The sequence below is a fragment of the Caretta caretta genome, chromosome 1, assembly GCF_965140235.1.
Source record: "Caretta caretta isolate rCarCar2 chromosome 1, rCarCar1.hap1, whole genome shotgun sequence".
Classification (NCBI taxonomy): domain Eukaryota; kingdom Metazoa; phylum Chordata; order Testudines; family Cheloniidae; genus Caretta; species Caretta caretta.
In genome coordinates this window covers 186,631,977-186,694,072 of record NC_134206.1, presented here as the reverse complement: position 1 = coordinate 186,694,072, position 62,096 = coordinate 186,631,977, and the positions used below count along the sequence as shown (strand labels likewise).

The 62,096-nt window shown below is 45.4% G+C and overlaps 2 protein-coding genes and 1 non-coding gene across 5 annotated transcripts; all 3 read right to left on the bottom strand.

Annotated features, from left to right (window-relative positions):
* Nucleotides 1–5,044: 5,044 nt before the first annotated feature.
* On the bottom strand, nucleotides 5,045–20,676 carry TIMMDC1 (translocase of inner mitochondrial membrane domain containing 1). Of its 2 annotated transcripts, none has more exons than XM_048869282.2 (7): nucleotides 20,482–20,674; nucleotides 18,033–18,198; nucleotides 15,982–16,070; nucleotides 14,109–14,176; nucleotides 12,222–12,300; nucleotides 10,991–11,101; nucleotides 5,045–5,803 (listed from the first exon to the last, which is right to left on the bottom strand). In XM_048869282.2, the coding sequence occupies exons 1-7, from the start codon at nucleotides 20,589–20,591 to the stop codon at nucleotides 5,659–5,661; spliced, it is 768 nt and encodes a 255-aa protein (XP_048725239.1). In that variant the 5' UTR covers nucleotides 20,592–20,674; the 3' UTR covers nucleotides 5,045–5,658. The 2 variants fall into 2 exon arrangements, with proteins under 2 accessions (XP_048725239.1, XP_048725248.1); XM_048869291.2 differs by lacking the exon at nucleotides 5,045–5,803 and adding an exon at nucleotides 8,674–8,820 and having other exon boundaries at nucleotides 20,482–20,676.
* Nucleotides 20,677–23,615: 2,939 nt separating this feature from the next.
* On the bottom strand, nucleotides 23,616–43,016 carry POGLUT1 (protein O-glucosyltransferase 1). Of its 2 annotated transcripts, XM_048869240.2 has the most exons (11): nucleotides 42,841–43,009; nucleotides 39,972–40,062; nucleotides 39,088–39,231; nucleotides 36,704–36,839; nucleotides 34,546–34,667; nucleotides 32,061–32,120; nucleotides 30,278–30,377; nucleotides 28,134–28,192; nucleotides 27,249–27,416; nucleotides 26,440–26,496; nucleotides 23,616–25,818 (listed from the first exon to the last, which is right to left on the bottom strand). In XM_048869240.2, the coding sequence occupies exons 1-11, from the start codon at nucleotides 42,917–42,919 to the stop codon at nucleotides 25,662–25,664; spliced, it is 1,173 nt and encodes a 390-aa protein (XP_048725197.1). In that variant the 5' UTR covers nucleotides 42,920–43,009; the 3' UTR covers nucleotides 23,616–25,661. The 2 variants fall into 2 exon arrangements, with proteins under 2 accessions (XP_048725197.1, XP_048725207.1); XM_048869250.2 differs by lacking the exon at nucleotides 39,088–39,231 and having other exon boundaries at nucleotides 42,841–43,016.
* A 4,873-nt stretch (nucleotides 43,017–47,889) lies between these two features.
* TRNAI-UAU (transfer RNA isoleucine (anticodon UAU)) lies at nucleotides 47,890–47,983 on the bottom strand. The gene is made up of 2 exons: nucleotides 47,946–47,983; nucleotides 47,890–47,925 (listed from the first exon to the last, which is right to left on the bottom strand). It is a non-coding gene; the product is annotated as a tRNA-Ile (tRNA).
* Nucleotides 47,984–62,096: the final 14,113 nt, after the last annotated feature.

Below are 62,096 nucleotides of genomic sequence, written 5' to 3'. Positions count from 1 at the left end.
GAGAGGCTAATTAGTTAAGATGAGCTATTATCAGTAGGAGAAAAAAACTTCTGTACTGATCATCAAGATGGCCCATTTAGACAGTTGACAAGAAGGTGTGAGGATACTTAACTGGGGAAATAGATTCAATATGTTTAATGACCCAGCCACTCCCAGTCTCTATTCAAACCCAAGTTAATGGTATCTAGTTCGCATATTAATTCAAGCTCAGCAGTTTCTCGCTGGAGTCTGTTTTTGAAGCTTTTCCGTTGCAAAATTGCCACCCTTAAATCTTTTACTGGAGTGGCCAGAGAGGTTGAAGTGTTCTCCTACCAGTTTTTGAATGTTATGATTCCTGATGTCAGATGTGTGTCCATTTATTCTTTTGCATAGAGACTGTCCGGTTTGGCCAATGTACATGGCAGAGGGGCATTGCTGGCAAATGATGGCATATATCACATTGGTAGATGTGCAAGTGAATGAGCCCCTGATGATGAGGCTAATGTGATTAGGTCCTATGATGGTGGCACTTGAATCAATATGTGGACAGAGTTGGCATCCGGCTTTGTTGCAAGGATAGGTTCCTAAGTTAGCGTTTTTGTTGTGTGGTGTGTGGTTGCTGGTGAGTATTTGCTTCAAGTTGGGGGGCTGTCTGTAAGCGAGGACTGGTCTGTCTCCCAAGATCTGTGAGAGTGAGGGATCATTTTTCAGGATAGGTTGTAAATCTTTGATGATGTGCTGGAGAGGTTATAGTTGGGGGCTGAAGGTGACAGCTAGTGGCGTTCTGTTATTTTTTTTGTTGAGCCTGTCCTGTAGTAGGTGACTTCTGGGTACTCTTCTGGCTCTGTCAATCTGTTTTTTCACTTCAGCAGGTGGGTATTGTAGTTTTAAGAATGCTTGATAGAGATCTTGTAGGTGTTTGTCTCTGTCTGAGAGATTGGAGCAAATGCGGTTGTATCTTAGAGCTTGACTGTAGACAATGGATCGTGTGGTGTGTCCTGGATGGAAGCTGGAAGCATGTAGGTAAATATAGCGGTCAGTAGGTTTCCAGTATAGGGTGGTGTTTATGTGACCATCGCTTATTAGCACCGTAGTGTCCAGGAAATGGCCCACTTATGTGGACTGGTCTAGGCTGAGGTTGATGGTGGGATGGAAATTGTTGAAATCATGGTGGAATTCCTCAAGGGCTTCTTTTCCATGGGTCCAGATGCTGAAGATGTCATCAATGTAGCGCAAGTAGAGTAGGGGTGTTAGGGGATGAGAGCTAAGGAAGCGTTGTTCTAAGTCAGCCATAAAAATGTTGGCATACTGTGGAGCCACCCGGGTACCCCTAGCAGTGCCACTGACTTGAAGGTATATATTGTCCCCAAATGTGAAATAATTATGGGTGAGGACAAAGTCACAAAGTTCAGCCGCCAGGTTTGCCATGACATTATTGGGGATACTGTTCCTGATAGCTTGTAGTCCATCTTTGTGTGGAATGTTGGTGTGAGGGCTTCTACATCCATAGTGGCCAGGAGGGTGTTTTCTGGAAGATCACTGATGGATTGTAGTTTCCTCAGGAAGTCAGTGGTGTCTCGAAGATAGCTGGGATTCCTGGTTGTGTAGGGCCTGAGGAGAGAGTCCACATAGCCAGACAATCCTGCTGTCAGGGTGCCAATGCCTGAGATGATGGGGCGTCCAGGATTTCCAGGTTTATGGCTCTTGGGAAGCAGATAGAATACCCCTGGTCGGGGTTCTAGGCATGTGTCTGCACAGATCTGTTCCTGTGCTTTTTCAGGGAGTTTCTTGAGCAGATGATATAGTTTCTTTTGGTAATCCTCAGTGGGATCAGAGGATATACATATTGAATCTATTTCCTTAAGTTAAGTATCCTCACACCTTCTTGTCAACTATCTAAATGGGCCATCTTGATTATCACTACAAGTTTTTTTCTCCTGCTGATAATAGCTCATCTTAACTAATTAGCCTCTCACAGTTTGTATGGTAACTTCCAACTTATCTGTATGTATATATCTCATACTTATGTTCCATTCTATGCACCTGATGAAGTGGGCGGTAGCCCATGAAAGCTTATGCTCAAATAAATGTGTTAGTCTCTAAGGTGCCACCAGTACTCCTGTTCTTTTTGCGGATACAGACTAACACGGCTGTTACTCTGAAACCTAACATTTAGGTGCCTTGCTGCCTAGTAAAATCCACAGCCCTGTGTTAGGTGCCCAGGCTCCCTATACATGCATGGGGAGAGTTAAACACCTAAGAATGGGCTCCACAAAATCCAGCCTGCTGAGCAGAGGAAGCTATTTATGCTAGTAAATAAGAAGTAATTGCAAAAGGTGAGGCCTGAGCCACCTGGGTGAGAGAGAGGGGCTGCTGCCTTACACCTGGGATTCACAGCTGTGAACAGTGTCCCAAACCTAGAGTTAGGCAATTATACCAGGTTAAACCTTTCCTGCAAAACATGGTTGTGGTGGCGCCATTACGCCTGCCCTCCTCCCCCTGTTATTCCCACTAGCCCGGTGGTTAGAGCTAGTGTGAGGAGCTTGCCAGGGCTTAGGCACCAAGCCATGTGGAGGCATCAGGATGTTACTGGCAGAAACATTGGTGCCCATGAAATTTAGGCACCAAGTGAAGTGGCAGCTGAGTGAGCTTTCTGAGGCTCTAACAGTTGGACTTGGTTTAAAGTGGCAGCTAGTTGCTGTAGTCTTCTGTGGCGCTAGCCCAGGGGTGACCAACCTGAGCCTGAGAAGGAGCCAGAATTTACCAATGTACATTGCCAAAGAACCACAGTAATAGTCAGCAGCCCCACCCCCAGCAGCCCTGCTGATCAGCAACTCTCCCTCCCTCCCCCTGCCTGCCATGTTCAGCTGTTTCACAGTGTACAAGAGGCTCTGAGATGGAGGGGGGAGGAGCAAGGGAGCTGCAGGCTCAGGACGGGGTGGGGATTTGGGGGTAAGAGTGGAGTGGGGGCAGGGCCTGGGGCTGAGTCAGCACCTACGCAAGGAGCCCCATATTAACTTCTGAAGAGCCACATGCGGCTCTAGAGCCACAGGTTGGCCACCCCCGCTCTAGCCAGTTGGCTGCCACAGTACAAAGTATGTGCAAGGTTGGCGAGTTACACCAATGCAATCCTCAACCAAAGGGACCTGAGGTGGAAAGGGGGCCTGCACCTTAAAGTCCAGTCCTGCAAGGTGTGTGCAGTGCTAATGCCAGTGAGAGCCCAGGGTACTTGGCACGTGCCAGGTCAGCACCAACTGTCACCGGGCAAGAGCCAGCGTGCATGTGTTAACCCCCATTTTGTCAGTATTCCAGGCAGTAAAGGAGCAGGTGGGTCATGCTGGTATGCACAGACTCCATCAGCAGTAACTGATGCCTCTTTGCACAGTCTCAGCAGCAGCCTGAAGGGCTTGTTCCTAATCCCCCTTCAACTCCGAGCCCATGAGCCCTCCACTATAGCATTGCCACAGCACAGGTATGCTCAGCACACACACCTCCACCATGAACCTATCTCATAGCTAAAGGCTTGCAGTCTTTGTGCAACATGCCACTTCTTACCACTAGTAAAAATGCTTTTTTAAAAGACACAGTTCAGAACCAATGCCTCATTTCCCATTCTGAGCTGTGACTGAAGCAGTGGCTGGGATTATACAAAATAAGGAAGTACACAGAAATACAGACTGGGCAGGAAATGCATCAAGGAGGGTGTTTCAATTCTGACTTTTGAAAGAGCAAGTGAATCAACTTCTAATACTAAAGCACAGCATTTGACCCTCACTGAGTGAAAAAGCTCTATGAAACTAGCTTTGCTCTGATGTTTTTTCTAGCATGCATTCCACTGTGCACACGTTAATCATCGCTCCCAGAACAGCCATTAAAAGAGGCAGAGAGAGCAATGAGCCATATCAGCATATAGCTCATAACTGAAGTTGTGAAAGTGTGGGGTGCTTACGAGGAATGGGGAAGCAAGAAAGTATGTGAGCATGAAAGAATTAGGCAACTGGTCAAGGCTGAAAAGCAATGCAGCATAACTAGAGTGGCAAAAACATGTGTTTGTTGAGGGTCGTGGCAGCATTGTTGATGACATGTACATAGGTGTGGAGGAAAGGTGAGACCAACAATGAAGCAGAGCCATGGCTGTACACATTCCTCCCCTTGAAGGAGCAAGACAAGCCCACCCCAAAAATGCATTTTTTTCCTTCTATGGAAAAACTAGAGAATAGCTGATAGAGAATATGCTCATTTCTGAAAACCAGTGCCTTATTTAAACAAGTTGTGTGAGGAACTGCGTTTGGGTGGGTGGGACATGCTCTGCTGACTGAGCTGTGCAGATGTTAACAGCAATCTGGAAGTGGAGGAATAACACATTTAGGCAGAATTTAATTACATGGACCTGGCTGAACCCTGGGGAGGGAAGCTACATACCTAGTCCCTGATCCTGTTATGGCTTGTCAACAGGTTCCTGTCTTTAACTTGTTGGAACTTTCTTCCATTACACGGAGCAGGGACGTGCAGCTACGACCTCACAGTTACAGGGATTAACTACTAGCATTTCTAAAAACTGGCTTCAGCCGAGCATGAAGTGGTGAAGGGACACAGAGCCATTTCAGCTGTTATAATTCAAAGCCAGCCCTAAATTTTCATGACAAAGCTGTTTGCTCTTGCTATGAGAACTGCAGTTGTCAGTCTCAAGAGCCTGAATGGGGCTACGAGACTTAACTCACCTCATCCCTGGCAGTAGTCTTGCTGGTGAGCTCAATTACAATACTGTATGACCAGAGTAAGAAGAGCTTCTAGCAGACAAAACAGTCTAGACACCGTGAGTGGTTATGTCTGTTAAATAGCATTTCCAATAGTTTTCCTCCAAGAGGATCCTGTGATTTGTAACTTAACACAATCACATTTTTTGGTTAAAATGTGTCCGTAATGCTAAGCTCTCCTGCCAACGCGCAGTCATCCTTGTTGTAGCCCCCTTCCCCGTCAAGGGAGGGCACCCTGCTTTAGAGGAACCCAAGGTATGTCCATGTCAGGCACTTTCTTTGTGATCCTAACACTATCGCAAGCCTCATTTGTAAAACTGAGAACCATTTATTTCCGCAAAAACGCCTAAAGCCTGAGTAGGCCACAATCACCAAACTCTTCCAACCCGTAGCACCGTTCCTACCGGAGCACCGTTGAGGTATGCTGAAGAAATAGAGTGGAGGGAACTAGCATGGGCATTGCCCGTGCTGCACCTGGGCAGTGGATAGGCAGGACTGCAGCTATGTCAGTGCAGCCAGTTTCACCAAAACTGAATTGTTTTCGAATAAGGACAAAAATATTATTACAGGCTTCTTTGGGAGATTGGCAGCTCCTAGACTCAGCTATCATGCCACTCACTACAGTGGCATAAGGATATGCACTCTTGCAGCACTAATGAACCCCCCTTTCTCTGTGTATATTGCATTAAGATGTGGCCCTGGGGCATTCAAGTGTGAAGTAGCCACTAAGAGTACTGTTGCTGCCCTCACACAAAACACAGCTCACCGGTCATTACTCCAGTTGAAGATCTCAAACCCTCCCTCCGTCATGATGCATATCCACAACAACATTGTCCTCAAACTGCTGCTGCCAAAAACAATGGATACAGAAACAGATTCATGCCAGTCTTCCAAGATGCCTTGACTGAAGTCAGAGCTCAGACTAGTTCCTATCTTCCGATGGCAGAGGGTTCTTGGGAAGATTTAACAACTCTTGGATCTTCTCGATGTCTCTCTCCATGGTTCCTTCCTGAGTATTACTGACAATTTCTTCCAAGTCAGCCTCAGTAACATTAAGCCTAGCTTTCCTAAAAGGGGAGAGGGAAGATAAAGTAATTTCAGTTTCTGTATTCTAAGTGTATTATTTGCAGCCCTGGAGTCTAGTTATCTCCTCCTGCTCATTGGTAAAACAAACACCAGCAACCTGAAAGCCCAAATCTTTAGGCTCTGTCTAGTTTTGTCAATATTTGTAAGTTTTTATGAGTCACACAAACAGTGTCATTGACAAGAACCAGGCTTATCCCTTTGAACACACTTGTTTCCCAAGCTGCCAGTCAAATGAATGCTCAAACTGAAAATGAACAAAGAATGGTTACTTACCTTACAGTAACCATCATTCTTTGAGATGTTCCACACACGTGGATCCCACTGATGGTGTCCATTGGGCCCCAGCACTGGAGCGTGGAATATTTTCCCTACCAGGGTCACACATGCGCCATGCATGGCCTCAATCCCCCATCCTCCCCAAAGCAGACAAAGGGCAGAGTGACCTCAACTACCACCAACTTCCTTTGCAGCCCAGAATCCTTATTTATAAGCTTCTGAGCTGCAGGAACAGAGGACGGGTCATGGGGTCCAGATGTGCAGAACATCTCAACAAACCATAGTTTCTTAAAAGGTAAATAACCATCTTTCTTCTTTGCGTTACTGCACATGTTGATTCCGCTTGTGGTGATCAGCTGGCAGTCATCTTTCTAGATGGTGAGCTCTAGGAGTTATCTGAAAAGAGATTGCAAAACTGCTCCTCCAAAGTTGGCATCAGATCTTGAAGCAATGAGTAATGAATAATGTTTTGTAAGTGTATGAGCTGAAGACAGAGTAGGAGCTCTACATATGTCCAGTGTGGGAACCTGACTTGGGCATGCTATTGATGCAACTTGTGGTTGTGTGAAGTGAGTTCTGATTTTGATAGAGGGCTCCTCTTATTAATATCATAAACAGTTCTAATACAATCCTATACACATTTTGAAAGTCTTTGTGATAAAATAGCCATCCCTTTTGGTTTGTTACCATAAGCAATAACAAGTCTTGAAGTTTTATGAAAAGAGTTAGTTCTTTCTATGTAAAGTAACAGCAATAGTCTCACGTCTAAATGAAGTAATTTAGATCCAGCAGGTGAAGAGTGAGGTTTTGGACAAATGGTAAGTGAATGAATTGATAGATATGAAAATCTGATAGTACTTTTGGAATAAAAGATGGACATGGTCTCAATTACGCTATCCATGTGAAAAACTGTGTATGGAGGATTTATCGTTGGGGCTTGTAATCTGCTTGTTCTACAAACTGATGTTTTAGTGATAGACTCCAGCAGCTCAATCTACTTATTTTAACAACGAAAATGTTAAGAGGTGACTTGATTACAGGCTATAAGTACCTATATGGCAAACAAATATTTAATGATGGGCTCTTCAATCTAGCAGAGAAAGATATAACATTATCCAATCGCTGGAAGTTGAAGCTAGACAAATTCAGACTAGAAATAAGGTGTACATTTTTAATGGTTAGAGTAATTAAAAATTGGAACAATTTACCAAGGGTTGCGATGGATTGTCCATCTCTGATCGTTTTTACATCAAGATTGAATATTTTTCTAAAAGCTCTAGGAATTATTTTGGGGCAGCCTGGGCTATACAGGCGGTCCGATCAGATGATCACAATGTCCCATCTGGCTTTAGAATCTATGAATTTATTAACTGTATCAAAATTTCAGACACAATTTAGAAGTGCAAATGGAATTCCCACACATACATTTCCATCTATCATCCTCCATTACATCAAGGATAAAATCTGATCTGGAATCAGCACCTTCAGTGACATATTGTGGATTGCTGATCTGTAAACGGACTTAATCCATGCTTCAAATGGACTGAAATGTAATCTGGCAAATGGGGTTACAAATGACCATGAAGCCATATAGCCTAGACATTTGAGGCACATTCTTATTGTTGTTCGAGCGTAAGGCTGGAAGTGGATAATCAGATTTATTATCTGAAATCTGTCCAATGAGAGGAATGCTCTTGTTGTTATTGAGTCTAAGAGAACTCTGTAGACTGGGACACAACCAGAGTTGACTTTTTCAAGTTGATCCTCAAACTCAGAGATGAAAATAAATGAATCCGTTTCTTTTCTGCCACTATGACCAGTACTTATGACATCCCCCTACAAGCCAGTCATCTATGTAAGGGTAAATGTGCAATCCTTGTTTGCGCAGATGGGCTGCTATTATTGAGAGGCACTTTGTAAACACCCTTATGGCTGCTGAAATTCTGAAAGAGAGTACTCTGAATTAGTAATGACTCTTTGGACCCATAAAGGTATAGGGCAGTAATATTCAATTGCATTTTCTGGTGGACTGGATAATCCAATGTCCAAAACTTGGCAGGCCAAAAGGTGCCACTACTTCACCTGGACAGCAGGGATTGGCAACCTATGGCATCTGTGCCAAAGATGGCACACTGGCTGATTCTGAATGGCATGCAGGCTGCTAGTCCAAACAGGGGCACATTCTGGGATGCACATTAGTTTATCTTCCCCACTGTTTACTATTATGCCATGTACAGGTGAAGTCTGTTTAGCCAAATTTGAACTCACCAAAAATCCTGAATGTCCAAATGAGCAATGCTCATTTTGGGTAATCCTTGCAGATTAGTCCAAGATCCTTGACCATCGCATCAAATCTGATGTCTCTGTGCCTGACCCACTGATTAATTATAGAAGATGATAGTGGAACTGACTCTTTTTTCTGATATCTGAATCTCTTTCTGAATGGTTTGGAAGGCCTCAGGTACTGAGAATATGGCGACAACGACTAGGTGTTTCTGTATCTAAAGAATGATGAGTGGTGGTGAAACTGTTGTTTTTTTAAACACTTGAGTATATAAACACAATGAACTGAGCATGGAACTCAAATCTTTTAATGCATACAGAGACTCATCAATCTTAGTACTAAATAGAGTCTTGCCCTCAAATGGTAAATCTTCAACTGTTGCTTGTACCTCTCTTGGTAAACCTGAAGATAACCAAGAGGAATGCCCCATCACAATACCTGTAGTCAACAAACATCAAATCAGCAGCATGTAATGCATCTTGAAGAGAGGTTTTAGCAAGCAGTTGACCCTTTTCACAAATAGCCTTGAATTAGTATCTAAACTCTGTCCTTAAAATCTGGCCATCTAGCCCATTACAGGTAACCATATTTGGATAGCCTGGCTTGACAATTTGCTATCCTGACCTGTACGGAGGCTGAAGAGTAGACTTTCTTCCCAAAGAGATCCAGTCTCTTTCTCCTCAGGAGTAATCTTTCCTGATTGTTAAATCCCTTACTGGCAGCAGCAATAACCAATGTGATTGAGTTGGATGAATATAAGCATACCCCAAACCCTTGGATGGTACCTAGTATCTAAGACCAGTGCATTCTGAAGTAGCTGAAATTGAAGCAGGGGTAGCATAAAGGTCTTTTGCCACATCCAGTATCTTTTCAAGGGATAGGGAGACAGGGCTCAGTGGCAAGAAACTAATTTACAGTCAGAGCCACTCAGCCCTCAAGACAGGAGGATCCCCAACTGCTCCAGTAGATAATTTCTCAGTTCCTTTTGTCTTCTTAACTGTTCCTGTATTAGGTGTTGTATCTCTGGTGACAGGAGCACTGGAGGGATGAGTTATGCAAGAAGCCGCCTCTGTACCAGATCCGTGATTGAGTCCAACATGGTTCTCATGGACTTTTCCATAAGAAAAAGCTTCTATCTGCCTTGCCTCTCCTGTGTTTGTTTCTTGAAGAACTTGCAAACTGCACACTTAGCGAGGGTATGTTCCTCGCAGTAAAAGGGTCTGTTGTGGGTGTCAGTCAGAGGAATAATCCCTCACAGGAGGGCATAGCTTGAAACGAGGAGATCTGGGCTCTGCCATAAACTACGGTGTTTGCTCTCTTTTTTTCCCCCCTCTCCTAATCTAAGCTAAATGAAACAGTAACGAGAACACTAACTACTAACTATAAACAAATTAACTATATGCTTAATTACAAAGTAACAGGAGCACTACAGAGGGACACTATACTGTTCTGACTCACTACCTGAGGCAGTTGGAAAGAGCTGAGTGGCAGTTGAGGTCACTCTGCCCTTTACGCCCTCTGGAATGCAGAGGGGAGGGCAGCGCGGGCATGCGAGACTCCTGCGGGACACTGCAAGGGACAACGTTCCAAACTCCTGTGCTGAGGCACAATGGGACACCGTAAGTGGGTTTTGCATGTGCAGTGATTCTGAGAAGAAAGGACAATTTAGGAAATAGAGTGAGACAGACGGTTTTCCAGCTACTCGAGGAATGGAGTGGTGAAAGCACATCGGCTTCAAGCATTTAAAATGGATCAGGACAAAGCAGTGGAAAATGTATTATAGGGAACAATCCTGCACAAGTTACTGGAGGCAGATGGAATAGAAGACCTAATAAGCTCTCTTCCATCTTTAGGGGTATTTTTTAATATAATAAATATATACACTGTTCAGTTTTCAAGAGTTTTAGGGGAGGCCTTCCTTCCCAAAGACTTCTGGCATCCCTTTTCCAATAAAGAGAAATGTAAAGCTACATGAGAATAATTTTGACCCTGTTTGACTCCCCTCGACCCCAGCCGGCAAATTGTAATAAAAGACTCAGTAAAGTCCAAACATTCTTTAAAATACATTAAAATCTTCTGTTTACTTTTCCAGCCACATGAGATAGGCGGAGGGAGAGCTCAGTGGTTTGAGCACTGGCCTGCTAAACCCAGGGTTGTGAGTTCAATCCTTGAGGGGGCCATTTGAGATCTGGGACAAAAATTGGGGATTGGCCCTGCTTTGAGCAGGGGGTTGGACTAGATGACCTTCTGAGGTCCCTTCCAACCCTGATATTCTATGATCTATGTTGGTAGAGTTTTGAGGGGAGGCAAGCTACAAATTCAAACTACTGTATTACAAAATAAGCAAATTGCAGCATTGACTGGAATGACTTCCACTGGACGATAAATGGTGCAATCTGAGGCTCGGAAGACCAGATCAGTGGTTCTTAGACTGATCCCTGAAACAACCTGAGAATCAAACAGTGAGGAACTGGGGCTGGAAGCAGAAATGGACCATCCAATGATCTCTTTTACAAATTGGTTTGCCAAATGAAAAAGTTGAAACTACAGCCATCTCTGATCAATGATACAGATTCACTAATTTAGATAGTGCAACACTGTTTCTTACCACTCTGCTAACTTCTGTTCATGCAGCAATCTTCTCTCACGTGTTCTTTTCTCCTGTATGGTCTCACCAGCGAGCTTCTGCACTGCCAACAACAGCCCTCCTGCAGGGATGCTGAGATGTGGAGGAGAAAGTTACAGATAAGCCACTAGAAGAAACAAATAGTGATAAATTACTGGCAATAAGGAAGGAGTATGTGGGAAGGAGGGCAACCACGTGGTCAGTGATGCATAACCTCCTTCAATATTCAGACCTGCCTTTTCACTAAGCTGGGACAACCACTGCATGAAGCTCAACACCTCACACAGCTATTAAGGAAACACAATACCCCTGCTACAACTGTCTGATGTGCTTTGTAAGCACTCATTAAGCCTCTTATCAGACAAGGTAGGTCACTAATATTAAAATTTTACAGCTGGGAAAACAGGCACAGAGAAGCTAAGTGATTTGCACAAGGGCATACAGGAAGTCAGTGGTGAAGCTGGGAAGGAAATCCAGGTGTCCTTGCTCCTAGTCTCCTGCTCTCACCAGTATACAACACAGCTCCTCAAGAGAATGCTTCATCCTCTTTACTTTTGACTAATTGTTCTGAGAAGCCAACTGAATAGCTGGTTAGTGCATACATTAAACATGGGGAGAAGAGGCAGGAGAAGAGAGGATCATAACCCTATTGTTACTTTTCTGTTTTAATGCTAATCAGCATCTTCAATGGCCATATAAGGAGCAGGCACTGATCAACCCTAAGGAGAGAGGGAAATCTCCATGTATCCAGCCATCACTGGAAGAAAAATGAAGTGCAAAGTACGGAAAAATTAGATGGGGACTTTTGGAGACAGAAATCATCATGGTCCACAAAGGGATGCAGAAAATCCAGCAGGGTGCTGAGGGTATGGGAAGTCTGCTGTAGCCCCTCCTCAGATCAAGGCTTGACTTGGGAGGTCATCATCCAACATACACTAGCTAAAGACTAGGAGTACTTGTGGCACCTTAGAGACTAACCAATTTATTTGAGCATGAGCTTTCGTGAGCTACAGCTCACTTCATCAGATGTATACCGTGGAAAGTGAGCTGTAGCTCACGAAAGCTCATGCTCAAATAAATTGGTTAGTCTCTAAGGTGCCACAAGTACTCCTTTTCTTTTTGCGAATACAGACTAACACGGCTGTTCCTCTGAAACCTAGCTAAAGACTGTAATTCTGACTTTGGTCATTGATTTGGTATGTGTGCAGCTTACCCGAATGCTGCTCCAAAGACACTGCCAGCTGCCATTCTGCTCAGGCCCAAATGCACTCTGAACAGGCCCCCTGTAAAGGCTAAAACACACAAGCCACAGACATGAGCCTCTAAGGCAGAGGTGGGCAAACTACGGCCCACGAGACCGTCTTGCCCAGCCCCTGAGCTCCTGGCTGGGGAGGCTAGCCCCCGGCCCCTCCCCCGCATCCTCAGCACGCCGCCAGTGCTCTGGCCCATCGCTCCGGCCCATTGCTCCTGCCAGGCAGCGTGGATGGCTCTGACCAGGTGGTGGGGCTGCGAGCTCCTGCCGCTCTGAGCAGCATGTTAAGTGGGCGGGGAGCGGGGGGACTGGATAATGGGCAGGGGGTTCCAGGGGTCAGTCAGGAACGGGGGGGGGTTGGATAGGCATGGGAGTCCCAGGGGGCCTGTCAGGGGGCGGGGGTGTAGATAGGGGTTGGGGCAGTCAGGGGACAGGGAGCAAGGGGGGTTGGATAGGGGGCGGAGGTTCTGGGGGGGGAGGGTCAGGGGACGGGGAGGGCTGGATAGGCATGGGAGTCCTGGGGGGGCCTGTCTGGGGGCAGGGGTGTGGATAGGGGTCAGGGCAGTCAGGGGACAGGGAGCAAGGGGGGTTGGATAGTAGATGGGGTTCTAGGGGGGCAGTCAGGGGATAAGGAGTGGGGGGGTTGGATGGGTTGGGGATTCTGAGGGGGGAAGAAGTGGGAGGGGGCAGATAGAGGGCGGGGGGACAGGCCATTTGGGGAGGCACAGCCTTCCCTACCCTGCCCTCCATAGAGTTTCACAACCCCGATGTGGCCCTTGGGCCAAAAACTTTGCCTACCCCTGCTCTAAGGAGTCCTAGCACCACACACAGACTGAGGGAACTGCTCTGTCACTTCCACCTCCGACCCCCTGAATGACAAAAGCCAGTCTCAAGAGAGCAGAAACCAAATACTGAGCCAGCAGTGGCTCAGCCAATCTCTGAGGGGCCTGAACATGTGTGACAGTCTGTACTCTATTACATACAATGCTCTATGTTCATCACTTTTAGGACAATGTCACAATATGGAGTCACGTGACTCAGTAAAGCTGCTTCACTCCCAACAGTCACATTTTGGCCCCGGTTGCCATATTTCCAATTCAGATTGGAAGGGAAGATGGGAGTGGCAACCTAGTAGGTCTTTTTTTAATCTGTATCTTCTCTGACACGAAACACAGCACAAAATTTCTTCCAAAAGATTCCCAAAGAGCTGTAAGGACTAAATGTTTGGGGAGCACTACCAGCCCACCCACTACTGAAATGGAGCTACCTCTGACGGAGCAAAGCAGTTGTTCAACAACAACCAGTAATACTACCTAACAGTTTAAAACAGGAAGTGAGGGAAAATATATCCAATTGGAACCGCACTATATGCCTGTATAAAAATAACAGAGAAAAGACCCTGTTTTGTATCTAGAGCAAACTCAAAAATGATCTTTCCCATGGACACATTTGTAAGCACCAGCATTAAGCTGTTATGAAGAGAAGGAAGAAATATGCATACCCCCTCATTGATGGATTCCTAATGCTCATTTCTCATTTTTTGAGAATGAGATGGTATACGCTGTTCTGCTGCACTTATACCACCCAAGTACCTTTCACTCAAAAAGGCCAACAAACTTTCAAACATTAAGGAAGCCTTGCAACTCTCTGGTGTGTTAGGAAAGTTTTATCACCCCTGTATTAGGAATGGGAAACAGGCACAGATGGCTAAATAATTAACCAAGGTCATAAAGAGAGTCAGTGGCAGCAGAGGAAAGACAAGCCAGGAGTCCTGACTCCCACTGACTCAAATCAAAGATAGTATCTCCTCATTCAAATAGAGCAGAATATAAAATAAAGTAGTCTCACCTCCTGCGGCAGCAAAGTGACTGAAGGCGGTTTTATTGCGGTACACGGACAGACCAGTGCTCACTGTGCTGCAAGCGTGGGGCACAGAGAGAGTCAGAAGGCAGACATGAACAAAGAGCACACTTGACAATACAGCCGTATGGAACCCAAATCAGAGAAGATTTCACTAAAGAATGGGGAGCTAAGCAGTCAGCCCACACCATCCTCCCTACAGCCCATCTGTCTGGGACACACACAGCAGCCACTAATGCGTTGACTTCAGTCATCTTATCTCATGCTGCAGTGCAGCAGGATGTGGAGGAGCAAGAACTCCAAGGTTTTTTATGTAATTTTTTTAAAGCAACATTTCCAAGCATAAATTAAAACCCTATGAAGTCTGCAAGCAGGTTAGACCCAAAAGTGAACCTACCAATCATGACAGCATACCATGAACATTTTGTGGGAGCCACAAGCGTGGCTGGTCAACTCCTAAAGCACAGCCTATGTCTCAAACTATTGAGTGAGGATAAATCCATCAACTGTGGGTTACTGGGTTCTTCTTGTTTGTTTGGGGTTTTTTTTTGGGGGGGGGGGGGGAGGTTAGGGAATTACTGGTCAAGCTTATGATTAGTGGGAAGGAGGAATGCAGCAGAAATTCTGTATTTGGCTTTTAGGAAGGCATTTCATTATCTCAAAAACTTACTCCCAAAATGACTATGAAATGGTTTGCACATGGACACTGTCATTCATGTAAGTTGAATACTGGCTATAGAATAAAAATCCAAGGGGGCAATGAAAAAGAGCAATGTCTCAAGCTGTGAGGAAGATGTCTGGAGACAGCTGTGGGGAAACCACAAGGACGTGTGCTAGGTCCAGTATTTAAAGTTCCAGAAGAAGGCGTAAACAGCACACCAATTAAATCTGAAAAGGGTACTGAACTGTGAGGAACTGCAAATACCAGTGAGGTGGGTCCTTCAATCTTTCCTGATGAAACTGTTCCACTTTGCATAAAATAATTAAATACTCACTGGACTGAAGAATCACTCTATCGGCCACTGGTTAGGGCACTCACCTGGGATGGGGGAGAGTCAAGGTCAAGTTCCTGCTCCGATGAATATTTCAGTATTTCATGCTAAATGGAACAGCTTCATCGGAAACAAGGTTCAAACCCCCCCTCTGCCTGCGAGGAGCAGGAACTTACTGCAGATCTCCCACCTCCTAGGTGAGTGACCTAAGCATGAGGCTTCAGGGCTAAAAGGGATGACACCACCACCTCCTCCATTTTTGAGAGAAAGCATTGACCTGGCTGAAGCACCTAAATCCAGGAAACTGGATTTCCTGTGAATTTAGGATTTAGCTGTGAACCCTGAGTGGAGAAAGACCTCTTCCTCCAGGCGAAAGTCAGGTGCTTCAGCCCCTGAGAGGGGTGGGACTTAGGCCACACCTCTCTCCTCAGCATTTCCTATTGGCTAGCTTAGGCAACAATCCATTCAGCTTGCTGGCTTTTGTAGATATCTTTTTTAGGCACCTAACTCTCCCCATGCACTGGGCAAAGAGCTTGGGGGCCTAACTTGCAGTTGTGCATTCCACTAGGTGGCAGAACATCTAAATTTAGGCATTGCAATCCTGAGCCCACGTCTCCTTTGTGGATTTAGCCCCAAAAGAGAAACCAACCACTCTGTTTTTATCTTCCACGCTCAGTGAAAAGTCAAAAGAAAACTAAGAGTATTAATGGTGAAAAATAAATTACATTTGTTTTAAAAAGCTTTTTTAAAATATGCTTTTCAACCTGACAAAGACCTTTTAATACTTATAGCTGTTATTTTCACCTAAACAAATCTCTGCAGGTTCTTATCCTGATGTTTTCCCATAAACACAGGTATGAAAAACTTACTTGAATATTGCCACAAAAGTAGCAATTCTCCAGCTCCAGCGCCAGCCGTAACGGATGAATCCCCTGACTGCAGCACGATGTGCAGATTGCTATGGGGAGAATGAGAGATGGTTACAGGTCTTAAACTCACTGTCATTTCACTGCCCACCTGCGGTACTTTCAGACGATGATACTTGAGACGCTGGCTAGTCCATAAAGATTACCCATCTTGATAGTACTCAAACTGATGGAATTGATACATTGGCTCCATCTTAATGGGAAACAGCCCCCATTTATCTCAGCCATTCAACAGGAAAACTGAGAATGAATGTAAATGTGTAATTCCAATTGGTATTTCCAATCCTAGAGCTGAAGGCAGCCATCTTTCAGAAAAGTAATGTCTTTTATGACACTGGCAGTGCAGAAACCTATTGGGACAGAAACTTTAAACTATTTACCCATAGTTAAAATCAGTTAGAAACTAGTCTTTAAATAACTGAATGATAACCATTTGGCTTAAACATTAAGAAGGACCCTCAAGCACTGTAGTTTAGGCCTAACATTTAAGCTTTGAAAATAAATAAGGTTTTACAAGATGTAATATTAATAGAAATCTCATGAAATTTTAAAACATTTCAATTAAGATTGCTTAAATCCAACACCTTCTTTTGAGTGCTTCCAACCCAAATGCTGTAGCACTGGTGCAAACATATAACAGCCTGAAACAGACTAGAAACAGAGAGAGAAACTGGCTGCTCTAGTTTTTTTGTGGAAGCTCATCAAAACGCCAAAACTAAATAAATACTATAAATGATTAAAAGTATTTTTAAAGTCATTTCTATTTTAATATCCAAGTTACTAACATAGGTAAGATTTTAAAAAAGAGTCCTTTTAAAGACATGATCCAGTGAAATATAAAATATTCTTTTTTGCAGCTGGATGTAATAACAGAATAAAATTACAATTATTCAAGTTTTAAATAAAACAAAAAATGCTGACAAGCAAAGAAGCAGCTACCAATCTGACAGCCTCATGATGCAGATTAGAAGAGAACATGGTTGCCATTAAAACACACTGGAAATTAGAGACTCAACATTTTTGAAAGCCATTTTTTGAAATAATAGAATTTGCCTAATTTAATAGCTTAAATATAACTTTGAGTACATAAGTATGCAGAACGTGAGCATAACTCAACACTTAATTGAGGTACATAATTACCACAGATGGTTACACAAATTATATATTTATGAATATAAATCAAAGAGTTTGGTAGTTTTTGAATGCAATCACAGTAACTGTGCATGAAAATTACGTAGGTAATTACACTCACATTTTGCGCACTTACCTGTAATAAAAATATCTTGCCCTTTAAATTTGACTGCCAATGGGAACTGAATTCTCTGTTGTACACTAGACCTCCAAATAAGAAGTACCGTACAATGCTATAACTCTACAATGGCAGCAGCCAGTAAGTGACACAGCAGCCCAATTTGTTAAATTTGCAACCACAAGCAGTGCCAATCTAAAAATTCATATTTAAGTACGGATGTTTTTCTTTCAAGTTTTAACATTTTGGTCTAGCACAACAGGTCAACCTGTCTCCTAAAATAGTTGGCCTGATTAACAGCCAGCATCTACAGCAGGGGTGGGCAAACTACGGCCCACGGGCCAGATCTAACCCCTCAGGGCTTTGGATCCAGCCCACGGGATTGCCACTCCCGTGGTGCCGCTAGGCTAAGGCAGGCTCCCTGCTTGCCCTGCCTCCGTGCCACTCCCGGAAGCGGCCGGCACCACGTCCTTGCGGCCCAGAGGAGTGGGGTGGGCAGAGGGCTCCGTGCACTGCCCTCGCCTGCAGGCACCGACCCCGCAGCTCCCATGTTTAAAGTAAGTCTCAACCAGCCCCACCTTAAAGTTCATTAACCTTAGGTGTGAGTTCTGCACATAAGCCTCTCCTGACCCAACCATTGGCCAGATATGGGAGATGCAGTTCATTACAGGCTCTTTGCTGCAGAAAACAGGCTCTACAAAAAAGGAGCAGTTTTGGTGCCAATATGCATGATTTTGGTCCATACCACAGCATCCAGACGGTTCTGAAAAATCTCCGCTTGGCTCCGCTCAATATATTGTGTCTTCGCATGGTGAAAAGCTGGCAAACCTCCATACGCCCAGCCAATGACAGCCCCTGAAAACGTAGCTTTGATAATGTTGAGAGTTTCTTCTGGGTACTGCTGTAGTTCACTAGCACAAAGAAACAATGTTACTGGGAGATTTAGCATTTGGGAGCACTGCTATCCTAACAAGAGTCATTCCTGCTAAAACGTATCACTCGTAGCATTATTTCAGACACTACTCTTCAAATTATTGCATTTAGAGATTAAATTCATAATCTGCCATCAATATTAAGCAAACAGGTAACATTATATTTTTTTAAATCCTTCTTGGACAGGACCGGACAGCTAAAGTGAATGGGACACTGAGTCTTTCACCTTTTGTTCACAGGTTCTGATGTAGTCAAGATCAGTAGTGTCCAAAAATGGCTGTTTGGAGGTCTACGTGAAATGAATTGGTGGGTCTCAGGGTATTTAAAAAACCCACACCCCTAACAAACGTCTCTCAAGGGAAGTCTCAGCAAAAAGGCCAAGGACTGAGTGAACCCCGGAGACTGTGCTTTCTCACACCTAGAAGTGACCTCTCCTAGGCAGGGTTTAGACATTTTGGCAGGACTGAGTGGAATGAATTTATATTTGTCATTTTTCAGTTGGGGGAGCAAAAAAATAAATAAATCTGACATTTAAAAAAAAATTACTCCCCAATATTCTTGCATGCTCAACCAAACAATAACCAAAGAAACTTTGCTTAAACTTAAGAAAGCCCCAAACCCAAATCTTTGGGCTGAGACCAAGACTGGATAGATTTATCCTAAATGAAAATGTGTTACATTATGTGAATCTGAAAACATGGTATCACCTTTACAACCATTTTGCAGCCTTCTCTCTGGTGGCCACCTATATGAATTCTTCCATAATACATTAATTCATTAAATTTTGGGAAATGTTTTGAGATAGCTGAGTGAAATGTATTATAAACTACAATTATATTATAATCACAAACGAAGGTCTCAGTTCTGTAAACTGCTCCATGTGGGCAAATCCGTGCACTTGCCTAGAACTCCACTGAAACGAACAAGACTTGGGGTAGGGTCTTGCCTGCACAGACCTATTTGCAGGACAAACAAAATGGCAATACAGAATATCACAAAGGTAGTAGTTGCCAGCTATCATGATTTTATTGTGAGTCTTGTGATATTGGGTGTTATTCTTAAAGCCCCAGTTCCTGGAGTCAGGTGATCACAGGAGAATCTCAGTTTTTGTTTTTAAAAGGTATGTTTCTAACCTTCCACGTTGTGGAGACAAGGTCAAAAACATGACTCAAATGCTCCCCAAGAGCTCAGAATCCAGAGCAAATTAAATGGTGTTTAAATCAATCTCATGATTTTCCAGTGCTTGCGGTTGGCATAGCAGTATAGGCCATGCTCACCCGAGAGGAACATGATCAGTACTCGCAGGTTGCTAATGTTGTTTCCCGGCCTGATGGAAACAGTGCTATTTTCCCTTATAACTGTGTTACGTCATGTACTAGGCGTGAATTTCTGTGTGTGCAGGTCAGCCTGGGTGTACATCCACGGGGCTGTGAATGATTCACCAACGGGTGTTGCACCAGGAAAAGGTGTGAATGGAGGTGTGAATGGCTGTGCAGGATGAGTACTGGGATGAGGAGGCCACATAATCACAGAAGCATGTGATGGATAGATAGATAATCACAGCAGAATGCATGTGTGTGGGGGGTGGGGGGGAGGAATAAAGAGAGAGAACAGACAGATGAATAGAACGGATAATCTAACGGGACTGTGTGTGTGTCAAGGGGGGGAATGGACAGACAAGACAATCACAGCAGAGTGTGTGTGTGTAGGATGGATAGATGGGAGGGGCGCATGTATGAATACACAGGTGTGTGTGTGTGGTGGGGGACGGATGGAATAAATGGAAAACCATAGCTGAGGGGGGGCATGTATGGATGGATGGATAGATAGATGGACGTGTGTGGGAGATGGATGGATAGGAGGGAATGGGTGGACGAATGGACAGATAAGCGCAGCAGTGTGCGCATGCGTGTGGGAGGGATGGACAGACAGACACAGAGAATCACAGCAAGGTGTGTGTGTGTGTGGGGGGGGTCTGTGTTAGAGGGACACAGATAACCACAGTGGGGGGAGAGGGGACAGGACAACCACAGCAGTGCGTGGGTGCAAAGAGACAAGAGGAGGGGACAGATAACCACCGCAGAGCGTGTGCATGTGTCGGGCGGGGGGAACACACACACACACACACACACACACACACACACACACACAGAGCAATGTGGGGCTGGGGGGGGTGGGGGAGGAAGGGGCGCGCGCACACACGGGGAGGAGGGCGGGCTGCCCTGGCCGTGTCCTTGCAGGCCCAGCCCGGCGTTACTCACTCGCGGTGCCAGAGCTCCCGCAGCCGCTCCCAGCCCGTGCCCGGGGGCTGCGCGGTGCCCAAGTGCCGGGGCGCCGAGCCCAGCGCCCGGCCGCTCTCGGGGGCTGCCATGCCCGGCTGCTGCCGCGGGAACCGCGGGCGGGCTCCAGCCTCCGGTGCCGGACGCCTGGCTTCCCCCGCCTCACCCGGCGGCAAGAGCGGCCCCGGCTCGGCCTCGCCCCGCCCCCTGCCGCCCGGGAGGGGCAGCGCAAGCAGCGGCCCTCAGCGGCCCCGCCGGGGACAGCCCGGCCCCGCACCTCACCGGCCCAGGCGGCACCGCTGCTGCCCCCCGCGCCGCTGCCCGAGCCGCCCTGTCTGCCCGCTCATGGGGCGGGAGCCGGGCCCTGCCGCCAACGCGCCGCACCAGAGCCCCCCTAGGGGCTTTCCAAAGTCACGGACCACGCCCTAGACAGTAGCGGGGCAATCTACCCCTGGGCAATGATTTGATGAATTTTAATTTTTGTTGGTTTTCAGACGACCCCAAAACAGATTTCTACTGATCTGTTCATTATTCAAAAGTACTGAACACGTTATGCCGCTGTATGTCCACCTATAGGCTAATGGTGAACTGCTCACTTCTGCAGTTTATGGTGTCTGATTGCTCATCTAACTTGTACAGTCTTGTTTCAGCTTTTTGATTGCCTGACTTGTGAATTTTATAGGGGAGGAAGAAAAACAAAAATATTTCATGGAAAGACATTAGGGTGACTATATAGCAAGTGTGAAAAATCCGGACGGGGTGGGGGCTAATAGGCACTTATGTAAGGAAAATCCCCAAACCTTGGGATTGTCCCTATAAAATCAGGACATCTGGTCACCCTAAAACACATGTACAAGTTTTCCTAGGACTTACACTTTCTGCCAACATTCATGTACAGATATTTGTGGAAAACTAATAAAAAGGGTCACCAAGAAGATTGTTCAAATAAAAGCTACAACTTTGCTCCAAACATTTGTGAAGAAATTTTGGCAATACTGGCCCACTTCTATTACATATGTAGCACCATTGAAATACAAGCACCTCCAAAGTGGAACATGGCAACCAGCACCCAGTACAACAGCCCAGAAATGGGATATTCCAACCCTCACTTAATGAAAAATTACTAGGGAATCTTTAATGTCCACACAAAGTACAAAAAGGATCTTGGTTTGTAAGATTTAATTGACCTCCCTTCCCCAATAAAGGGCAAGGAGCTTCATTTATCTACTTCCAAAAGAGATAGGACAGGTTTAGCCCTATTGTGATTTGAATGTATGGTTGGAGGAAGTTGTGTTTCAATCCTAATGCTTAGTGCCTCTGCTTATGGTTCCTTACATTAGTTTTCTGTATGGCTCAGTAGGATAAAAAGATATTTAAAAAAATACAAGAAATGAAACCAAAGCTATATTCCTTTTTGAAAATGCAAAAAGTATAGTCCAGGGAAACCTTAACCATACTGTACCCAGAAGTGAAGAAATACAAGAGGGAGTAGTACTTCCCCTCATACCTCACGATCTACAATCCTGAGCTGGTCCTTGTGTACTTTAAAGTTCATACTTTTTTTCGTCTTTTTAAATTCTGACTGGAAAATTAGTGCTGATGCTCTAGAGACAGAAGTCTTGCTGCTTATACCCATTCAAAATGCAACTGGAAAAGATAATTTGCCTGGCTCATTGCTTTGACTACATCATCCTTTTCTGTCCCTCCATTGACTCACCCTTCTCCAGCTCATGGAGCACAAACTACATACCTTCACTTTCAGAGCCCTTCCCAGCCTATCCTCACCCTACCTATGATATATGCTGTTGAGTTGGCTCCTGCCTCTGCATTGCTAATGATGCCAGCCTTCATCACCCACTTGTTGGTTTTAAAAAAATGCACCTTCATGTTCTCTCCCATGCTGTCCCTCAAGCTTGGGAGGAGCTCCCCTTAAACACCTGTAAAGATAACTCCTTGTTCTCCTTCAAATCCCTCCTTAAAGCTCCCCTTTGCCATGATGCCCACAACCAACTTGACAAGTTAGCCAGCTGGTGTGCTGAGACCTCTGCTTATCATACTTACCAGTATTGGCTCACTGTTTCCTTGGGCTCCCCCATCTGTCTTATTCACCGGTTGTCTCTTGTCTTAGATTGTAAGCTCTCTGGGGCAGACACTGTCTTTTTATTGCATTTGTACACTGCCTATCACAATAAGATCCCGGTCCTTAACTACGGCTCCTAAACTACAGCTGCATTATAAATGATATACTCACAGAATAGGGCAGTTTTAACACACTGCCCCAAGAATGTGTTACAAATGTTACTCTGGAGGGAGAAACCACCCCTAGGGTGGAGACTGGACTCCAGTCTCCTGCCAATGCAATCTTTGGCTTTTCTACTGCGATGGGCAGCAAGGGGGCCAATTAGTCACACCTGGTTTAGTGATATGTCTGCCTGCCTACAAGGAAATGAACTCAGTTCCCTAAATTATTTCACATGGGCCACTGAACAGCTATTGGATGGTAACAATTCTTACCAAATCTCTACCAATTTTGGACAAGATTTGAACTAGTGACGTAAGGTACATCCACACTTATGGTGATGTGTAGAGTACAGACACTGTACGCCCAGCTAACATGGGTATAAATAGCAGTGCAGACGGTGAGACATGGCTTACGTGAGCAGAGTGCCCTCCATGCCTGAACTCCCAGGGTATATACACTACACGGTTCTCTACACACCCAAACAGTGCCTTCCATGTTCACACTATTTTTACCAGTGTAATGCCCTGCTGCCTTCCTGCTCTCTGAGCCTTTCCAGTCACGGGTAGCTACACACCACAATGACAAAAGGTGGACACAGCCTGACTTTCACTGTAGCATTCAGCAACCCGTGTAGTGCGTGTACTCTACATGCTCCCTTAAGTATAGATATAGCTTTAGATGTGAAAGGCTCCACTTCTCAATCCCATTCCCATGAGCTATGCAATTCCTCTAAATAGTCTCCCTAAAGAGAACAAATGGTAAGGAATGTATTATTGCTACATCCTGTTGGGTAGAACAGCTGTTGACTGTCCAGTTCCTTTATTATGAGAGAATCATTCTTTTGATTGAGAAATAATTCAGCCAGTAAAAAGGGTTGTTGATTTTTTGTTTTTAATCCAAAAGCACTTCATTAAAAACAAAAAGGGTTTAAAGATACAGTAGATAAATCTGTTGTATCATTTCAGATAATTCCATCACCTCATTAAAACCTGTCATTCAAGCTTTTATTAAAAAGTCTTCCAATATTACACAGTTCTGACTCCAAGTTATTCATTTTCTAATTTAACTCTTTTACATGCTGGGTCAGCCCAGCCAGTGGTCCTGTAATTGGCGCTCTGCGCTAGAAATTGATGTTTGCCTGTCATGTCTAGTCCTTCTTGCTCTGTACTGGGGCCTGATGTTGGGGTGTGTTTGTGTGTGAGAACTCTGCAGCACCCCAATCTGCCAGAAGTCAGAAAAATCAGGTCATGGCTTTTTCTATTCCTCTGATTCAGTTGACAAAGGAGGAGTAGGGGGTAAGTAGTTGCCTCCATCTCCCCTCTGTTCCCTCTCCCCACCCCACCAGTTATCTACGTAGAACATGGCCAGCCGAGTTGCAGTACTTACATAAGATGCAAAAACCTCAAAAGAGTGAGACTCCAAGCAGATGCTTACGCTGTTGTGCTTTCAGACAGTCTTAGCACTTTACTTCATTCTGCAGTGAGCCCACCACACAACTAAGGAGCCATGTTGAAAGCTGCAAAAAGAAGTGTTCCAGTGACATCCGACCTTTCATATTCAAAGCCAATGTGCTGAAAATCAGGCAAGCTGGTACTGTTAACACAGCCACATGGTCTAGAAGACAGAGTCTCAACTCACAGAGACGGACAGTTCACAGCTTACATGGAGAAGACACCCAATTTTTAAAACGTAAGGTAAAAGCATCCAAAGGAATGCACAGACTAAAACCTACATCCAGCTATCCTTGGTCAAAAGACAGGTGGTTATGCAAGGCCTTGAGATTATTTAGAGCAAATGCAAGGGACAGGAGGCATGCCCCTTTGGGTTGCACAGGCAGAGAACACTGTACATTATGATTGCACCTCTCATCTCAGGATCACAGAGCACTTTAAAAACATTCATCATCAAAACCCCTCTGTGAAGTAGGTAGCTTTGCTGTCCAAAGGTATTTTTTAGTGTCCAACATGGTGTTAACATCTGAGTGCTTTACAGACTTAAAAAAAACAACAACCCTAAGCTACCCATAAAGGTAACCTAAAACCGGCTGCTGACAGGAAACACCTGTACCCAAACTGCCATCACACAATCACAATAACATTGCCAATTTGCCCCCAGTAGGAGTATACCTACATGGAGGGAGGCAAAGAGGATTTAAATAGGTCACGTAGTGGGCTTTGGATCATGCCCCAGGCCCTGACGACTCCCAATTACCACAATGGACTTTGGATCAGGCTCATAGTGAGTTAGAGATTGGGGTGGTAACAGAACCCAGGAGTCTTGATTGACAGTTCCCTGCTCTAAGCACTAGACTCAACTGCCTCATTGATTATATATGACAGGTTTCAGAGGAACAGCCGTGTTAGTCTGTATTCGCAAAAAGAAAAGGAGTACTTGTGGCACCTTAGAGACTAACCAATTTATTTGAGCATGAGCTTTCGTGAGCTACAGCTCACTTCATCAGCTCATGCTCAAATAAATTGGTTAGTCTCTAAGGTGCCACAAGTACTCCTTTTTATTGATTATATATGTTCTCCAAAAGTTTTGGGTCTAGCTAGTGTGATTCAGTCTCATTGCTCAGGAACTGTTTTAAAGTAACAATAATGCTGCTTGCTGTAGCTTTACAGCAGTGGTTTTCAACCTTTTTTCATTCGCAGACCCCTTTGAAAATTTTGAATGGAGGTGTGGACCCCCTTGGAAATATATTGTCTGTACATATAGTTGAATTCTGTTCAGTCAGTTTTCAGTCTAAGTCTTTCACGGACCCTTTAGACATAGTCCGCAGACCCCGGTTGAGAACCACTGCTTTAGAGTATGAGATAATAAATCTAAGGGACAAAGAGTAACAGAAGATACACCAGTCTTTGGATTTTCAGTGACCACCAGTCCCAAGCCTTGAACTGGAAAGAGAACCACACTGGTTTTAAAGTTCTGTTTTCAAGTGTTTGGAGACCATCTCATCATAGTTTTTCCTCCTCTTAACTTTGTAAGTCAGGGCTTTAGAGTATTCAGTCAGCAAAGTCTCCCAGTAACAAGAGACATCCTTCATCTGCAAGTGGTCCATGATGAACTGGTGCCCCCTGGAGGCAAACAAAAATAAAGTGATAGCCCAAAGTCAAACTTCGTTCTTGTAAAATGAAAATCCTTGGATTTAGCTTTTTTATATCAATTTTCCCAGATTTTTTTTTAAATGGGGAAATATGAGAATTTGGATGTACAGTGAAATATACGGTTTATTATTAATGTTAATGTGACACCTTTCATTACCACTAGCAGCTCTGATAACTAATTATTCACAAAACAGGTACAGCCTAGGGAGTGGCACTGCAAGCTTCCCCTACATTGCCCCACCAATCAGCCCTGTTTGACATTTACTCCCAGTGGTGGTGGCAGCATTTCTGTGAAATGGACATTTGTTCACTGGGGCTAACTTATTTCGTACCACGAACAAAAGTTAGTACCTCTTTGAGGGACTACTGACATGGATCAGATTTGAACAAGAGGCCTAGAGGTGAAGAGTTCTGTTGTCCTGGTATAAGTACCCTGAGCTCGCCACTCTCCCTGCTTTAACTGCTGAAGATAGATACATTGTGCGCTGTTATCACCAGGCTGTCCTTGACAGGTCTCTCTTTTGAACGTTGTACGGTACAAAGAGTATTGGAGGACAGGTGTTTGACAGTCAGAAAGAATACACAATTTACCTCTCTGAAATTTCTTGTGCTACATCATCATTTTCCTTCACAAACTGCAACAGCTCCCTAAAAGGAAAAAGAAAAATTGCAACTAAGTATTGGCTCAGTGCAGAATACCACACACCCAGCTAGTGTGTTGTGGCAGAACTAGATTTGGGGATTCTAAAGCCAAACGTGATTGGTGCTGCTACTTTCATACCAGTCTTGGGGGGGAAGTCCTGAATTCTGGCAGCTGACGAATATTTGGAACCATTAACGACTAAGATGACTGCTCTCCTTTTTACTTTGTAAGTCAGAATTGCTGAGGGTTTGTCTCAATTTTCACTTCTAACCTTTTGGTTCAAGGTGTGCTGAACATCGGACACACCAGATCTGGCCCAGATCTCAGAACAGATATTATTACTAAAAAGGTAAGGCATAATCAAAAATACCTTCAATAATCAAACTTACATTAGAATAATGTCAACATTTATTGTGTCTCTCTAATGAGCCTAATAATATATTCTCCCTCTACATGTCTATGGCTCTAAACTATTTCCTGTATGACTAATATGCACTGAGAATTTTGTTTCTTTTACAAAGAAAGGAGAATGACATGTATACATCCCCTCTCTCTACAGGATCAGCAAATGTCACATGATGTTCTTTCTACCTTTGGTGCACTGAATACGAGACAGAGCGTTGGTATTTGTCAGTATAACCCAAGCCTGATCATACATTGCGTAGCATGGGTAGCATACAGCCTACTCCATGAAATAATCTGTATAACACACTTGGGATCATTGAGTCATTCCAAAAAATCACCTGTAGTCTCCTACCTGACATCAGAGAGGTCTGGTTTGACTGGGATGTAATGTACCCAAGGCTTCAGCTGTGGGTAGAAGAACTCCAGCCACTCTTCCCCTACATGAAAGACTAATGAGCCACACAAGAAGAGGTGTTTGAAGCGGAAACTGGCTGCTACCCCCCGGAAATTAAACAGGTATCTGTAAAAAGAGAAGCAAAGACATTTGATTTTGTATTGGTATTTCCCATCCACTAACTCAGGATTTTTTTAAATCACTTTTTTGAAACTTTGACTGCTTTTTAAAATCTGAAATGCTAAGTGCTCTCACCTCAAATGAAAAATGTGTGTGGAGAGACTAGGCTCTGGCTAACAAGTCTGCATATTCTGTCCCCCCTGCCTCTGATGTAAGAACTAGTGAGAAAGTGAGAACAGAGACACTTCACCTGCCAAGGTCAGATTTCAGGTTCCTTATTTCCCTGTTTACATTTTATAGCATCACTGAGTCCCATAGCAGACCAAGAGCTGCATTTCTTATGCCATGGTAGTTAGCGATATAAACAACTGTAGAGAACCCTGAACTCAGGGTTTGGTAGGGAAGTAAAAAGGACACGCTTAATTTTAAACATTTTGGTTTAAGGGAGGCTTTTGTAGTTAGTTTCCACAGAGCCCTTCAGTTCTCTTTACATTCCAGACTTGGTAGTCTCCTGACACTGGCATTTAAAGAGGCCAAACTAAGCTCTCCCAAACCTTCAACTGACTCCATGTAGGTGCAGAGATCTGACTGCCTCCATGGATTCAGTTCCAGGATTGGGGCCTTAAAAAGAAAATAATGCATTAAAACAAACAAGCCTAGCAACACTAACAATCAGACAAGATTTCAGCAGCTCCTGAACATATTTACTGAACAAAACCTCACTTGTATTTGCAGTGATCGACCAGAGGAATTTCCTTCGCAGGTGGTTTCCCGAGAGTGTCCTTCAAGAAAAAGACACTTAAAAAAATTAATTCAATACAGTTTATTTTCTGATCACATTTTGTATGAGGCTTCTTTTTCAACAAACCATAAATAAGGCTGAAGTTTCAAAAGTCTCCCTGCTCATGGGAAAACCCACCCAATCTGGCTTCTAACTGCATTAGCATCTTTGGGGGACTCTCTCGTCTTTACCTAAGATATAGTCTCCGTACGTTAAAAAACATTCTAAGAACAAGTCTCTTACTTAATGACTATAAAGAGGGTTAGGCTTTAGCAATTCATCTTCCTCATCTCTGTGTGCACTGGAACTTTTAACTTAGTAGCACTGGGGGAAAGTGTTGTTGGTTAATGCAAGGAACTGTCAAAAAACCTGCAACTTGTCCACAGAAGAGTTAACAGTCGGCCGCAGTGAGAGCTTCCCCCATCACAGAGGAAGGGTTGCAACCTCCTGAGCAGATGCAGATAGCACAAAGCTATGTTGGTCACTGACACCCAGACCCTCATCCTCAGCAGACTGGCAGCAGACACAAACCCTCCATCACGGAGGCCAAAATAATCTTTGCTACTGTCTCTGGTTGCTTCTCCCACAGGTCTAAAACCTCAGTGAACAACAATGGCTTAAACTGTCCCCTAAAGAGCCTGCTCTGCTACCACAATCTGAATCTAAGTGACTGTCTTTGCAAACTGACAAGAATTTTCCTCACTGATAATGAAATACCTCAGTCCAGCTTCCTAGAAGCTGCAGGGGCAAAATGCCCTTAGCGGGTCAGATTTTTCTTCTCAAAACCGCAGAAGGTTGTTATGGGCAACAGTTCTTCCACAGCCCTCATGTGTGGAGTCCCACGAGGCTCTATCCCCCCTCTCCCAACTATTGTTCAGCACATATATGAAGCCTTTGGGGGAGCAGGTCAGGCAACCTGGGCTGAAGTGCCAGCCATTTCCAGATGACAGCACCCAACTCTATATCAAACGTGAGCAGCACAGTCTCCCAGATTTCTCAATGCCTAGCCAAAAGCAGCACCTGGAAAAAGGACAGTTGGCTAAAGCCAAACCCGGGGAAGAATGAGCTAATGCTAGTAGAAGAGGGAAGCACTTCAAAGAACTTGCTTCCCCCATTATTGAGGGCATCTGCCCTCAATTTGTTCAGTCAGTCTCTAGCTTTGGGGTTCATTTGGACAGGTTAAGGCTACTAGATGCTCAAATAACCACAAGGGCAAAAGATAAAAAGAAGAGTGTGCGCTAGTCCATGAAACACAGACTGGGCTACAGCAATCCATGAATTCATAACCTCCTGGCTTGATTATTGCAACTCTAGGACTGAAGCCACCCACCCTGAGAAAGCTCTAACTGGGATAAAACACCAGTAGCATCACAGGTCACCCTGACCACATCCCTCCAGTGCTCCACTCTCTATATTCTGTACGGAGTGCATGCAGAATTCACTTCAAGGTCCTTTCCCTGCTATTTAAAGCCCTCTGTTGGATTGACCATTACTACCTGTGAGAGCCTCTCTCCCTCTTTGACTCTGAGCTCCCACAACAACTTCGATCCACCACAACAATGAAACTATCGACCACCAGGGGAAGGTTCATAAATGCTGGAAACAGAACTTCATAGGACTTGTGTTACACTATGGGAGTCACACCTGAAAGAGATAGGAATGACCCTGGCTCTCACAGCATTCAGCTCTACATGGAAAACTCATCTCTGTGATGCCACTTTCCCTTAAGAACCTCTTTTCTCTCTCTCTCACTCACACTCACAAAAAGAAACTCCTCGAGTTACTTATCCTGGGGGGGGGGGAAGGGGAAGGAGGGGCTTGCTACTTATTTTTAAATACTTGTGAGCTCCTCAGAGACTGCAGTGATGCAAGTGCCGGTACCTACATTAGACAGATACAGCCATCAGATGGCAATAATTTGAATGCCTGACTTAGAAATGGCTTAACTAGTGACACAGCCTCCCCCACCCCCACCATTATTATCACCAGTCTCGTAAGAAGCAACATTTACATAAAACACTTGAAATTGCCCTTTTTAAACTATTGCTTCCTAAGCTGCTTATGCGGTTGGCTCGTTAGTGGTTACTTTTTCAGATTTCCAGGCCTGGTTTTTAGTGTACTCAGCATCGACGAGTTCTGGGTTCTCTCGAGACAGAACAATGAGGGGATCCCTCTCAGGACTTGTTCTGCAACAGAAACAACATTCAAATCAGTCAATGCCATTCTGCAGGTCTCCAAAGCTGCATGTCTGCATGACAGCCAACAAACAATGGGATTCAAGACAGAAATACCTCCTGGTCTCTAACAGACTGGTTCTTGTGTGGCCTGAAGGCAATATTGCTAAATGCTGCTCACAATATCTGTAGGAGGACATAATGGGGGAAAGGGGTTCATGCAATGGAATAACTAAGTGATATTCCCGTATCCCATTTAGTTTTAAGTGGTATATTCTTCAGACATTATTCAGAACAAACCAGCAAAAGAGCTATATTCTCTTCGCGCCTGATCCTGAGAGGTGCTGATTACTCTCAATTTATATCTAAATCATGAAGTTAAGAGATGATTAGCATCTTTTAGGATTAGGCCCTTTGTTAGGAGAAAAATTTACATGGGTGTGACCTGAATGAAATCTTCAGTCTCTTTGTCTCCTGAATACACTATTGATAGTCGCACATTTTAAAAGTCTGTTTCCTTAAATGCACAACCTATAAATAGGAAAAAAATAGTCTTCTTCCTTACTCCCCCGCATCCAGGTATCATTGCTGTAAGGATACCTGATGATTCCCTGAAGTGCACTGCTGCAGAGAATTACAAAATAAAGCATACAGATGCCCAAAAAGGAGCTATGAGGATACCAGACAAACCTCCCAATGCATATCAAAGTAGCTGAAGTTCCCATTGCAAGGGAAGCGAAATACAGAACAAAGAGTCCCTATTTAAATCATTTATTAAGAACTAAAACAGCTGAACTCTTCATAGCACACCCATCACCGCTATTGTTATATGTATATCTTATTACACTAAATTAGTTGCAAATGACAGCTAATGCTTAGCACATGAGCCGAGAGGATATTGTACAAGGGGGTGCACCCTATTTGCTTTTTAGAAACATATTTTGGTTACATTTTTTGGTTAGTACTTAGAGAGAGAAAATTTCCCAAGTCCAGACGGCTGACACCGTAAGGCACTGCAGCTGGGAGCAAGCCTCCCAGCCCAGGTCGACGGATGCAGGCTAGCGGGGTTTGTGCCAGCACACTAATAAGTAGCTGTGTGGATGCTGCGGCAATGGTTGAGGCTCACACTCGCCACCTGAGCTTGTATCCAGGGAGTAGGGTGGGTCTGAGCTTGGGTGGCTAGCCCAAGCCTCCACTAGTGCCACAATGTCCACCACTGCTATTTTTTAGCATGCTAGGGCAAGTCGCTTCCAGCTGCAGTGCTGACCTACCCCTAAATGCACCCCCATGCAGCTCCACTACTGCTCCTCAAGCCAAACTTATTGTGCTTTGTTGCTGACTGAAACAGAAACTAGTGATTGGACCAAACTCTGTCAGGTACTTTTCTTCATGAAGTGCACAGAAATAGCCAAGGCTACATGGTGGGGTGAGGGTGGAACAAAGCATTAGTGCTGCACAGCAAATGTTTCCCTTTGGCATGGTCTTTGCAATATCGCCTACACTTAGCACAGGAAATGTCACGGCACTGCACATACTGCTTTTTAAATGGCAACTGCTGTGTCAAGTAGTACTTAAAGATACCCAGAAATAAAAAGCTAGTGCATATTTTCCTCAGCCTTATTTTGTACTTCATTAAACTGGCACCTGTTGGCAGCCTATATTGCCAGAATACCTGGAGTTGGAAAATACACTCACCTGGATCCTCGAAAATATCCTTTGGAGATTTTTTTCTTCCATGGCCATTTTTCTGCAGATCTAAAAACATTTTTTAATATGTGGTAATAAATAATTTAACACAAGCAGGAAAAAGTGTCATCAGTTTCTGCAGTATAGTCACATTTCATTATTCTTGAGGTTTGATGGGAACCAATTCTTTCATTAGAGCAGAAAAACATCTCAGCTAAGTCCAACAAAATAGGTCTTTCCCACAGATGGTAGCTCTCTAGCCAAGATGTTATAGGGACACTGTCAAGATATCAATCTATACACACAAAAACAAACTCTTTCCTGTGTTATCAGTAACACTGTGAATTATTGAAACTTAAATCATTTTAAAACTCCAGTTCACATTTCACTACTTATGCTGCTGCTTTACTTTTTTTGCATTTCACTGAGCACAGATCATGCATATCAAATGGGCAGTTTCCAGGCATTTTCACTTTCTACTTCTCTTGTACATGCAAAACACTGTTAAGTGCCTAACTTTGCAGGCTAATGTTTGCACAAACAACTTTCACTTTAAATTTAAACAAATAATTGAACCATTAGAAAAACAAAATAAAAAGAAAGTTTAAATATCATGTCTCTCTCATGTGTACATTCACACATCCACCAAAACACGTGCATGTCAGAATTGTTATCCCACAGGATTAGTTTTTGTAACCCTTGTCCTTTCTTCCCCAATCCTTTCCCCACTGTTTGTTGCTCTCACTTGTGTCTTGTCTAAAACATAGGTCCCACTCCTGCAATCAGCTCTGTGCAGGTAGACCTTTGCACGTGCATGGAGGCCCAGTGAAGTCACTGGAGCTCCATATGGGTCGGAGGATCTGCGTGCATGGATCGGATTGTACATTTTTTAAGGTGGAGAGTTATTTTTAAGAAATCTTACCATTAGGTGCCTGGTGTAGTTCTGTGCTCGAGAAAGAATGATTTTTTTTTTTTAATGCTCCTCCACAATTTTTTTTAAACCTGTATTTTGGGCCTCAATTATTGCCTTAGGAATTCAAGCAGGAAAACATTTAACTTTGGGGTCTGTTGCTAGCAGATCTTTGCTTCAAAATGCTTTGCTTCCCATAGCATTCCTATATTTGCTCACCTTCCCCTATATTTGCTTCACCTACACTACAAAATTAAATTGATCAAGGTTATGTCTACATACAGCCACTGCAGCAATTGAATCACTTTTGCAGATCCACATTGCGCTCCTTGTGTCAGTGGTACATGTCCTCACCAGGAGTGCTTACACCAATTTAACTGCCAGTGTGGGGCATTGTGGGATAGCTTCTGAAAGGCAGCAACAGTTGATGTAAGCAACACAGTGTCTACACTGAGTCAACCTGACTACATCGACCTAAGCATTACACATCTTGCAGAGGTGCAGTTAAGTCGGTATAGTGAGCGAGTTACATCAGTGGGACTGACATTTTAGTATGGATGCTTACAGAGTTAAGTCGATGTAAGCTGCCTTACGTTGACCTAACTCTGTAGTGTAGACCAGACCTAACAGCTGCTCTCTGAGGGAGACCAACCCTTAGACTGACAAAAGAATATTATGGCCACATGAAAAATACTCTCTCACAAACTTCTCCTGTCTTACTAGTCAGTGACTCTGGTCCCCTACGGTATGTCTACACTACAATCACACACCCACGGCTGGCCCATGCCAGCTGATTCAGGCCCCTGGGGCTGGCGCTGTGGGGCTGTTTAACTGTGGTGTACACATTCTGGCTCAGGCTGCAGCCCGAGTGCTGGGAAGCTCACAGGGATGTCTACATTGCAATTAAACTGCAAGCCTGCACGTCTACACTACAATTAAACAGCCTACAACCCGAGTCCCACAAGCCCGAGTCAGCTAGCACAGGCCAGCCATGGGTTTTTAATTGCAGTTCAGACATACCCTTAGATCAGTGGTTCTCAACTAGGGGTACACGTACCCCTGGGGGTATACAGAGGTCTTTCAGGGGGTACATCAACTCATCTAGATATTTTCCTAGTTTTACAACAGGCTACATAAAAAGCATTAGCAAAGTCAGTGCAAACTAAAATTTCATACAGATGATTTGTTTATACTGCTCTATATATTGTACACTGAAATGTAAGTACAATATTTATATTCTAATTGATTTATTTTATAATTATATTGTAAAAATGAGAAATTAAACAATTTGCAAGCAAACCATTTTTAAGTGAGGAGAAGCTTGGGGGTACTCAAGACAAATCAGACTTCTGAAGAGGTACAGTAATCTGGAAGGGTTGAGAGCTACTGCCTTAGAGAAGTCCTGTCTCTTCTCCTGTGTAAAAACAGCCCTCTGAGCACAAGGTGATTTGGCTTCAGGAAAATAGACCTAAGAGGCTTAGAAGTTATTGTCACCATGTTGCATCAATGCTAGGAGGTTCTCTTGCGTAGTTATGCTGAGCTGTTTCTTTTCTATGTAAAAAACTCCTCTCTCCTGAAACATACCTTCGGAGGTCCTCTCTCATTAAGTCCCAGCGCCCAAGACCTGTGGGGTAAATTGGCCAAACAGCTGGTCCCCCTTCCCAAAACGTCCAGGCAGGATACATGATATCATGGTACTCGGAAGTCTTAAAAACAAGAAAATCAGCAGGTACACACGTGGCCATGCATTTAACCAAGTTTCACGCTCACTGTTAAGAAGAGGAGCAGCTGAGTTTTGTTTAAGAAAACAAAATAAACACACAAAGGTATTTAGCCAGTACACATGATAAGGATGATTCCTTGTGACTAGCCTGAACATAAGCTTCCTGCCCAGCTGGTGTTAAACAAGCCATTCTTGTGACTTGCCTGACCTTCTTCTGGTTTCCAACAATCTGTAACATTTTACTTTGGGGAAATGTTTCAGTCAAATGCCCTCACAGATGCGGAGCATGGATTGCAGGTTTATCCAGGGGAGCAGAACCAAGCTTAGATTCTGTTTCTCAGTGTATTGCCCTCACCTACTGCCCATCCTACTGGCAATGTAGCAATGCTGTCCTTGTAGTACTGGGAGGCCACATGCCCAACAAATAAAGAGGCTGGTTTTGTGTGTGTATATGTATGTGAAGGGGAAAGAGGTGCTATGTGATTTGCTGAACAATCAAACCCGGTATCCTGCCTCTGGCCATGTCTAATACCCGATGCTACAGAGGAAGGGGAAGAAAAACCCATAATGCACCAGATTAGTTGTGCAATGCTCTACATGGAGAAAAAATATTCTGACTACTAGCATGATCAGTGAATACCCTGAAGCATGGCTTTGATTATCTTTTTAAAAAGATATGTATTATGTATAGCTACAAATGTTATTATTGTTCATAAAATAGGCAGGACTGTTATGATCATTTCCTGCAACACTTTGCCATCTAGGCTGCTCATGGCTTCTCTTTAATTCACTTCAGACTTCCTAGGGATCATCCTACGCATAGACACCAATTCCGTGGGTGCTCCGGGGCTAGAGCACCCAGGGAGAAAAATTGGTGGGTGCTCTGCACCCATTGGCAGCTCCCTGCCCCGCCCCCTCACCCCAACTCACCTCTGCCTCCTCTCCTGAGCGCACCGCCGCGTCCTGCTTCTCCTCCCTCCCACCACTTGCGCCGCATAACAGCTGTTTCGCGCAGCAAGCGCTGGGAGGGAGGGGGGAGGAGGAGGAAAACAGCGCACTCGGGGAAGAAGCGGGGCCAGGGATTTGGGGAGGAGTCCAATAGGGACAGGGAGGGGGCGGAGTCGGGATGGGGCCAGGGCACAAGCACCCACTGGCGCCAAGGAAAGTTGGCGCCTGTGCCTACAAGTCACCATAAGGACATAATCCCTTAAGTGATACCACTTAACTTCACTGGTCAAATGGCCCTTATCAGAATTGAGCATCCAACAGTCTATCAGCACTTCCCCAATGGCTCTGTAGACGCATTTGTACTGCACCCCCAACTGGTATCTGAGCAGCTGGTTCCATTGGCCACATTCCGCTTGAAATAAAGAAGGAACTTCAATAAACTCCCATAATTTTTCACAGCTGTGATGTAGTCCTGAGGCTACAGTTCACTGGTGTCACCCTTTAGCTATGAGAAAAAGCTACCATTACTTTTCTGGACCACTAACCAAGAGGATTATAATATGCAAATTAACTCAAAGCAACTGAGTTTTTAGTGAGGCCACAAGCCCGCTCCCTTAACAGTGATCTTAAAATCAAACTATAACTTTATCAAAGATCTAAAGAGAATAATGAACCACAGGGATAATGGCACTAAATCCAGTGGTGGTATGCATCACCCCACTGTTGGACAGATGAGGCACTGATCTAGAGTATGAGCTTGTTTGGGAGTCATTCCCTTCAACAAATTTCTAATTCTTTGCACTGGAGAGCTAGAAGGAGAAAGTCTATAAATATGAAGAGCCAACAACTCTGGGTTTTGTATCTGAAAGAAAAGGGTAATTTTGACTCAGAGCCCTTGTGCATTGGAAAAAGAAAATACATTGTGGTAGAACCCTCAACTCCCTTAAAAATTCCTGTGTCCCATTAGGAAAGGAATGTGTAGCTTCTTACTCTTGTGGCTCCAATGAACTAGAGCATGAAATGCAGGTCACAGTGTCCCCCACTACCACAAAGATGCCTGCAGTCTCTCACCTTGCTGAAAGAGAATACTGGAATGACTGGCTTCATCCACTTGGGGACCTGGGGGTAATCTCGCACATTGATCACCATCTCCATGTCTGGGAGGCGGCCGATGATCTCCAGAATGAAATGTTCAACCCCATTACATCTGCAGAGAATTGACAAACAACCAAAAGCCATGAGCAAAAGGCTTAGTGTCACCAGGCCTTCGCTTCCCCCACCAGTTATTGTTCTGAAAGGGCAGAGCTGAAGAAGAAAAGAAAAGAAAAGCTAAAAGGGAGAACAAAGCTGGAGGACACAAATGCTGAAGTATGAGATGGCCAGGTTTGGGGCTAGTTAGAAACAAAGACAGTGCCAAAAAATTGCAGCTGAGTTGTGGACAAGCCATGGAAAATTGCAGAAAAGTAAAATTATTTTTCTGCAATTTTCCACTGTCAGCCACCTGGGGCTGAGAGCAGGGGCTCCCGCTGTCAGCCTCACATACAGTGTAGCTCCGACTGTCAAAACTGTGGTGGAAGCCTACTACTGTAGAATTTGCAATTTCCGCAATATCGCAGGTTAAGTAGGGCCTTAATAATAAACATTTACATAGTATCTTTCATCCAAAATCCCCAGAACCACTCAACAAAGCATACAATCTGTAGGCAATAGACACAGCAATCACTCCACCCACCACTGAAATTCAGGGAGGCACCATAATAACGGTTTCAGAGCACACACTACTACTCAGCTACTTAGGACAGGAAATCAAGACTACCGCATCCGAATGAAACTGCCTGGGGAATCTAGAGAGGCAGAGTGTAATTATAATCACGCAAGGTAAACACTCCTACTCTGGCAGAAAAAACTGCCCGGGGATTGTTTATGATAAGTGGTCAAAATCTTAGTTTTATGTCTCATTTGAAAGAGTACATTTCAAGCAAGACATCAGGCTGGAGCTGGCTCTATGGTGACTCAAAAGTGGCATGGCACCAACCAAATCATCATTAATACCACTTGCTGAAGAGCCTGGGTGTTTACTAGAATCTCCCATCCATGGACTGACCTAACCCAACCATAGGAAATGTAATGGGATAGCCCTTATTTAGCATTTGCATCCATCGCAGAAGAGTTATTCACCTATTGAGTGACTGAGGAAGCCACAAACATAATGCAACAGATCAGAAGAGAAAAAGATAACTCTGTTAAAGTGGTTTCTCCCCAAGTGGAAAGATTCGGTCAGTAGGCTGTGCACTAGCAGAAGACGCTGCAGTTCAATTCCTCGGTCAAATCCTTTACTCTCAAGCACATAAGCAGGGAAGGACCCCTCATCTGTTGCTTTCTAGGTTGGCAAGGGCCAAGAGCAAGCATTTCAGGTCACTTTGTAGCAGGGTGAAGTGATTTAAATTAAGACAATGTATTTAACTGATTTAAATCATATGCATTTTATTTTTTAAAACAAACTTTCTTTCAATCACGTTGAGATTCTGTAAAACTAATTTGAAAATTTGTGCAATGGCAACTTTATATTAATATGTACAATGAACTAGATAATAAATGCTGGGTTTTAAAAAAATGTTGTTGCTGCTAGGAGATTTTAATATTGTACAAAATTGCTACACAGAAAGAAAACCACAGAATATAGAAAATGGAGGCTCTTCGCCTGCAAAAACTTGGGCACAGAACTTTAGAAACTTTAGTCACACAAATAGTCCCACTGACTTCCATTACTCACATGCTTGAAGTTAAGCACATGCATAGAAGTTTGCAGTCTCAGAAGCTAAAACTATTCCCATTAAAAACTTTTCTCTTGGACAATTTTTAAAAAAAACCATGATTTAAAACAAAAAATACATTGATGAATTTTTTTAACCAAGATTTTCACCCATCCTGCTTTGCTGTGAACCCTCCTGGTTAATTGAGAGCAGCACTGATGGACCATGAAGGCATCTGCATCCAACTCTTTCCACTAAAGGAACGCCACTATGCTAGAGGGTACAAGTGCAGGGGAAATGGATGAGAATCTTTCCTCTGGATCCTCTCACTCCATTGAACAAAAGAACACTAAATTATCCTCCCACACTATAAAGGTAGCTTGGGTACAGTCACTAGCCCTCTCTGACCCTCAACCCAACCTTGATCCAGGCAACAATGAAAAATATCCCCTTCAGCCAACCTTGCTCCCCACAAAAATTTAAGCCAGCCTTCTCTGGGACTCTAACCTCTTCTAACCCCTGGTCCAACTAATTGCAGTGGGGAGATTTCAATCCAGTGTCTGCTTCATCAAGATCTTCCCTCACACAGTGGGATGCAGTCCTGTCAAACACTCTTCCACTCAGTAAGTGGTCACATGGCTGGTTCTGAAGTAATTTTTTATTTCCCTGTGGAATGGATGAGATTTTCTGCCTTGCTCTCACCTAGCAGGGAACATGCAGTCATGCTCACGATATAACTTGTTCTTGATGATCTGATAGTGTGTCCCAAGCTTCCGGCTAACCACATCTGACAGCAGCTCCTTGGAGATTCCTCCCTGAAAGGGAGCCAAGTCCTGCTCCCTCATGCTGAGAAAGAAGAGACACCACCTTTCATTAGACACATTAGGGAAGATATTACATTCCCAGTTCTCATGTTTCCTAACTTTACTCTAATGGCTTTCTTGTCTTCCAAGTACTCCACAGTGTAGGCTGCACATTTTGACTCTTCCTGCTCTTCCCACCGCTGTCTTCATTTAAACACGTGGTGCTGTTTTGAGGTTTCAGATAAACATGGGCAGAGACTAAATCCCTTTTCCACAAGATTGTTAAAGCACAGGAAGCCAGTGATGCAATCCTGCTCTGGAGGGGCCATCTGCCGGAGGGCAAACGGAGAGTTTAGAGTAGACTACGGTCCAGTTAGTCACCTGCTTTACTGCTGATGCTGCCAGCAAGGAGAACAATTAAGAGGGTAGCTTTTGTGTGTGGACATCCCTCCTCTAGGAAACAGCATGAACCACCAACTAATTCTTTGGAAAAAGAAAAGAAGTACTTGTGGCACCTTAGAGACTAACAAATTTAAATGTGCCACAAGTACTCCTTTTCTTTTTGCGGATACGGACTAACATGGCTGCTACTCTGAAACCTAATTTTTTGGGAAGGACATCAATAGTGTTTCCTTTAAAACTAGTTTTCCCTCCTTGGTTGAAGGTCTGATAGCTTAGCTCTCAGCCATTTCACAGCTACACCCCACCTATCCATGCATGGCAAGAGTATTTTCCCTCTAGTGCCAGAGGGCCCCCCAAGCAACCAGGAAAGCATGCCCTCACCTTTGGTAGCAGCTGCAATTCTCCCTTATACATGGTCTGTAGCCTTCCATTGCTCTGTCAGTCTGGTCGATGAAATGTTTCCATTTTGCACCTGGAAGGAAGAAAGAAAGAAGAAAAAGACCTAATATAATACATCCATTATATTATCACAGCAGCTACCAGGAGACGAATGGGCCTTCCAGTCCATGAAAGCCAGCTGGTCTGGTGACAGCAATGGTGTGTGTCAAACACCACAGCCCACTTCTGTACTACTCTTATCCATGTGTCTAACACATTATATGGTGGTGCTGCCTGTAGGTGGTGTGAGAGGAAGTTGAAGGTCCATGTTTATTCAATCCGTGACTTCTCCATTGAAACTGTCAGCAAGGGGGTGCCAGAGGTGACAGTGGTTCTTTTAATGTGGATTCCTCAATCCAGACTGAAAGAACAGACTCAATTAACATAAGTCACTGAATAGGCATTAGGTAGCAATGACTCTGGTCACTGCTAGAGAGAGCTGGATTTGAACCTGTGGCTTAAAGGAAAGAATTTTTACTTGCACATGCTACCTAGTTATAACATGATCTAATGGCTAGAAATTGAAGATAGACAAATTCAGACTAGAAATAAGACATCAATTTTTAAGGGTGAGAGAAAATAACCACTGGAACGATTTACCAAGGGTCATGGTGGATTCTCCATCACTGACAATTTTTAAATCAGGATTGGACGTTGTTCTAAAAGATCTGCTCTAGGAATTATTTGGGGAAGTTCTATAGCCTGTGCTGTATAGGAGGTCAGACTAGAAGATCACAATGGTCCCTTCTGGCCTTGGAATCTATGAATCAGCTCTCCTTTGATTTTTACCCTCTTCTGAGAGGGGGCAGAGAGAAAGCTCAGTAACGTCGGCCCCTTACTCTTCTAGGTACCAGAGACCAAATCTTGGATTCTTGTCAAGACGTTGTCCTTACTCAACCAAACATCTAGATAAAGGGACATGTACGATGTAGGTGCTGTACGTTACTAGTACTACTTCTAAGCAACTGGTAAACATGCACAGAGCCATCTCAAGAAGCAGCACTCTGCACTAGCTAGGCTACTCTCCTTCTATAACTGTAAAAGACCTCTGCCACAAGGTGGACTAGCCTTTTAAGGGGAGTGAGGCTCATCCCGACCTGTGCCTAGTTTTCCACCTCCCAGGTGATGGGTATGGATTTGGCTGGTGGTTGCGCCATGGGGTCAGGCATCACAGGATGGTAGCCTGGAGTGAGGCTTCATATAAGAGGGAACCTGCTTTCTCAGGAATGAGACATCAGGAGTCAAGGTAGGTCTTTCCAGAGATGCCTAAAGTGGGTTGACTGGCAGACATACCCTGTTTAGAGAAGTCTGGGGAGCTAAGGCCTGATATAAGGGTAAAGAGTAGACACAGACCTACAAGGAGGCTCCTGTGGGGAGATCCAGAGTAAACCCAGGGTCAGAGAAGAAGCTCTTTACACCAGCTGGTTGGAGCTACTTGCAATAAAGGACAACAGCAAAACTCTTAAGAGGGAAATAGGAGTCCAGGAGAGGCATCATGAAGTGGTGAGCCTGGAAAAATCTCTGGCTTTGAGTTAAACTACTTTATACTAATAAATCAGACCCCAGAGTAGAGAGTAGCGTCATTTGGATATAGTAGCATTCACTTCTTGTCCTTAACACTCCCTTAGTGTTATTGCATGCTGCTGAACAACTGCCATATTCCACCTCAGATGAGCAGTGGGTGAAGTGATTGATTTCTATATAGTTTGCAAAAGTATTCTGGGAAACTTCAGGTGCTGTGCAGAGGCTCTAAACAGAATACTTTTCTGTATTATAGAAAGACCCAGAGACAGATTCCTGATGGGTGCCATACATAACACAGTAAACGATCCTGTCCCAAAGGCCAGTTACATTCTAATTAAGTAACACAGGTAACCAGTCCCCTCTTTCCACCAGCAAAAGAACTACTTCTAGAAACCCTGGTTTGAATTCTTCCTTTGTGACAAGTTGGTTTAGAGCAACAAGATTGTGATTTTACATGATCAGGAAGTACTTAACAGGATCTCTGAAAAAGCCCAGGCAGGTATGAGAGGTGCAAGAAAACTAGGGATGCGGAGCCTGACTAATAGTGAGTGTACAGAAACAAGGCTGTCTTTGGGGTACCCCTTCCACTGCCTCATGGGCACCTCTGTTCTAAAACGTATCTTGAGACTAGCTAAGTGGCACCCTGGGGACACGGCCGCCTCTCGCAGCCCTCTGCCTGCCGGTGCTGTACACACCGCATACACCAACCTATCCTCACCCAACCACACCCCCATCTCAGGGCAGGCAAGACCTGTCCCACGGGGGCTAATCTGTACAGCCCGAGCCAGGGACACACGCTACAAGCAGCCGGAGTTTGCAGCACGTTCCCTACCCCCCAGGAGTAAGTTCCCCGTGCTAGGGGCAGGCGCGGGGCGCTGAGCAGGGTGGGTGGGTTCACGGCGGGCTGCGAGGAGACGGAGGGGGGCTGGCACAGTGACCAGCCACAGCCTGATCCAAACGGAAGGGGCAGCCTCAAAGGCGGCACCTAGGCGGGACCCGCCGGCAGGAAGGGACGCGGGCAGAGACGCCGGGGCCCGGAGCGGCGAAGGAGAAGCCCGAGCCCTGGGCAGGCGGCGAGCACTGGGGACGCAGGGGAGGCACGGCCCGGGAGGGGACAAGCACGCCGCACTCGGGGACCAGAAAGCGGGAGGCGGCAGCGGGCACCGGCAGCGGGCACAGCAGGGCGCGTCCCGGGGCTCTGGGGGCGGGAGACACATGCCGGGGGGGGGGGGGTTGGTGCTGCTGGGAGGGACGCGACACCCGTCCCGCTCCGCTCGCAGCCTCTCACCTGCGGCGCTGCTGCCCGGGCTGAGGGCGAACTGGGACACGGCAGCCGCCCGCAGCGCCCACGCCACCAGCGGCCCCATTGTGCAGCCCGGCGGGCAGTCGCCGCCCGCTCACTGCGCCTGCGCGCCCCCAGCCCGCCCCTCCACGTTCCATCGGGCCGCCGGCGTATTCAGGGATGGGGAAGAAAAAAAAAAAAAGAGGCCGCGGGAGCGGAGGGCGAAAAGCGCCCCGCACAAAGATGGCCGCCGCCGCAGCGGGGAAGGTGGGGGCGCGCCCCGCATAAACATGGCCGCGCTAGTCAAGCCCACAGAGGGTCCCATCGCGGCTGCGCATCCGGGACGCACTCGCTTTGCCTCCTGGGAGTTGTAGTGCCGGACATTTGCGCATGAACTCTCAGCGGGATTTGGGTGCCGCTCTCAGCCCTGGGCAGGGGGCGCACCCAGACCTCAGCCCTTCCCTGCCCAGGGGTGACTGCGCTGTGGTCGCAGCCCTGGAGCCCCTCACCAACTCTGCTGGGTTGGGTATAGGGAGCATGTGAACGCCACCTGTGGGGTGGGTGGGAATTGCTTTGCCCCCGGGGTACGGTTTGCATAGTGGGGGTGCTGAGAGCCATCGAACCAAACTGTAAACCCTGTGCATGATGGGAACACTTCAAGCCAGGGGCTGTGGCAGCTCCCCTAGTTCCAGCACCTATGCCCTATCCCCCCAGGTGACCAGATATCCCGATTTTATAGGGACAGTCCCGATATTTGGGACTTTATCTTATATAGGTGCCTATTACCCCCCACCCCCGTCCCAATTTTTCACACTTGCTGTCTGGTCACTCTACCCCCCCAAAGGTCACTGCACAGGGGAAGCAAAAGGGGCGAGAGCCCGGGCTGAGGGATTCATTTGCTTGAAGCTAGGTCACAGCAGTGCCTGGACAGTCTGCTGGAAGTCTGTGTCCATTTCTGGTGTCAGCCAAGAAGGAAATTGATAAATTGAAAAGAGTTCAGAGAAGAGCTTCAAGAATGAGTAAATGATTAGCAAACATGTCTTATCGTGAGAGACTCCAGAAGCTCAATCAATTTACCTGAACAAAGAGAAGGCAAAGAAGTGACTTGATCAGTCTATAAGTACCTACACGAGGAATGCAAACTTGATAATGGGCTCTTCAATCTAGCAAACAGAGGTATAACAAAATCCAGTGGCTAGAAGCTGAAGCTGACAAATTCAGACTTGAAATAAGGCACACATTTATAACAGTGAGGGTAATTAATTATTGGGAAAACATAACAAGAGTCATGGTGGATTCTCCAACACAGGCTGTTTTTAAAATCAAGATTCGATCTTTTTCTAGGTCAAACAGGAATAAAGTCAGGGATGTTCTCCAGCTTGTGTTATGCAGGAGGTCAGACTAGATGATCACAGTGATTCCTTCTGGTCTTGGGACTTCTCTTCATGTACAGCGCTGCAGTGGCACAGCTGCAGGGCTTTACTGACGATGCTACTATGCTAACAGGAACACTTCTCCCCTTGATGTAGTTAATCCACCTACCTGAGAGACAGTAGCTATGGCCACAGGAGAAGCTTTCCCATCAACACAGTGTTGTTTATATTCAGGGTTAGGTCAGTATAACTATGTCACACAGGTTCTATGGATTTTTCACACCCTGAGCAACATATTTATAGCAATAAAAGTCTGTTGTGCAGAGCTGGCTTTATAATCTACGTATTTGTGAACTTGCTACCTATTTTTAAAAGTGCCAACCAATTTGAGAAGGCTGCATTACTGTTTTGAAAGCCACTTTTTTATTGGAAACCATTAGAGATAAAAATATTTTGAGAATGATGCCTTGTCCACAGTGTCTAGCACTGGCCTATGTAACTATGTTATCTGAAACCATTTTGAAGTATTCTGTTAATTATGGTGCAACTTGAATACAAAAGGAAAGCAATGCATCTTCCTCGAAGGATGTTACAATCTAGATAAAAACTTTCAGAAAATAGTCAATTTCTGAGAGTAACACTGGCCACTCCCTCTCCTTTTTTTCCTCCCCCAACCATCCCTCATGTGTGCTTCTGACCCTGTATGTAAAAAAATATGGGAAACTCGAAATAGATAAGGCAGTCTCAGAGCAGCTAGGGACTACCTTATTTTTTGAGATTCGGGAGAGTGGGATTGCTGGGAAATGTAGTAATGTTGTAGTCCTAGCCTAGGGCAAAACAAGCTAGGAAGTCAGAGAAATATATGAATCCTGTCCTCTCCTAAGAGCATGTCTACGTTACAGGTGCTGCTGTGGTGCAGCATCATAGTATAAATGCTTCCTACAGTGATAGAAGGGTTTTTCTATCTGTGTAGTTAATCCACTTCTCTGAGCTGCAGAAACTATGTTGACAGAAGAATTCTGCCATCAATCTAGCTGTGTTTATACTGCGGGTTAAATAAGCTTAACTACGGTGCTCAGGGGTATGAATTTTTCACACTTCTGAGCACTGTAGCTATGTTGCCCTAACTTTTAAGAGCAAACAAGTACACAAACATGGAAGGAGGTAAGTTGTACTGAGGGACTTGCCTGAAAATTATAGGTAAGTACAACAAGGTTTTTCATTGTTTTTCCTTTTGCTTTGTAATTTTTTTCCTTAAATGCAGGTATCTCTGACACTGGTCTCATCTGATTTCTAAGAAGCTACAGACGAGCTGAGAGAGAAGGCAGCAAGGAAGCATCAGGAGTGCCCTGAACAAGTACTTAGTGTGTGGTCCTCAAAAAGCATAGAGAGAGAGATTTTGGGTCAGTTGCTGGCTAACGGAAGTATGGGACTGTCAGGTTTGGGTCTGTGAGCAAGAAAACGGTCTCCTGTTGTTTAGCTCCTCCCATGTTCAGGGAAACAGAACATTCTACATTCTCTCTACATGAACAAGATTGCATTAAAGGTTCTTGAACCCATCATAGATTTCTCCTCCTAACTGGAACAACCTGCAGGGCCCCAAACTGTGACTAGTCGCTTAGGTCAAAGGTGATAACACTAACTACAGTGAGAAACTGGAAAATCTAAGGCACTCCTCATATGCTGATCCCAGACTCTTCTTGGCATATGAGCCTCTCCCCAGAAATCCATTAGATCAGGAAAATAATCAACTTCTCTCAAATGTTGTCAAGAGCAATCTTCTTGCTTTCTGCTTAAACAGAATCAATTTTTCAGCTCCTCTTCTAAGGTGTTATTGTTGTCTCTGATCACCTACTTGTGGCATCCATGTTCTGTGTCAATGTGCTCATTGTGGTTGCCTCTCATAGGTTGCATGCCAACCTGTCACACAGCCAGTAGGACCGTAGTAAATGGCTCTGCAGCAGAAGGTTGTCATTTGCAGTGCTCTTTTTTAGGCAGACAGCAGAAGCTGTAGCCAGCAGAGATAGTCAATAGCCACTAAGTCTTTATAGGGCTCAACTCATTTGAGGTAAATCTACCTTCATGGGGAAGTTTAAGATGAAACTCCTGTGAAGCTACAGATACAGACTTCCCCCGACCCTCCAGGTTTATGTAATGAAAGTGCCTTAGCCCATTGGTGTTTGCTTTTGGAATATGCAGCTTTTCTTAAGCTTGGAGCCTTTCCAAAGTGACTTGGCTGTGAGCTTAATTGGAAACCCTTAATTCTCATTTCAAATACAGTACCAACCTTGCCTCACCTTCCCTCCTCTCCCCAATTTCCCTCTGAGCCTGGGGCTTTGTGAAAGGAACATCTGGCTGTGATCCTCAATGCCTTGTTTCGAACATCATTCGTCCCTCAATTTTTCTGCCAGGAGAAGTACCAGCAGAAACCCATTTCATTTTGTTCCATCTGCTTGGAGCAGAAAAGCTGTTGGCTGTAAACCTGCAGTGTTCAATGTCCTTGCCCAGATAGTCATTATGGAACAGTAATGGGTGCTTGGGGAAGAATTCTGAGACCTCAGGGCCCAATAGAGGAAAAAACTATAGGTAGTGCCCTGCTGCCAAATCCAGATCTTCAGTCTCTTCCAATTCTGGGATCCTGGATTCACTCCTCATTCCTGGCATCTGTTGTGCAACGAAGATTCCCTCTCTCTTTGTCCCTTAACATGGCAGGCTATATTGAATAGCAAGTCCTAGGTATGCTGTTTGGTTCCTCAAAGAATGGACAAGCTTTTTCTTCAGCCCTTGATCTTCATTCATTGTCATGGCCTTTTGGTGTTATCCAGTACTGCCACCCCCAAAGTTCAAAACTCATGATTCAAATGCCCCCCAAAATGAGATTTTTTTAAAAAGAAAACCATTGTGATTCTTGGTTAGCTTTCAGACTCTTGTATGTATGTGGGGGGTGGGGGTGGAGGAGGGTGACACCTACTGTTGTCATCTCTCAGTATACAGTAAGTAAAGTGACTTATTTTGGGGGGTGGGAAGGAGGCCACTGCAGGAGCTCTGGATAGAAGATGCAATTGAGATAAAATTATAAACTTGCCTCAGATACTGCCCAATAGTGTAGAGGGCTTCAAACCCCAAATTTCCAATTATTTCTCTGCACTCTCAGCCCCAGATCTGCCCCTTGGTTTCTGTGCATCTTGTCTCCTCCTGTAGCTATGGAAGCTCTTAACCTCCCCGCCTCACCTGAGGTGGCATGCGGGGCATCTTCAGAAATTCTTCACCCCTCACTCCTAGGCCTGGAGTTGTCTAGCTAGAGAAGAGCTGCCTGCCTCCCTTTTTTTCCTTTTTTCCACAAGGGAGGAGGAAGCGAGCTTCCCTGAGCTGCTGGGTTATCTCAACTTCCTCCCCTCTTGGGACAATGGTATTGGCTGCTCCTTCCCCTACCCAGAAACTTCTGTGGGTCTTGGGGAGAGAGCTCTGCCTGCCAAAGGCAGCAGCTATCATAGAATCACAGAATATCAGGGTTGGAAGGGACCTCAGGAGGTCATCTAGTCCAACCCCCTGCTCAAAGCAGAACCAATTCCCCAATTTTTGCCCCAGATCCCAAATGGCCCCCTCAAGGATTGAACTCACAACCCTGGGTTTAGCAGGCCAATGCTCAAACCACTGAGCTATCCCTCCCCCAAAGAATATGTGCTCCAGGTGAGGCTCGAACTCACAACCTCGACATTGCTCTGCTCTGTACTGCTGTATAAGTACCGCGCGCTAACTGATTGCGCCACTGGAGCTGTGCTTCTCCAGGAGCCAGGGAAGTAAGGAAGGCAGCCAATAGGAGGCCCTTCCATCTCGGTAGAGCTGAAAAATCAACATGAGCAAAGAACTTCTTTCTCTTTCTCTCTCTCTCTCACCGAGACAGCCTGCAGCAATGGCCAAAATCCTGGCAACAAACTGTGAGAGTTGATAACACCTGTTGCACCTAACCTTTGAGGACATTAACAAGTGACCTTCATCTGTTACTGGCACTGTTTGTTGGTCTGAATGATGCCCTGTTTGGAAAGTCCAGTTGTGCACTGGGTTTTCCTGAATTACCAGCATTTGTCTATGACTGGTTCTTCTTGTAACTCCAGATGGCTGCCAGTGCCTGATTATCTGTCTCTGTCCAGCTGACAGCGCGTTCCTAGGAAATCTTCTGAGACATCCTTGATGAGAAAGGAGTTGTTAGCAGGACAATGCTGAAGAAGAAGCTGATACCATTTAAAAGAGCAGGCAAATGAGCTCTCTGATGCATGCAGTGCTATTACCACTTGTAAGCATCTTCTGGCAAACTTGATCTTTGGTCAACAGACCAGTGGTCCAGTTGGACTATTAACATACAGAGGTAAAGGTTTATCATCACAAATATCTGTGCCATGGTAAGGATTCTAAACCAGGTGTCATCCCATTAACTAGTTAGACTAGGCAAGATGTTATCATACAATCACCCATGTGGTAAGTTATTTGATATGTTTTATCAGCTTGATATATGGCATATCTGTACAGTCTGATTTGTCTTTACAGTCACTTCTATTTCAGCGTTTTAAAAGTGTTTTTGTATGTTTTATCTGTATAATGTATAGGATGTGATGGGATCCCTGGGGTACAACCTGGAACTGGGGTACCATTATGCCCCCTTATCTCTCAAGCCTTGGCTGTCTTTCACAAGGGTTTTCTAGTGACAACAGCAAACCCCTTCAGGCGCTGTTATCACTCAGTACAATAGGATGTGGAGCCCGACACCCAGCTAAATTGCATGAATGCTCCCTGAGACACTCACAAATCACACAGAGAAAAGCACCAGCAAATCTCCCAAGCCCCCAGGCTTGCACCCCAGGACTGTATTGTCTTGCCCTGGTCAGAAGCCTGATCAGTGTAAGTTCATTACCGAGTCTGTCCCTCCCTCAGCGTGGTGAGCACACACACTGGCCTTTGTAAACTGAGTTGAGATTTCCCAAGCACTTGAACCAAACCACACACTGTTTTAGGTAAAACACATAAGACAGATTTATTAACTACAGAAGGAAATATTTGAAGTCATAAGTCATAGGCACAAGAGGTCAGACATAGTTACCAAAGAAAATAAAATATAAGAGTAAGCTTGCAGTCTAAATCCTGAACCTTATTAGACTAAGGGTATGTCTACACTACGAAATTAGGTTGAATTTATAGAAGTCGTTTTTTTAGAAATCGGTTTTATATATTCGAGTGTGTGTGTCCCCACAGAAAATGCTCTAAGTGCATTAAGTGCATTAACTCGGCAGAGCGCTTCCACAGTACCGAGGCTAGAGTCGACTTCTGGAGTGTTGCACTGTGGGTAGCTATCCCACAGTTCCCGCAGTCTCCGCTGCCCATTGGAATTCTGGGTTGAGATCCCAGTGTCTGATGGGGCTAAAACGTTGTCGCGGGTGGTTCTGGGTACATATCGTCAGGCCCCCGTTCCCTCCCTCCCTCTGTGAAAGCAAGGGCAGACAATCGTTTCGCGCCTTTTTTCCTGAGTTACCTGTGCAGACGCCATACCACAGCAAGCATGGAGCCCGCTCAGGTAACCGTCACCGTATGTCTCCTGGGTACTGGCAAACGCGGTACTGCATTGCTACACCGTAGCAGCAACCCCTTACCTTGTGGCAGCAGACGGTACAATACGACTGGTAGCCGTCATCGTCATGTCCGAGGTGCTCCTGGCCACGTCGGCCAGAAGCGCCTGGGCAGACATGGACGCAGGGACAAATTTGGAGTGACTTGACCAGGTCATTCTCTTTAGTCCTGCAGTCAGTCCTATTGAACCATCTTGTGGTGAGCAGGCAGGCGATACGGATTGCTAGCAGTCCTATTGCATCATCTTCTGCCGGGCAGCCATGAGATGTGGATGGCATGCAGTCCTTCTGCACCGTCTGCTGCCAGCCAAAGATGTAAAAGATAGATGGAGTGGATCAAAACAAGAAATAGACCAGATTTGTTTTGTACTCATTTGCTTCCCCCCCTCTCCCATCTAGGGGACTCATTCCTCTAGGTCACACTGCAGTCACTCACAGGGAAGGTGCAGCGAGTTAAATCTAGCCATGTACCAATCAGAGGCCAGACTAACCTCCTTGTTGCAATAAGAACAATAACTTAGGTGCACCATTTCTTATTGGAACCCTCCGTGAAGTCCTGCCTGAAATACTCCTCCATGTAAAGCCACCCCCTTTGTTGATTTTAGCTCCCTGAAGCCAACCCTGTAAGCCGTGTCGTCAGTCGCCCCTCCCTCCGTCAGAGCAACGGCAGACAATCGTTCCGTGCCTTTTTTCTGAGCGGACGCCATACCAAGGCAAGCATGGAGGCTGCTCAGCTCACTTTGGCAATTAGGAGCACATTAAACACCACATGCATTATCCAGCAGTATATGCAGCACCAGAACCTGGCAGAGCGATACCGGGCGAGTAGGCGACGTCAGTGCGGTCGCGTGAGTGATCAGGACATTGACACAGATTTCTCTGAAAGCATGGGCCCTGCCAATGCAGGCATCATGGTGCTAAAGGGGCAGGTTCATGCTGTGGAACGCCAATTCTGGGCTCGGGAAACAAGCACAAACTGGTGGGACCGCATAGCGTTGCAGGTCTGGGATGATTCCCAGTACCTGCGAAACTTTCACATGCGTAAGGGCACTTTCATGGAACTTTGTGACTTGCTTTCCCCTGCCCTGAAGTGCATGAATACCAAGATGAGAGCAGCCCTCACAGCTGAGAAGTGAGTGGCGATAGCCCTGTGGAAGCTTGCAACGCCAGACAGCTACCGGTCAGTTGGGAATCAATTTGGAGTGGGCAAATCTACTGTTGGGGCTGCTGTGATGCAAGTAGCCCACGCAGTGAAAGATCTGCTGATATCAAGGGTAGTGACCCTGGGAAATGTGCAGGTCATAGTGGATGGCTTTGCTGCAATGGGATTCCCTAACTGTGGTGGGGCCATAGACGGAACCCATATCCCTATCTTGGCACCGGAGCACGAAGCCGGCGAGTACATAAACCGCAAGGGGTACTTTTCACTAGTGCTGCAAGTTCTGGTGGATCACAAGGGACGTTTCACCAACATCAACGTGGGATGGCCGGGAAAGGTACATGACGCTCGCATCTTCAGGAACTCTGGTCTGTTTCAAAAGCTGCAGGAAGGGACTTTATTCCCAGACCAGAAAATAACTGTTGGGGATGTTGAAATGCCTATAGTTATCCTTGGGGACCCAGCCTACCCCTTAATGCCATGGCTCATGAAGCCGTACACAGGCAGCCTGGACAGTAGTCAGGAGCTGTTCAACTACAGGCTGAGCAAGTGCAGAATGGTGGTAGAATGTGCATTTGGACGTTTAAAGGCGCGCTGGCGCAGTTTACTGACTCGCTTAGAACTCAGCAAAACCAATATTCCCACTGTTATTACTGCTTGCTGTGTGCTCCACAATATCTGTGAGAGTAAGGGGGAGACGTTTATGGCGGGGTGGGAGGTTGAGGCAAATCGCCTGGCTGCTGGTTACGCGCAGCCAGACACCAGGGCGGTTAGAAGAGCACAGGAGGGCGCGGTACGCATCAGAGAAGCTTTGAAAACCAGTTTCATGGCTGGCCAGGCTACGGTGTGAAAGTTCTGTTTGTTTCTCCTTGATGAAACCCCCCGCCCCTTGGTTCACTCTACTTCCCTGTAAGCTAACCACCCTCCTCTCCTCCCTTCGATCACCGCTTGCAGAGGCAATAAAGTCATTGTTGCTTCACATTCATGCATTCTTTATTCATTCATCACACAAATAGGGGGATGACTACCAAGGTAGCCCAGGAGGGGTGGTGGAGGAGGGAAGGAAAATGCCACACAGCACTTTAAGCACAGCACTTTAAAAGTTTACAACTTTAAAATTTATTGAATGCCAGCCTTCTTTTTTTTGGGCAATCCTCTGTGGTGGAGTGGCTGGTTGGCCGGTGGCCCCCCCACCGCATTCTTGGGCGTCTGGGTGTGGAGGCTATAGAACTTGGAGAGGAGGGCGGTTGGTTACACAGGGGCTGTAGTGGCAGTCTGTGCTCCAGCTGCCTTTGCTGCAGCTCAACCATACACTGGCGCATACTGGTTTGATCCTCCAGCAGCCTCAGCATTGAATCCTGCCTCCTCTCATCATGCTGCCGCCACATTTGAGCTTCAGCCCTGTCTTCAGCCCGCCACTTACTCTCTTCAGCCCGCCACTTACTCTCTTCAGCCCACCACCTCTCCTCCTGGTCATTTTGTGCTTTCCTGCACTCTGACGTTATTTGCCTCCACACATTCGTTTGTGCTCTGTCAGTGTGGGAGGACAGCATGAGCTCAGAGAACATTTCATCACGAGTGCGTTTTTTTTTCTTTCTAATCTTCACTAGCCTCTGGGAAGGAAAAGATCCTGTGATCATTGAAACACATGCAGCTGGTGGAGAAAAAAAAAGGGACAGTGGTATTTAAAAAGACACATTTTATAAAACAGTAGCTACAGTCTTTCAGGGTAAACCTTGCTGTTAACATTACATACATAGCACATGTGCTTTCGTTACAAGGTCGCATTTTGCCTCCCCCGACCGCGTGGCTACCCCCTCAACCCTCCCCCCTCCCCGTGGCTAACGGCGGGGAACATTTCTGTTCAGCCGCAGGCAAACAGCCCAGCAGGAACGGGCTCCTCTGAGTGTCCCCTGAAGAAAAGAACCCTATTTCAACCAGGTGACCATGAATGATATCTCACTCTCCTGAGGATAACACAGAGAGATAAAGAACGGATGTTGTTTGAACACCAGCAAACATACACTGTAATGCTTTGTTGTACAATGATTCCCGAGTACGTGTTACTGGCCTGGAGTGGTAAAGTGTCCTACCATGAAGAACGCAATAAGGCTGCCCTCCCTAGAAACCTTTTGCAAAGGCTTTGGGAGTACATCCAGGAGAGCCGCGAATGCCAGAGCAAATTAATCCTTTCACATGCTTGCTTTTAAACCATGTATAGTATTTTAAAAGGTACACTCACCAGAGGTCCCTTCTCCGCCTGCCGGGTCCAGGAGGCAACCTTGGGTGGGTTTGGGGGGTACTGGCTCCAGGTCCAGGGTGAGAAACAGTTCCTGGCTGTCGGGAAAACCGGTTTCTCCGCTTGCTTGCTGTGAGCTATCTACAACCTCATCATCATCATCTTCTTCGTCCCCAAAACCTGCTTCCGTGTTGCCTCCATCTCCATTGAAGGAGTCAAACAACACGGCTGGAGTAGTGGTGGCTGAACCCCCTAAAATGGCATGCAGCTCATCATAGAAGCGGCATGTTTGGGGCTCTGACCCGGAGCGGCCGTTTGCCCTCTGGTTTTCTGGTAGGCTTGCCTCAGCTCCTTAAGTTTCATGCGGCACTGCTTCGGGTCCTTCTTATGGCCTCTGTCCTTCATGCCCTGGGAGATTTTGACAAAGGTTTTGGCATTTCGAAAACTGGAACGGAGTTCTGATAGCACGGATTCCTTTCCCCATACAGCGATCAGATCCCGTACCTCCCATTCGGTCCATGCTGGAGCTCTTTTGCAATTCTGGGACTCCATCATGGTCACCTCTGCTGATGAGCTCTGCATGGTCACCTGCAGCTTGCCACGCTGGCCAAACAGGAAATGAGATTCAAAAGTTCACACTTCTTTTCCTGTCTACCTGGCCAGTGCATCTGAGTTGAGAGTGCTGTCCAGAGTGGTCACAATGGAGCACTCTGGGATAGCTCCCGGAGGCCAATACCATTGAATTGTGTCCACAGTACCCCAAATTCGACCCGGAAAGGCCGATTTAAGCGCTAATCCACTTGTCAGGGGTGGAGTAAGGAAATAGATTTTAAGAGCCCTTTAAGTCGAAATAAAGGGCTTCATTGTGTGGACGGGAACAGGTTTACATCGATTTAACGCTGCTAAATTCGACCTAAAGTCCTAGTGTAGACCAGGGCTAACAGTATTTGGATTAAGCAGTTTTTCTCACCCCACTGGCTGTTACAGGTAGGTTACTATCCTTAATATACAGGCTTCCCCTTTAAGCCTGGGATCAGTCTCCTCAGTCCAAGTCATTGTCTTCCCCAGCATTCTTGTTGCTTCCAGCAAAGGTGCGGGAGGAGAAAGGTAAAAGCATGAAGCCACCATCCCCTATTTTATATCCTAAGTCCATGTGCCTAAAAAACACTAGCCCAGACACATCCTGGTGGGCTTTGCTGAGTCACATTTACTGAGCAATCCCCTATCATGTGCTGCTTGAGCAGCTCTCTTACAGCATTGTAAATCCCTTGTTTACAACTCCCATGCTGATTAATGATCATTTAACACCCTCTTTGGAGTGAATCACCTCCTTTGTTGTCACTGGAGAACTGGCAGTGGACGCCCCTCAAATATACAAAATATTTCAGTAACAACCATACAACAAAATCTCAAAATATGTATGTCAAGGCTGATTCCCCACTCTGGCACTTCAAGTGCAGAAGGTGGGGGCCCGCAAGGATTTTAAAAATTAATATTGGCCACTCCAGGCTGGTATTAAACTCCCAAGGTAACAGCTTCTCTCTGACCTTGGTTGGGTAGATGCTGCCACCACTCAAGTGCAGTCCCCCTCCCCATTTTGAGAATCCAGGAAGAAACACTTGGGAATTCCTTCCTGTGGGGTACCATCAAGCCCTTTCACCCCCCTTCCTGGGAAGAGCTGAGGGGAAAAAAAGGAAATCAGCTGTTGCCACCAGCTAATTAAACAACATGTGCACAAATCTCTTAGGACACAAAAACCCAATCCTGTTCTTAAAAAACGTAAATTTTATTAAAACCAGAAAGAAAGAAAATACATCTGGAACTTAGTCTTTTGCCAGATTTAAAAAACGTCACTTACAAAATTTAAACATCAAGAATAACCTTCTTGAGGTCCATCTTAAAGACTATAAGCAAAACAAAAAGCATTTGGGGTTAGCACAGAGGAGTCCACAAGCCTTACAGAAAATAAAAGAAATAAACCTAATCACATCTTTTTAGACATTTCCTAATCTACTTACATATTTGGGTAGTTGTAGGTATAATCTGATGATTTCCATACCTGGCAAAAAGCTTTCTACAGCATAGTCATAGCCTGACTTTGCTCTGTTCCCTCTCTCCAGAAAACAACCACAAAACACAAAGGGAAAGCTTTTTTCCCCAATTTTAAAAAGTTCTAGCCCTCCCATTGGCTCTTTTGGCTCAGATGCCCACTCCTTTCCTTTTAGCTATGGGCTTGGTAACTCTTTACAGGTAAAGCAAGTAGAGAACAAACACCAAAAGGGATTCCATAGCCAACTGGCTGGCTGGGTGTCCACAAAAGGGAGCTATCCCCGCTCTCATTTATCAAAATGTATATCGTTAGTGTGTATGAAATTAACAGAACAATGCGTTCCAGCAGATCATGACCTTTCATATGATATCTTACATGGCATGCTTTGTATGAAGTATATCATAATTATGTGACGGGTAAATATGGGGGTTCCAGGGTGCAGCTTTGAGGTACAGAATGCCACATGGGTACCTTTTCAAATTTCTGGAAAAGGACAAGAAGCTTATAACGCTGGGTTGTTCTAGAGATCTCTTAATTTCCCTGTAGTTTCTAAACTTTATTATTTTATTGTAATTTGAAACTTCACTGACCCAACCTTGGAGCACCAATGGGTTTGGGGAGTTCTATAATCTTGTATTGCAAATCTTCAGACCAGAGATCACCTGTGGCTCACTTCTCAATTGTAACCAGAGAGTCAGCCCTGCAGCACAATTCTAACTGGTACAAGTGCAGTGTGAACTTGTTCACTTTCTGTTATGGAGATGATGATCCTAATTATGGCCTCATATTGGTATGAACAACTGCACAGCCAATATCTCTTTCCCTATGTGTCATCTGCATTTATTTGGTTTTCTTTCACTCTTTCAGATGTAAGACCACAATGTATCAGTGGGACATTTTGTACATGGTATTAATTGTTTATGTTGAAACACCTGCCTCCATTCAGTCCTCTTCAAGGGAGGTGCCCTAATATCTCTGATAGGATGGCAGACTCTTGGCCTCTGCTCGGACATGCAGGCCTCTTCTGCTGAGACTTCCTGATACCTGGGGATTAAACCCTGCATAGAGGTGCAGAGGTATTTTTTTGTTGAGTCAGTCTGGAGTTCCAAGCAGGTGTATCCATCTAGCTCCATTCTAGACATGTAAGAGGGGTTGAGGTTTCACTCTAAAGCAGAGAGAACTTGAGACTGAGGTACCTCAGGGAAACTATGGGAACATCTGAATGTGGGGCAAAAGCTTAACACAACATTTATGGGGTTTTTTTAAGTTAAGTTTGGGCCATGCCCTGTGTGTATATAGCCTCTATTCAGAACAAAGGGCAACTCCAACTGTTCAGTCAGACTTCTACTATGGGAAGTGCTGCTTTTGCTGTGTAGCATGTGTGCTAATAAAATTATCAGTTTCTTAAAAACTGTACATACTTTCTCATTAGCAGAAATCTGTTCTGAAGTTTGAGACACAGAAGATAGTACAACAAAAGTTGTGTTATCTGGCACTTTACCACCCAGAAAGCTCTATAGACTGGCATTTCTGATCTTCATTGAAAGTCTGGTTTATTGTCCGGTTGGTGCGGGGCCGGCAGGCTCCCTACCTGGCTCTGTGTGGCTCTCTGGAAGTGGTAACATGTCCCTGCTGCTCCTAGGCGGAGGAACAGCCATGAGGGGTTCGGAGTACGACCTGTTCCTAAGCAGAGGCATGGCAGGCATCTCCACCCACAGGCGCTGCCCCTGCAGCTCCCATTGGCCAGGAACCAGCCAATGGGAGCTGCAGAGCCAGCGTATGGGGCGGGGCAGCACACAGAGCTGCCTAGACACGCCTCTGCCTAGGAGTAGCAGGGACATGTCGCCGCTCGTGGGGAGCTGCCTGAGGTGAGTGCTGGCCAGATCCAGCACCCTGCACCTCCCCCTCAACCCAACCCCCTGTCCCGAGCTCCGTCCTGCACCCAAACTCCCTCCCCGAGCCTGCGCCCTGCACCCCCTCATGCGCCCAGCGTGAGTCCCATCTCACACCCAAACTCCCTCCCTCTTAGTTAATTGGAATTTTTTACTTATCGGCACCTCCCATTCCCACAACATGCCAGATACCAAAGCTTTTACTGTACAAAGAAAAGTTTCAGACTTGTTCCTGAAATCTGTGTACATATTCTCGGACTCGACTCTCTCCCACTGCATGTCAGTTGCGATGCTCCAGTGCTAGGCTTCAGTCTGAAGAAATGTCATCTTGCATAGCACACTTAGCATGCTTATGGAAGTAGGAAGTAACACAACTAAATGGGCTGTTTGTTATAACCTAAACATCTCTATTAGCCAACTCTGCCAGTAAAATGGAAGCACTATAATCCTTAATATAAATCATTCTTTATGTGGCAGAGCGCTGACTTCATTCAGAGACTAATCTGAGATGTCAAGTTACAGAAACACATAATTTACTTTATTTGAAGTGCTCACTTTCCTTATGACCAAGCTGACAACATACACAGACACATAGTACAATTTTCCAGCCAGCTTACAGTATCAGTCTCTGAAATAAACATGCCAGTTCAGTGTTGCATTTTCCAATTTTTCAGGATGAAACCATTATCATTTAAAACTTAAAACTACAATACCCACCTGGTGAAGTGAAGAAACAGATTGACAGAGGCAGAAGGGTACCCATAAGTCACCTACTACAAGACAGGCCCAACAAAGAAAGTAACAGAACGCCATTACCCTACAGCCCCCAAATAAAACCTCTCCAGCACATCATAAAGGATCTACAACCTATCCTGAAGGATGATCCCTCACTCTCACAGACCTTGGGAGACAGGCTAGTCCTCGCTTACAGACAGCCCCCCAACCTGAAGCAAATACTCACCAGCAACTGCACACGACACAACAAAACACCAACCCTGGAACCAAACCCTGCAACAAACAACGGTGTCAACTCTGTCCACATATCTATTCAAGGGACACCATCATAGGACCTAACCACATCAGCCACCCCATCAGGGGCTCATTCACCTGCACATCTACCAATGTCATATGTGCCATTGTAGGGAGCCAGGATGGCTTCCCTCCGAAGCAGAGGGTAAAGAGCCACCCTCTCAGCCTGAGCGGGCGGGGCCAGACCAAGCTTCCGCCAATCCCCGGAAGGGGAGGGGTGGGACAGGAAGTACAAAGGGTGGGGCCCTTTGTCCAGTGAAGAGAGCACCAGGGAGGGAGACAGACACAGGCTGCTGGCTGCTCCCTCCAGACCCTGCTGCCGACCCAGGGGAGGCCCTGGGCCAGGAGGAACCTGACCGGGAGGAAGGCCTGTGGCGACCAGGACTGCCAGCCGCCGAGTACCCGGAGGACCTGGAGGGGCCCGGCTGTAGTCCGGGCCAGCGTGAGCCCGACACAGAGGGGGAGCTGGAGCTGCCAGCAGCGGAATACCCGGACGAGCTGGAGGGACCGGAGAGACCCGCTTGAGAGACCGGGTAGGAAGTAGCCCGGGGGCAGAACTGCACCGTGGGGTGGGTGTGTTCGGTCAGTGGGCGTGGATGGTTCCCTGCTGACCCAGCAGCAGGACCCTCTCCTCCCGCCACTGTCAGGGCCCTGGGCTGGAACGCAGTGGAGTTGGGTGGGGCTGCATTCCCCTACCCCGGCCAGCCTGCCTTGGGTAGCAGAATCCCGAACGCCGCAGACTCTGGCCGGCGCTCCCTGGCCTGAGGGGCGCGCCGCAGACTCGGGCCGGCACACCTTCTCCGCTAATTCCCCAGTGACCGAAAGGTGTGACTAAGGCCGGCTAGTGGGACGGTAGCTCTCCAGTGCCCCCTAGAGGCTCAGTGGACCAATTGAAACTTGTCACAGCCATGTACATGGCATGTATCACATTGGTAGATATGCAGGTGAACATGTACATTAGCCAAACTGGACAGTCTCTACGCAAAAGAATAAATGGACACAAATCTGACATCAGGAATTATAACATTCAATAACCAGTAGGAGAACACTTCAGTCTCCCTGGTGACTCAATAACAGACCTAAAAGTCGCAATTCTTCAACAAAAAATCTTCAAAAACTGACTCCAACGTGAAACTGCAGAACTGGAATTAATTTGCAAACTGGACACCATCAAATTAGGCCTGAATAAAGGCTGGGAGTGGTTGGATCATTACAAAACCTAATTTCCCCCATATTAATTTCCCCCCTACTGTTACTCACACCTTCTTGTCAACTGTTTGAAACGGGCCACTCTCATTACCACTACAAAAGTGATTTTTTTTTCTCCCTGGGTATCCTACTGTTAATTGAATTGTCTCGTTAGCACTGACCTCCCACTTGGTAAGGCAACTTCCATCTTTTCATGTGCTGTGTATGTATACCTGCTACTGTATATTCCACTCCATGCATCTAATGAAGTGGGTTCTAGCCGACGAAAGTTTATGCCCAAATAATTTATTAGTTTCTAAAGTGCCACAAGGACTCCTCATTGTTTTTGCTGATCCAGACTAACATGGCTACCACTCTGAAACCATTATCATTTAGTTGTTCAGTACTAGAACTCTCCTTACTTTCTCAAGTCATGGAACCCTTTAAACCAAGAGAAACAGCTAAAATGTGGGGAATGCCTGGACATTGATAGCCAGGTAGGAAGCTTTAAATTTGGACTAAGTGCTGAATTTTAGTCACAAATAAGGCATTCTAATACTGTGTGGAATCCATGGTGAAAGTGTCAACATGGAAACAGAATCCAGAGAACACACTCCTCCAGGAGTCACTGTATTGATTCCTGAGACGTATTTGTTATCTCACTTAAGTAAATCTCAAGACTTAGCTATTTTACTTGGCATACACTCCTGACCTAGGTGGGAGCACTATAGAGTCTGCATATGCATGACATGGAAGCAGCATAGCTCAGTGAATAGTACACTGCACTGCGCTCCTGGAGATATGTGTTCTATTTCCAGCCCTCTCACTAGCCTGTTGTGTGATCTTGGGAGAGTTGCTTCACCTCTGTTAACTTCTACCCTTAGTCTTATCTATTCAGAATGAAACTCACCAGGGCAGGGCCTGTCACTGTGTGCAGAATGGGGCCCAATCTCAGTTGGGCCCTCTATGTGGTACTGTAATACAAATGACTTTTTAGAGCTCCATTAATACTAGCAGGTTGACTTCTATCCCCTCCAGCAACAATTTTGCCCAAAGCGTCGTCTGCTGGATCCTGTACATAAATAATTACCTCAGCTCCTTAGTTCACTATCCCATAGACTAACAAATGTCTCTGAAAGCTGCTCTCCTCTGAATTCTCGAGCTTCCTTACTCCAGTTGAGAGATTTTAAACAGGCTTCCTGTCAAAAGAAAAATGACAGGGAAACTATTTAGTCCACCAATTTTATTTTGCCCACAGATTCACGGGACTGTCTTTCATCTGCTTCGTTTAATAAAACACTTTAGTCCCCAAAAGGACTGTTAGTGTGTTGAGGATGAAGAATAGATTGATTGCCTCATCAACAGGAAATACTCAACACGTGGCTTTGCTTACCCTGTGGCTTCGTTTCCCACTTTCACAGCACCAGTGCCAATGTGGTGCCAGCTCCAGCTACTTTGATATGATACAAAGGGTCTGGGCAGTGTGGGGCAGATGCCCCAGCACAATTCCTCTCTGTTGGAATGAGGAATTCTCTGCTGGAGCCTGCTCCTACCACAGCCATCTCAGCACTGGGTTTGGGGCAGAGCACAACTCCACTCAACCAGTCTTCAACTGATATGTGCTCACCTAAAGAGGAAGAATGGTTCAGTGCTCTAGGGCACTAGCCTTGGCTAACAGGGAGCTGGGTTTAATTCTTTTCTCTGCCATAGACTCCCTGTATGACCTTGGGCAAGACCCCTTAGCCTTTGTGTATTGTTTCTCCATCTGAGAAATGAGGATAATAGCACTGCCTTACCTCACAGGGGTGTTGTAAAAATTGTGAGATGCTCAGATACTATGGAAATGGAAACCCTGTGAGTACCACAGATAGATAGCCTTGTGTTAGAGCTGAGGGTGGGGAAGCCATCCTGTTTTGTGCAGATCTCATTGTCCCAGATATTCTCCTTACCATCTTCAAGTAACTAAGCAGGTTTACCAACGTTAAAATGTCATCCTTCTTATTTTTCAAAAACTTCAAAGCAGCACTTACTTTCCCTAAGTCCTACCAAATAAACTGCTTTTCGGGAAGCATCCTATTTGAAAAACTCGTCACAATTCTGATTGTTAGGCTGAAATGCCACAAAAGGGTTGGGGCTCCATTTAGCTCTGCTAAAAAATTCTTAGTTTCTGAGCATGCTTGATGGACTTTTCAATTGCTGTACTTTTGATTTCTCCTTTCCTCAAACTAATGGTTAATTACACCTCAAAGACTGTCCAAGCTGTATTACAAGTTTCAAACATCAGTCACCTTCACTGAAGCACTGTTCAAAAAATGGGGGTAAACTTTTTACCATAGAAAGTGTCTGTCTTTTATTCTCCCATAGCTCTGAAGTGCCTGAAAAAGATTCTGCTCAAATCAAACATAAAAACAAGCTGCACCTTCAACCAGGTAAAATTTCAGCCACAAGGATGAATGTTACAGAAAGTTATAAAAACAGGGGGATATAATAGAAGCTGTTTTACAACCTTAATGATAGCAAGTACCACCTAACCCATGGCTATCTGGGAAAACTACTGTATATATAGAGTCACAAGATTCTGTTATATTGAAAGTGCAAAAAATAAAAAGATTTGTTATTTAAAACTGCAAGAGATACACTATCTCACCAAAAGGTTCTTATTACGGAGATGACAAACAAGATGTTTGGTTTCAGAGGAACAGCCGTGTTAGTCT

Coding starts and splice junctions, on each gene's coding strand:
- TIMMDC1 (XM_048869282.2), bottom strand. CDS start 20,591: ATGGCAGCCCCCGAGAGCGGCCGGGCGCTGGGCTCGGCGCCCCGGCAC. Junction 16,071..18,032: donor AGAACCGTCTGGATGCTGTG/GTATGGACCAAA, acceptor TTCTCCCCATAG/CAATCTGCACATCGTGCTGC. Junction 12,301..14,108: donor TCACTTTGCTGCCGCAGGAG/GTGAGACTACTT, acceptor TGTGTGTTTTAG/CCTTTACAGGGGGCCTGTTC.
- POGLUT1 (XM_048869240.2), bottom strand. CDS start 42,919: ATGGGGCCGCTGGTGGCGTGGGCGCTGCGGGCGGCTGCCGTGTCCCAG. Junction 30,378..32,060: donor GGATATTTTCGAGGATCCAG/GTGAGTGTATTT, acceptor TTTCTGTTGCAG/AACAAGTCCTGAGAGGGATC. Junction 25,819..26,439: donor GCACAAGAAATTTCAGAGAG/GTAAATTGTGTA, acceptor GTTTGCCTCCAG/GGGGCACCAGTTCATCATGG.